Source organism: Schistocerca serialis, unplaced genomic scaffold, assembly GCF_023864345.2.
Source record: "Schistocerca serialis cubense isolate TAMUIC-IGC-003099 unplaced genomic scaffold, iqSchSeri2.2 HiC_scaffold_1362, whole genome shotgun sequence".
Lineage (NCBI taxonomy): Eukaryota > Metazoa > Arthropoda > Insecta > Orthoptera > Acrididae > Schistocerca > Schistocerca serialis.
In genome coordinates this window covers 17,964,925-18,037,013 of record NW_026047583.1, presented here as the reverse complement: position 1 = coordinate 18,037,013, position 72,089 = coordinate 17,964,925, and positions in this window count along the sequence as shown.

Here is a 72,089-nt window from a genome sequence, read left to right as displayed (position 1 = left end):
GTGTCAGTCCTCTTGTACTTATGTCAGCTTGTGCCTTTTGTATGAAATTCGGATGCAATATCTGTGTTTCATCGGCAATAAGAAGGTCCACGGTATACAGTAAACCTGAAGTGAAGCATCGGAATCCAACACTTAACTCACAGGATTGATTCAAATCATAGAAAGTTAGAGTGTCAGTCCTCTTGTACTTAGGTAGGCATTGTGCCTATTGCATTACATTCGGATGCAATATCAGTGTTTCTTCGTCAATAAGAAGGTCCAAGGTATACAGTAAACCTGTAGTGAAGCATCGGATATAAAACTGGACTCACAGGAGACGTTTAATGCATAGAAAGTTAGAGTGTCAGTCCTCTTGTGCTTAAGTCTGCATTGAGCCTTTTGTATTAAATTCGGATGCAATTTCTGTGCTTCATCGTCAATAAGAAGGTCCTAGGTATACAGTAAACCTGAAGTGAAGCATCGGAATCTGAAGCTAAACTCACAGGAGAGGTTTAAATCATAGAAAGTTAGAGTGTCAGTCCTCTTGTACTTAAGTCGGCTTGTGCCTATTGTATTATATTCAGATGCAATTTCTGTGTTTCATCGGCAATAAGAAGGTCCAAGGTATACAGTAAACCTGAAGTGAAGCATCGGAATCTATAACTCAAATCACAGGAGAGGTTCAAATTATAGAAAGTTAGAGTGTCAAACCACTTGTACGTAAGTCGGCATTGTGCCCTTTGTATTAAATTCGGATGCAATTTCTGTGCTTCATCGTCAATAAGAAGCACCATGGTATACAGTAAACCGGAAGTGAAGCATTAGAAACTAACCCTGGACTCACAGGAGAGGTTTAAATCATAGAGAGTTAGAGTGTCAGTCCTGTTGCACTTGAGTCGGCATTGTGCCTTTTGTATTGCATTCGGATACAATTTCTGTGTTTCATCGTCAATAAGATGGTCCAAGGTATACAATAAACCTGCAGTGAAGCATCGGAATCTAAAACTGGACTCAAAGGAGACGTTTAATTCATAGAAAGTTAGAATGTCAATCCTCTTGTACTTAAGTCGGCATTGTGCCTTTTGTATTAAATTCGGATGCAATTTCTGTCTTTCATCGTCAATAGGAAGCACCATGGTATACAGTAAACCGGAAGTGAAGCATTAGAAACTAAACCTGGACTCACAGGAGAGGTTTAAATCATAGAGAGTTAGAGTGTCAGTCCTGTTGCACTTGAGTCGGCATGGTGCGTTTTGTATAACATTCGGATACAATTTCTGTATTTCATCGTCCATAAGAAGGTCCAAGGTATACAGTAAACCTGCAGTGAAGCATCGGAATCTAAAACTGGACTCAAAGGAGACGTTTAATTCATTGAATGTTAGAGTGTCAGTCCTCTCGTACTTAAGTCGGCATTGTGCATTTTGTATTAAATTCGGATGCAATTTCTGTGCTTCATCGTCAATAAGAACGTCCAAGGTATACAGTAAACCTGAAGTGAAGCATCGGAATCTAAAACTAAACTCACAGGAGAGGTTTAAATCATAGAACGTTATAGAGTCAGTCCTCATGGACTTAAGTGGGCATTGTGCCTTTTGTATTAAGTTCGGATGCAATTTCTGTGTTTCATCATCAATAAGAAGGTCCGAGGTAAACAGTAATCCTGAAGTGAAGCATCGGAATCTAAATCTCAGTTCACAGGAGAGGTTCAAATCATAGAAAGTTAGAGTGTCAGTCGTCTTGTACTTAAGTCGTCATTGTGCACTTGTAGTAAATTCGGATGCAATTTCTGTGTTTCATCGTCAATAAGAAGTTCCAAGGTTTACAGTTAACCTGAAGTGAAGCATCGGAATCTAAAACTGGACTCACAGGAGAGGTTTAGATCATAGAAAGTTGGAGTGTCAGTCCTCTTGTACTTAAGTCGGCATTGTGCCTTTTGCACTAAATTCCGATGTAAATTCTGTGTCTCATCGTCAATAAGAAGGTCCAAGGTATACAGTAAACCTGAAGTGAAGCATCGGAATCTAAAACTAGACTCACAGGAGAGGTTTAAATCATAGAAAGTTGGAGTGTCAGTCTTCTTGTACTTATGTCGGCATTGTGCCTTTTGTATTAAATTCGAATGCAATTTCTGTGTTTCATCGTCAATAAGAAGGTCCAATTTATACAGTAAACCTGAAGTGAAGCATCGGAATCTAAAACTGCACTCACAGGAGTGGTTCAAATCGCAGACAGTTAGAGTGTCAGTCCTCTTGTACTTAAGTCGGCGTTGTGCTTTTTGTATTAAATTTGGATGCAATATCTGTGTTTCATCGTCAAAAAGATGGTCCAAGGGATACTGCAAACCTAAAGTGAAGCATCGGAATCTAAAACTGGACTCACAGGAGTCGTTTAATTCATAGAAAGTTATAGTGTCAGTCCTCTTGTACTTAAGTCGGCATTGAGCCTTTTGTATTAAATTCGGATGCAATTTCTGTGCTTCATCGTCAATAAGAAGGTCCAAGGTATACAGTAAACCTGAAGTGAAGCATCGGAATCTAAAACTAAACTCACAGGAGAAGTTTAAATCATAGAAAGTTAGAGAGTCAGTCCTCTTGGACTTAAATCGGCATTGTGCCTTTTGTATTAAATTCGGATGCAATTTCTGTGTTTCATCGTCAATAAGAAGGTACGAGGTATACAGTAAACCTGAAGTGAAGCATCGGAATCTAAAACTCAGTTCACAGGAGAGGTTCAAATCATAGAAAGTTAGAGTGTCAGTCGTCTTGTACTTAAGTCGTCATTCTGCCTTTTGAAGTAAATTCGGATGCAATTTCTGTGTTTCATCGTCAATAAGAAGGTCCAAGGTTTACAGTTACACTGAAGTGAAGCATCGGAATCTAAAACTGGACTCACATTAGAGGTTTAGATCATAGAAAGTTGGAGTGTCAGTCCTCTTGTACTTAAGTCGGCATTGTGCCTTTTGTACTAAATTCCGATGCAATATCTGTGTCTCATCGTCAATAAGAAAGTCCAAGGTATACAGTAAACCTGAAGTGAAGCATCGGAATCTAAAACTAGACTCACAGGAGAGGTTTACATCATAGAAAGTTGGAGTGTCAGTCTTCTCGTACTTATGTCGGCATTGTGCCTTTTGTATTAAATTCGAATGCAATTTCTGTGTTTCATCGTCAATAAGAAGGTCCAATTTATACAGTAAACCTTAAGTGAAGCATCGGAATCTACAACTGCACTCACAGGAATGGTTCAAATCGTAGAAAGTTAGAGTGTCAGTCCTCTTGTACTTAAGTCGGCGTTGTGCTTTTTGTATTAAATTTGGATGCAATATCTGTGTTTCATCGTCAAAAAGAAGGTCCAAGGGATACTGCAAACCTGAAGTGAAGCATCGGAATCTAAAACTGGACTCACAGGAGACGTTTAATTCATAGAAAGTTATAGTGTCAGTCCTCTTGTACTTAAGTCGGCATTGAGCCTTTTGTATTAAATTCAAATGCAATTTCTGTGCTTCATCGTCAATAAGAAGGTCCAAGGTATACAGTAAACCTGAAGTGAAGCATCGGAATCTAAAACTAAACTCACAGGAGAAGTTTAAATCATAGAAAGTTAGAGAGTCAGTCCTCTTGGACTTAAATCGGCATTGTGCCTTTTGTATTAAATTCGGATGCAATTTCTGTGTTTCATCGTCAATAAGAAGGTACGAGGTATACAGTAAACCTGAAGTGAAGCATCGGAATCTAAAACTCAGTTCACAGGAGAGGTTCAAATCATAGAAAGTTAGAGTGTCAGTCGTCTTGTACTTAAGTCGTCATTGTGCCTTTTGAAGTAAATTGGGATGCAATTTCAGTGTTTCATCGTCAATAAGAAGGTCCAAGGTTTACAGTTAACCTGAAGTGAAGCATCGGAATCTAAAACTGGACTCACAGGAGAGGTTTAAATCACAGAAAGTTAGAGTGTCAGTCCTCTTGTACTTAAGTCGGCATTGTGCATTTTGTACTAAATTCCGATGCAATTTCAGTGTCTCATCGTCAACAAGAAGGTCCAAGGTATACAGTAAACCTGAAGTGAAGCATCGGAATCTAAAACTGGACTCACAGGAGAGGTTTAAATCATAGAAAGTTAGAGTGTCAGTCGTCTTGTACATAAGTCGGCATTGTGCCTTTTGTATTAAATTGGGACGCAATTTCTGTGTTTCATCGTTAATATGAAGGTCCAAGGAATACAGTAAACCTGAAGTGAAGCATCGGAATCTAAAACTGGACTCACAGGAGAGGTTTAATTCATAGAAAGTTAGAGTGTAGGTCCTCTTGTACTTAAGCTTTCATTGTGCCTTCTGTATTAAATTCGTATGCAATTTCTGTGCCTCATCGTCAATAAGATGGTCCAAGGTATATAGTAAACCTGAAGTGAAGCATCGGAATCTAAAACTGGACTCACAGGAGAGCGTTAAATCATGGAACGTTAGAGAGTCAGTCAGCATTGTGCCTTTTGTATTAGATTCGGATGCAATTTCTGTGTTTTATCGTCAATAAGAAGGTCCAAGGTATACAGTAAACCTGAAGTGAAGCATCGGAACCTAAAACTCAATTCACAGGAGAGGTTCAAATCATAGAATGTTAGAGTGTCAGTCCTCTTGTACTTAGGTCGGCATTGTGCCTTTTGTATCAAATTCGGATGCAATTTCTGTGTTTCATCGTAAATTAGAAGGTCCAAGGTTTACAGTTAACCTGAAGTGAAGCATCGGAATCTACAATTGACTGACAGGAGACGTTCAAATTATAGAAAGTAAGAGTGTCAGTCCTCTTGTACTTAAGTCGGCATTGTGCCTTCTGTATTAAATTCGGATGCATTCTCTGTGCTACATCGTCAATAAGAAGGGCCACGGTATACAGTGAACCTGAAGTGAAGTATCAGAATCTAAAACTGGACTCACAGGAGAGGTAAAATCATAGAAAGTTAGAGTGTCAGTCCTCTTGTACTTAAGTCGGCATTGTGCCTTTTGTATTAAATTCGGATGCACTTTCTGTGTTTCATCGTCAATAAGCAGGTCCAAGGTAAAAAGTAAACCTGAAGTAAAGCATCGGAATCTAAAACTGGACTCACAGGAGATGTTTAATTCATAGAGACTCTAGTGTAAGGCCTCTTGAACTGAAGTCGACATTGTGCCTTTTGTATTAAATTCGGATGCAATTTCTGTGTTTCATCGTCAATAAGAAGGTAAAAGGTTTACAGTTAACCTAAAGTGAAGCATCAGAATCTAAAACTGGACTCACAGGAGAGGTTTAAATCATAGAAAGTTAGAGTATCAGTCCTCTTGTACTTAAGTCGGCATTGTGCTTTTTGTACTAAATTCCGATGCAATTACTGTGTTTCATCGTCAATAAGAAGGTCCGAGGTATACAGTAAACCTGAAGTGAAGCATCGGTATCTAAAACTAAACTCACAGGAGAGGTTTAAATCATAGAACGTTATAGAGTCAGTCCTCATGGACTTAAGTGGGCATTGTGCCTTTTGTATTAAGTTCGGATGCAATTTCTGTGTTTCATCATCAATAAGAAGGTCCGAGGTAAACAGTAATCCTGAAGTGAAGCATCGGAATCTAAATCTCAGTTCACAGGAGAGGTTCAAATCATAGAAAGTTAGAGTGTCAGTCGTCTTGTACTTAAGTCGTCATTGTGCACTTGTAGTAAATTCGGATGCAATTTCTGTGTTTCATCGTCAATAAGAAGGTCCAAGGTTTACAGTTAACCTGATGTGAAGCATCGGAATCTAAAACTGGACTCACAGGAGAGGTTTAGATCATAGAAAGTTGGAGTGTCAGTCCTCTTGTACTTAAGTCGGCATTGTGCCTTTTGTACTAAATTCCGATGCAATTTCTGTGTCTCATCGTCAATAAGAAAGTCCAAGGTATACAGTAAACCTGAAGTGAAGCATCGGAATCTAAAACTAGACTCACAGGAGAGGTTTACATCATAGAAAGTTGGAGTGTCAGTCTTCTCGTACTTATGTCGGCATTGTGCCTTTTGTATTAAATTCGAATGCAATTTCTGTGTTTCATCGTCAATAAGAAGGTCCAATTTATACAGTAAACCTGAAGTGAAGCATCGGAATCTAAAACTGCACTCACAGGAATGGTTCAAATCGTAGAAAGTTAGAGTGTCAGTCCTCTTGTACTTAAGTCGGCGTTGTGCTTTTTGTATTAAATTTGGATGCAATATCTGTGTTTCATCGTCAAAAAGAAGGTACAAGGGATACTGCAAACCTAAAGTGAAGCATCGGAATCTAAAACTGGACTCACAGGAGACGTTTAATTCATAGAAAGTTATAGTGTCAGTCCTCTTGTACTTAAGTAGGCATTGAGCCTTTTGTATTAAATTCGGATGCAATTTCTGTGCTTCATCGTCAATAAGAAGGTCCAAGGTATACAGTAAACCTGAAGTGAAGCATCGGAATCTAAAACTAAACTCACAGGAGAAGTTTAAATCATAGAAAGTTAGAGAGTCAGTCCTCTTGGACTTAAATCGGCATTGTGCCTTTTGTATTAAATTCGGATGCAATTTCTGTGTTTCATCGTCAGTAAGAAGGTACGAGGTATACAGTAAACCTGAAGTGAAGCATCGGAATCTAAAACTCAGTTCACAGGAGAGGTTCAAATCATAGAAAGTTAGAGTGTCAGTCGTCTTGTACTTAAGTCGTCATTGTGCCTTTTGAAGTAAATTCGGATGCAATTTCAGTGTTTCATCGTCAATAAGAAGGTCCAAGGTTTACAGTTAACCTGAAGTGAAGCATCGGAATCTAATACTGGACTCACAGGAGAGGTTTAAATCATAGAAAGTTAGAGTGTCAGTCGTCTTGTACTTAAGTCGGCATTGTGCCTTTTGTATTAAATTCGGATGCAATTACTGTGTTTCATCGTCAATAAGAAGGTCCAAGGTGTACAGTAAACCTGAAGTGAAGCATCGGAATCTAAAACTGAACTCACACGAGAGGTTTAAATCATAGAAAATTAGAGTGTCAGTCCTCTTGTACATAAGTCGGCATTGTGCCTTTTGTATTAAATTGGGACGCAATTTCTGTGTTTCATCGTTAATATGAAGGTCCAAGGAATACAGTAAACCTGAAGTGAAGCATCGGAATCTAAAACTGGACTCACAGGAGAGGTTTAATTCATAGAAAGTTAGAGTGTAGGTCCTCTTGTACTTAAGCTTTCATTGTGCCTTCTGTATTAAATTCAGATGCAATTTCTGTGCCTCATCGTCAATAAGATGGTCCAAGGTATATAGTAAACCTGAAGTGAAGCATCGGAATCTAAAACTGGACTCACAGGAGAGCGTTAAATCATGGAACGTTAGAGAGTCAGTCAGCATTGTGCCTTTTGTATTAGATTCGGATGCAATTTCTGTGTTTTATCGTCAATAAGAAGGTCCAAGGTATACAGTAAACCTGAAGTGAAGCATCGGAATCTAAAACTCAATTCACAGGAGAGGTTCAAATCATAGAATGTTAGAGTGTCAGTCCTCTTGTACTTAGGTCGGCATTGTGCCTTTTGTATCAAATTCGGATGGAATTTCTGTGTTTCATCGTCAATAAGAAGGTCCAAGGTTTACAGTTAACCTGAAGTGAAGCATCGGAATCTACAATTGACTGACAGGAGACGTTCAATTTAAAGAAAGTAAGAGTGTCAGTCCTCTTGTACTTAAGTCGGCATTGTGCCTTCTGTATTAAATTCGGATGCATTCTCTGTGCTACATCGTCAATAAGAAGGGCCACGGTATACAGTGAACCTGAAGTGAAGTATCAGAATCTAAAACTGGACTCACAGGAGAGGTAAAATCATAGAAAGTTAGAGTGTCAGTCCTCTTGTACTTAAGTCGGCATTGTGCCTTTTGTATTAAATTCGGATGCACTTTCTGTGTTTCATCGTCAATAAGCAGGTCCAAGGTATACAGTAAACCTGAAGTAAAGCATCGGAATCTAAAACTGGACTCACAGGAGATGTTTAATTCATAGAGACTCTAGTGTAAGTCCTCTTGAACTGAAGTCGACATTGTGCCTTTTGTATTAAATTCGGATGCAATTTCTGTGTTTCATCGTCAATAAGAAGGTAAAAGGTTTACAGTTAACCTAAAGTGAAGCATCAGAATCTAAAACTGGACTCACAGGAGAGGTTTAAATCATAGAAAGTTAGAGTATCAGTCCTCTTGTACTTAAGTCGGCATTGTGCTTTTTGTACTAAATTCCGATGCAATTTCTGTGTTTCATCGTCAATAAGAAGGTCCAAGGTATACAGTAAACCTGAAGTGAAGCATCGGAATCTAAAACTGGACTCACAGGAGAGCTTTAAATCATAGAAAGTTAGAGTGTCAGTCCTCTTGTACTTAAGTCGGCATTGTGCCTTTTGCATTAAGTTCGGATGCAATTTCTGTGTTTCATCGTCAATAAGAAGGTTCAAGGGATACAGTAAACCTGAAGTGAAGCATGGGAATCTAAAACTGGACCCGAAGGAGAGGTTCAAATCATCGAATGTTAGAGTGTCAGTCCTCTTGTACTCAAGTCGGAATTTGCCTTTTGTATTAAATTCGGAAGCAATTTCTGTGTTTCATCGTCAATAAGAAGGTCCAAGGTATACAGTAAAACTGATGTGAAGCATCTGAATCTAAAACTGGACTCACAGGAGAGGTTCAAATCATAGGAAGTTAGAGTGTCAGTCCTCTTGTACTTAAGTCGGAATTGTGCAAGTTGTAATAAATTCGGATGCAATTTCTGGGCTTCATCGTCAATAAGAAGGTCCAAGGTATTTTTTAAACCTGAAGTGAAGCATCGGAATCAAAAACTGGACTCACAGGAGAGGTTTAAATCATAAATAGCTAGAGTGTCAGTCCTCTTGGACTTAAGTCGGCATTGTACATTTTGTAATTAATTCGGATGCAATTTGTGTGTTTCATCGTCAATAAGAAGATCCAAGGTATACAGTAATCCTGAAGTGAAGCATCAGAATGTAAAACCGGATTCACAGGAGAGGTAAAATCATAGAAAGTTAGAGTGCCAGTCCTCTCTTACTTAAGTCGGCATTGTGCCTTTTTATTAAATTCGGATGCACTTTCTGTGTTTCATCGTCAATGAGAAGGTCAAAGGTATACAGTAAACCTGAAGTGATGCATCGGAATCTAACACTCAACTCACAGGATTGGTTCAAAACATAGAAAGTTAGGGTGTCAGTCCTCTTGTACTTAAGTCGGCATTGTGCATTTTGTATTACATTCGGATGCAATTTCTGTGTTTCATCGTCAATAAGAAGGTCCAAGGTATTCAGTAAACCTGAAGTGAAGCATCGGAATCTAAAACTAAACTCACTGGAGATGTTTAATTCATAGACAATTAGAGTGTCAGTCCTCTTATACTTAAGCCGGCATTGTGCCTTTAGTATTAAATTCGGATGCAATTTCTGTCTTCATCGTCATTAAGAAGGTCCAAGGTCTACAGTAAACCTGAAGTGAAGCATCGAATCTAATACTGGATTTGAGGAGAGGATTAAATCATAGAATGTTAGAGAGTCAGTCCTCTTGGACTTAAGTCGCCATTGTACCTTTTGTATTAAATTCGGATGCAATATGTGTGTTTCATCGTCAACAAGAAGGTCCAAGGTATACAGTAAACCTGAAGTGAAGCATCCGAATCTAAAACGGAACTCACACGAGAGGTTTAAATCATAGAAAGTTAGAGTGCCAGTCCTCATGTACTTAAGTCGGCATTGTGCCTTTTGTGTTAAATTCGGATGCAATTTCTGAGTTCCGTCGTCAATATGAAGGTCCAAGGAATACAGTAAACCTGAAGTTAAGCATCGGAATCTAAAGCTGGACTAACAGGAGAGATTTAAATCATAGAAAGTTGGAGTATCAGTCTTCTTGTACTTATGTCGGCATTGTGCCTTTTGTATTAAATTCGGATGCAATTTCTGTGTTTCATCGTCAATAAGAAGGTCCAAGATATACAGTTAACCTGAAGTAAAGCATCGGAATCTAATACTCAACTCACAGGAGACGTATAAATCATAGAAAATTAGAGTATCAGTCCCCTTGTACTTAAGTCGGCTTTGTGCCTAATGTATTAAATTCGGATGCAATTTCTTTGTCTCATCGTCAATAAGACCGTCTAAGGTATACAGTAAACAAGAAGTAAAGCATCAGAATCCCAAACTGGTCTCACAGGAGAGGTTTAAATCATGGAAAGTTAGAGTGTCAGTCCTCTTGTACTTAAGTCGGCATTGTGCCTTTTGTATTAAATTCGGATGCAATTTCTGTGTTTCATCGTCAATAAGAAGGTCCAAGGTATACAGTAAACCTGAAGTGAAGCATCGGAATCTAAAACTAAACTCACAGGAGAAGTTTAAATCATAGAAAGTTAGAGAGTCAGTCCTCTTGGACTTAAGTCGGCATTGTGCCTTTTGTATTAAATTCGGATACAATTTCTGTGTTTCATCGTCAATAGAAGGTCCAAGGAATACAGTAAACCTGAAGTGAAGCATCGGAATCTAAAACTGGACTCACAGGAGAGGTTTAAATCATAGAAAGTTGGAGTGTCAGTCTTCTTGTACTTATGTCGGCATTGTGCTTTTTGTATTAAATTTGGATGCAATATCTGTGTTTCATCGTCAAAAAGAAGGTCCAAGGGATACTGCAAACCTAAAGTGAAGCATCGGAATCTAAAACCGGACTCAAAGAAGAGGTTCAAATCATAGAAAGTTAGAGTGTCAGTCCTCTTGTACTTAAGTCGGAATTGTGCCTTTTGTAATAAATTCCGATGCAATTTCTGTGTTTCATCGTCAAGAAGAAGGTCCAAGGTATACAGTAAACCTTAAGTGTAGCATCGGAATCTAGAACTGGACTCACAGGAGAGGTTCAAATAATAGAAAGTTAGAGTGTCAGTCGTCTTGTTTTTAAGTCGGCATTGTGCCGTTTCTAATTAATTCGGATGCAATGTCTGTGTTTCATCGTCAATAAGAAGGTCCAAGGTATACAGTAAACCTGAAGTTATTCATCGGAATCTAAAACTGCACTCACAGGAGTGGTTCAAATCGTAGAAAGTTAGAGTGTCAGTCCTCTTGTACTTAAGTCGGCATTGTGCTTTTTGTATTAAATTTGGATGCAATATCTGTGTTTCATCGTCAAAAAGAAGGTCCAAGGGATACTGCAAACCTAAAGTGAAGCATCGGAATCTAAGACTGGACTCACAGGAGGCGTTTAATTCATAGAAAGTTAGAGTGTCAGTCCTCTTGTACTTAAGTCGGCATTGAGCCTTTTGTATTAAATTCGGATGCAATTTCTGTGCTTCATCGTCAATAAGAAGGTCCAAGGTATACAGTAAACCTGAAGGTAAGCATCGGAATCTAAAACTAAACTCACAGGAGAAGTTTAAATCATAGAAAGTTAGAGAGTCAGTACTCTTGGACTTAAGTCGGCATTGTGCCTTTTGTATTAAATTCGGATACAATTTCTGTGTTTCATCGTCAATAGAAGGTCCAAGGAATACAGTAAACCTGAAGTGAAGCATCGGAATCTAAAACTGGACTCACAGGAGAGGTTTAAATCATAGAAAGTTGGAGTGTCAGTCTTCTTGTACTTATGTCGGCATTGTGCCATTTGTATTAAATTCGAAAGCAATTTCTGTGTTTCATCGTCAATAAGAACGTCCAATTGATACAGTAAACCTGAAATGAAGCATCGGAATCTAAGACTGGACTCACAGGAGTGGTTCAAATCATAGAAAGTTAAAGTGTCAGTCCTCTTGTACTTAAGTCGGAATTGTGAATTTTGTATTACATTCGGATGCAGTTTCTGTGTTTCATCGTCAACAAGAAGGTCCAAGGTATACAGTAAACCTGAAGTGAAGCATCGGAATCTAAAACTTTACTCACAGGAGAGGTTTAATTCATAGAAAGTTAGAGTGTAGGTCCTCTTGTACTTAAGCTTTCATTGTGCCTTTTGTATTAAATTCGGATGCAATTTCTGTGCTTCATCGTCAATAAGAAGGTCCAAGGTATACAGTAAACCTGAAGTGAAGCATCGGAATCTAAAACTCAATTCACAGGAGAGGTTCAAATCATAGAATGTTAGAGCGTCAGTCCCCTTGTACTTAGGTCGGCATTGTGCCTTTTGTATCAAATTCGGATGCAATTTCTGTGTTTCATCGTCAATAAGAAGGTCCAAGGTTTACAGTTAACCTGAAGTGAAGCATCGGAATCTACAATTGACTGACAGGAGACGTTCAAATTATAGAAAGTAAGAGTGTCAGTCCTCTTGTACTTAAGTCGGCATTGTGCCTTCTGTATTAAATTCGGATGCATTCTCTGTGCTACATCGTCAATAAGAAGGGCCCCGGTATACAGTGAACCTGAAGTGAAGTATCAGAATCTGAATCTGGACTCACAGGAGAGATAAATCATAGAAAGTTAGAGTGTCAGTCCTCTTGTACTTAAGTCGGCATTGTGCCTTTTGTATTAAATTCGGATGCACTTTCTGTGTTTCATCGTCAATAAGCAGGTCCAAGGTATACAGTAAACCTGAAGTAAAGCATCGGAATCTAAAACTGGACTCACAGGAGAGCTTTAAATCATAGAAAGTTAGAGTGTCAGTCCTCTTGTACTTAAGTCGGCATTGTGCCTTTTGCATTAAGTTCGGATGCAATTTCTGTGTTTCATCGTCAATAAGAAGGTTCAAGGGATACAGTAAACCTGAAGTGAAGCATGGGAATCTAAAACTGGACTCAAAGGAGAGGTTCAAATCATCGAATGTTAGTGTGTCAGTCCTCTTGTACTCAAGTCGGAATTTGCCTTTTGTATTAAATTCGGATGCAATTTCTGTGTTTCATCGTCAATAAGAAGGTCCAAGGTATACAGTAAACCTGAAGTGAAGCATCGGAATCTAAAACTGGACTCACAGGAGAGCTTTAAATCATAGAAAGTTAGAGTGTCAGTCCTCTTGTACTTAAGTCGGCATTGTGCCTTTTGTATTAAATTCGGATGCAATTTCTGTGTTTCATCGTCAATAAGAAGGTCCAAGGTATACAGTAAACCTGAAGTGAAGCATCGGAATCTAAAACTGGACTCACAGGAGAGCTTTAAATCATAGAAAGTTAGAGTGTCAGTCCTCTTGTACTTAAGTCGGCATTGTGCCTTTTGTATTAAATTCGGATGCAATTTCTGTATTTCATCGTCAATAAGAAGGTCCAAGGTATACAGTAAACCTGAAGTGTAGCATCGGAATCTAAATCTGGACTCCCAGGAGAGGTTAAAATCATAGAATATTAGAGTGTCAGTCGTCTTGTTTGTAAGTCGCCATTGTGCCGTTTGTATTAAATTCGGATGCAATTTCTGTGTTTCATCGTCAATAGGAAGGTCCAAGGTATACAGTAAACCTGAAGTGAAGCATCTGAATCTAAAACAGGACTGACAGGAGTGGTTCAAATCATAGAAAGTTAGAGTGTCAGTCCTCTTGTACTTAAGTCGGAATTGTACCTTTTGTAATAAATTCGGATGCAATTTCAGTTTTTCATCGTCAATAAGAAGGTCCAAGGTATACAGTAAACCTAAAGTGAAGCATCGGAATCTAAAACTGGACCGACAGGAGAGGTTCAAATCATAGGAAGTTAGAGTGTCAGTCCTCTTGTACTTAAGTCGGCATTGTGCATTTTGCATTAAATTCGGATGCAATTTCTGTGTTTCATCGTCTTTAAGAAGGTCCAAGGTATAGAGTAAACCTGAAGTGAAGCATCGGAATCTAAAACTGGACTGACAGGAGAGGTTCAAATCATAGAAAGTTAGAGTGTCAGTCCTCTTGTACTTAAGTCGGCATTGTGAATTTTGTATTAAATTCGGATCCAATTTCTGTGTTACATCGTCAATACGAAGGTCCAGTTGATACAGTAAACCAGAAGTGAAGCATCGGAATCTAAAACTGGACTCACAGGAGCGGTTCAAATCATAAAATGTTAGAGTGTCAGTCCTCTTGGACTTAGCCGGCATTGTGCATTTTGTATTAAATTTCTGTGTTTCATCGTCAACAAGGTCCAAGGTATACAGTAAAGCTGAAGTGAAGCATCGGAATCTAAAACGGGACTCACAGGAGAGGTTCAAATCATAGAAAGTTAGAGTGTCAGTCTCTTGTACTTAAGTCGGAATTGTGCCTTTTGTAATAAATTCCGATGCAATTTCAGTGCTTCATCGTCAATAAGAAGGTCCAAGGTATACTGTAAACTTGAAGTGAAGCATCGGAATCTAAAACCGGACTCAAAGAAGAGGTTCAAATCATAGAAAGTTAGAGTGTCAGTCCTCTTGTACTTAAGTCGGAATTGTGCCTTTTGTAATAAATTCCGATGCAATTTCTGTGTTTCATCGTCAAGAAGAAGGTCCAAGGTATACAGTAAACCTGAAGTGTAGCATCGGAATCTAGAACTGGACTCACAGGAGAGGTTCAAATAATAGAAAGTTAGAGTGTCAGTCGTCTTTTTTTTAAGTCGGCATTGTGCCGTTTCTAATTAATTCGGATGCAATGTCTGTGTTTCATCGTCAATAAGAAGGTCCAAGGTATACAGTAAACCTGAAGTCATTCATCGGAATCTAAAACTGCACTCACAGGAGTGGTTCAAATCGTAGAAAGTTAGAGTGTCAGTCCTCTTGTACTTAAGTCGGCATTGTGCTTTTTGTATTAAATTTGGATACAATTTCTGTGTTTCATCGTCAATAGAAGGTCCAAGGAATACAGTAAACCTGAAGTGTAGCATCGGAATCTAAAACTGGACTCACAGGAGACGTTTAAATCATAGAAAGTTGGAGTGTCAGTCATCTTGTACTTATGTCGGCATTGTGCCATTTGTATTAAATTCGAAAGCAATTTCTGTGTTTCATCGTCAATAAGAACGTCCAATTGATACAGTAAACCTGAAATGAAGCATCGGAATCTAAGACTGGACTCACAGGAGTGGTTCAAATCATAGAAAGTTAAAGTGTCAGTCCTCTTGTACTTAAGTCGGAATTGTGAATTTTGTATTACATTCGGATGCAGTTTCTGTGTTTCATCGTCAACAAGAAGGTCCAAGGTATACAGTAAACCTGAAGTGAAGCATCGGAATCTAAAACTGGACTCACAGGAGAGGTTTAATTCATAGAAAGTTAGAGTGTAGGTCCTCTTGTACTTAAGCTTTCATTGTGCCTTTTGTATTAAATTCGGAAGCAATTTCTGTGCTTCATCGTCAATAAGAAGGTCCAAGGTATACAGTAAACCTGAAGTGAAGCATCGGAATCTAAAACTCAATTCACAGGAGAGGTTCAAATCATAGAATGTTAGAGTGTCAGTCCTCTTGTACATAGGTCGGCATTGTGCCTTTTGTATCAAATTCGGATGCAATTTCTGTGTTTCATCGTCAATAAGAAGGTCCAAGGTTTACAGTTAACCTGAAGTGAAGCATCGGAATCTACAATTGACTGACAGGAGACGTTCAAATTATAGAAAGTAAGAGTGTCAGTCCTCTTGTACTTAAGTCGGCATTGTGCCTTCTGTATTAAATTCGGATGCATTCTCTGTGCTACATCGTCAATAAGAAGGGCCACGGTATACAGTGAACCTGAAGTGAAGTATCAGAATCTGAATCTGGACTCACAGGAGAGGTAAAATCATAGAAAGTTAGAGTGTCAGTCCTCTTGTACTTAAGTCGGCATTGTGCCTTTTGTATTAAATTCGGATGCACTTTCTGTGTTTCATCGTCAATAAGCAGGTCCAAGGTATACAGTAAACCTGAAGTAAAGCATCGGAATCTAAAACTGGACTCACAGAGATGTTTAATTCATAGAGACTCTAGTGTAAGTCCTCTTGAACTGAAGTCGACATTGTGCCTTTTGTATTAAATTCGGATGCAATTTCTGTGTTTCATCGTCAATAAGAAGGTAAAAGGTTTTCAGTTAACCTAAAGTGAAGCATCAGAATCTAAAACTGGACTCACAGGAGAGGTTTAAATCATAGAAAGTTAGAGTATCAGTCCTCTTGTACTTAAGTCGGCATTGTGCTTTTTGTACTAAATTCCGATGCAATTTCTGTGTTTCATCGTCAATAAGAAGGTCCAAGGTATACAGTAAACCTGAAGTGAAGCATCGGAATCTAAAACTGGACTCACAGGAGAGCTTTAAATCATAGAAAGTTAGAGTGTCAGTCCTCTTGTACTTAAGTCGGCATTGTGCCTTTTGCATTAAGTTCGGATGCAATTTCTGTGTTTCATCGTCAATAAGAAGGTTCAAGGGATACAGTAAACCTGAAGTGAAGCATGGGAATCTAAAACTGGACTCAAAGGAGAGGTTCAAATCATCGAATGTTAGTGTGTCAGTCCTCTTGTACTCAAGTCGGAATTTGCCTTTTGTATTAAATTCGGATGCAATTTCTGTGTTTCATCGTCAATAAGAAGGTCCAAGGTATACAGTAAACCTGAAGTGTAGCATCGGAATCTAAAACTGGAATCACAGGAGGGGTTCAAATCATAGAAAGTTAGAGTATCAGTCCGCTTGTTTTTATGTCGGCTTTATGCCGCTTGTATTAAATTCGGAGGCAATTTCTGTGTTTCATCGTCAATAAGAAGGTCCAAGGTATACAGTAAACCTGAAGTGAAGCATCGGAATCTAAAACTGGACTCACAGGAGAGCTTTAAATCATAGGAAGTTAGAGTGTCAGTCCTCTTGTACTTAAGTCGGAATTGTGCAATTTGTAATAAATTCGGATGCAATTTCTGGGCTTCATCGTCAATACGAAGGTCCAAGGTATTTTTTAAACCTGAAGTGAAGCATCAGAATCTAAAACTGGACTCACAGAACAGGTTTAAATCATAGAAAGTTGGAGTGTCAGTCTTCTTGTACTTATGTCGGCATTGTGCCATTTGTATTAAATTCGAATGCAATTTCTGTGTTTCATCGTCAATAAGAACGTCCAATTGATACAGTAAACCTGAAGTGAAGCATCGGAATCTAAGACTGAACCCACAGGAGTGGCTCAAATCATAGAATGTTAGAGTGTCAGTCCTCTGGTACTTAAGTCGGCATTGGGCTTTTTGTATTAAATTTCGATGCAATATCTGTGTTTCATCGTCAAAAAGAAGGTCCAAGCAATACTGCAAACCTAAAGTGAAGCATCGGACTCTAAAACTGGACACACAAGAGAGGTTCAAATCATAGAAAGTTAGAGTACCAATCCTCTTATACTTAAGTCGGCATTGTGCCTTTTGTATTAAATTCGGATGCAATTTCTGTGCTTCATAGTCAATAAGAAGGTCCAAGGGGTACAGTAAACCTGAAGTGAAGCAACCGAATCTAAAACTGGAGTCACAGGAGAGGTTCAAAACATAGATAGTTAGAGTGTCAGTCCTCTTGTACTTAAGTCGGAATTGTGCCTTTTGTATTACATTCGGATGCAGTTTCTGTGTTTCATCGTCAATAAGAAGGTCCAAGGTATACAGTAAACCTGAAGTGAAGCATTGGAATCTAAAACTGGACTCACAGGAGAGGTTTAATTCATAGAAAGTTAGAGCGTAGGTCCTCTTGTACTTAAGCTTTCATTGTGCCTTTTGTATTAAATTCGGATGCATTTTCTGTGCCTCATCGTCAATTAGAAGGTCCAAGGTATATAGTAAACCTGAAGCGAAGCATCGGAATCTAAAACTGGACTCACAGGAGAGCGTTAAATCATGGAACGTTAGAGAGTCAGTCAGCATTGTGCCTTTTGTATTAGATTCAGATCCAATTTCTGTGTTTTATCGTCAATAAGAAGGTCAAAGGTATACAGTAAACCTGAAGTGAAGCATCGGAATCTAAAACTCAATTCACAGGAGAGGTTCAAATCTTAGAATGTTAGAGTGTCAGTCCTCTTGTACTTAGGTCGGCATTGTGCCTTTTGTATCAAATTCGGATGCAATTTCTGTGTTTCATCGTCAATAAGAAGGTCCAAGGTTTACAGTTAACCTGAAGTGAAGCATCGGAATCTACAATTGACTGACAGGAGACGTTCAAATTATAGAAAGTAAGAGTGTCAGTCCTCTTGTACTTAAGTCGGCATTGTGCCTTCTGTATTAAATTCGGATGCATTCTCTGTGCTACATCGTCAATAAGAAGGGCCACGGTATACAGTGAACCTGAAGTGAAGTATCAGAATCTGAAACTGGACTCACAGGAGAGGTAAAATCATAGAAAGTTAGAGTGTCAGTCCTCTTGTACTTAAGTCGGCATTGTGCCTTTTGTATTAAATTCGGATGCACTTTCTGTGTTTCATCGTCAATAAGCAGGTCCAAGGTATACAGTAAACCTGAAATAAAGCATTGGAATCTAAAACTGGACCCAGAGGAGATGTTTAATTCATAGAGTCTCTAGTGTAAGTCCTCTTGAACTGAAGTCGACGTTGTGCCTTTTGTATTAAATTCGGATGCAATTTCTGTGTTTCATCGTCAATAAGAAGGTAAAAGGTTTTCAGTTAACCTAAAGTGAAGCATCAGAATCTAAAACTCGACTCACAGGAGAGATTTAAATCATAGAAAGATGGAGTATCAGTCTTCTTGTACTTATGTCGGCATTGTGCCTTTTGTATTAAATTCGGATGCAATTTCTGTGTTTCATCGTCAATAAGAAGGTCCAAGATATACAGTTAACCTGAAGTAAAGCATCGGAATCTATAACTCAACTCACAGGAGACGTATAAATCATAGAAAATTAGAGTATCAGTCCCCTTGTACTTAAGTCGGCATTGTGCCTTATGTATTAAATTCGGATGCAATTTCTTTGTCTCATCGTCAATAAGACCGTCTAAGGTATACAGTAAACAAGAAGTAAACCATCAGAATCCAAAACTGGACTCACAGGAGAGGTTTAAATCATGGAAAGTTAGAGTGTCAGTCCTCTTGTACTTAAGTCGGCATTGTGCCTTTTGTATTAAATTCGGATGCAATTTCTGTGTTTCATCGTCAATAAGAAGGTCCAAGGTATACAGTAAACCTGAAGTGAAGCATCGGATTCTAAAACTGGACTCAAAGGAGAGGTTCAAATCATCGAATGTTAGAGTGTCAGTATTCTTGGACTCAAGTCGGCATTTGCCTTTTGTATTAAATTCGGATGCAATTTCTGTGTTTCATCGTCAATAAGAAGGTCCAAGGTATACAGTAAACCTGAAGTGTAGCATCGGAATCTAAATCTGGACTCCCAGGAGAGGTTCAAATCATAGAATATTAGAGTGTCAGTCGTCTTGTTTTTAAGTCGCCATTGTGCCGTTTGTATTAAATTCGGATGCAATTTCTGTGTTTCATCGTCAATAGGAAGGTCCAAGGTATACAGTAAACCTGAAGTGAAGCATCTGAATCTAAAGCAGGTCTGACAGGAGAGGTTCCAATCATAGAAAGTTAGAGTGTCAGTCCTCTTGTACTTAAGTCGGAATTAATCCTTTTGTAATAAATTCGGATGCAATTTGAGTTTTTCATCGTCAATAAGAAGGTCCAAGGTATACAGTAAACCTAAAGTGAAGCATCGGAATCTGAAACAGGACCGACAGGAGAGGTTCAAATCATAGGAAGTTAGAGTGTCAGTCCTCTTGTACTTAAGTCGGCATTTTGCCTTTTGTTTTATATTCGGATGCAATTTCTTTGTTTCATCGTCAATAAGAAGGGCCACGGTATACAGTAAACCTGAAGTGTAGCATCGGAAACTAAAACTGGACTCAAAGGAGAGGTTCAAATCATAGAAAGTTAGAGTGTCAGTCCTCTTGTACTTAAGTCGGAATTGTGCCTTTTGTATTAAATTCCGATGCAATTTCTGGGCTTCATCGTCAATAAGAAGGTCCAAGCTATACAGTAAACCTGAACTGAAGCATCGGAATCTAAAACTGGACTCACAGCAGAGGTTTAAATCATAGAAAGTTAGAGTGTCAGTCCTCCTGGACTTAAGCCGGCATTGTGCATTTTGTATTAAATTCGGATGCAATTTCTGTGTTTCATCGTCTTTAAGAAGGTCCAAGGTATAGAGTAAACCTGAAGTGAAGCATCGGAATCTAAAACTGGACTGACAGGAGGTTCAAATCATAGAAAGTTAGAGTGTCAGTCCTCTTGTACTTAAGTCGGCATTGTGAATTTTGTATTAAATTCGGATGCAATTTCTGGGTTACATCGTCAATACGAAGGTCCAATTGATACAGTAAACCAGAAGTGAAGCATAAGAATCTAAAACTGGACTCACAGGAGCGGTTCAAATCATAAAATGTTAGAGTGTCAGTCCTCTCGGACTTATCCGGCATTGTGCATTTTGTATTAAATTTCTGTGTTTCATCGTCAACAAGGTCCAAGGTATACAGTAAAGCTGAAGTGAAGCATCGGAATCTAAAACGGGACTCATAGGAGGGGTTCAAATCATAGAAAGTTAGTGTCAGTCCTCTTGTACTTAAGTCGGAATTGTGCCTTTTGTAATAAATTCCGATGCAATTTCAGGGCTTCATCGTCAATAAGAAGGTCCAAGGTATACAGTAAACCTGAAGTGAAGCATCGGAATCTAAAACCGGACTCAAAGGAGAGGTTCAAATCATCGAATGTTAGAGTGTCAGTCCTCTGGTAATCAAGTCGGCATTTGCCTTTAGTATTAAATTCTAATGCAATTTCTGTGTTTCATCGTCAAGAAGAAGGTCCAAGGTATACAGTAAACCTGAAGTGTAGCTTCGGAATCTAGAACTGGACTCACAGGAGAGGCTCAAATCATAGAAAGTTAGAGTGTCAGTCCTCTTGTACTTAAGTCGGCATTGTGAATTTTGTATTAAATTCGGATGCAATTTCTGTGTTACATCGTCAATACGAAGGTCCAATTGATACAGTAAACCTGAAGTGAAGCATCGGAATCTAAAACTGGACTCACAGGAGCGGTTCAAATCATAAAATGTTAGAGTGTCAGTCCTCTCGGACTTATCCGGCATTGTGCATTTTGTATTAAATTTCTGTGTTTCATCGTCAACAAGGTCCAAGGTATACAGGAAACCTGAAGTGAAGCATCGGAATCTAAAACTGGACTCAAAGGAGAGGTTCAAATCATAGTAAGTTAGAGTGTCAGTCCTCTTGTACTTAAGTCGGAATTGTGCCTTTTGTATTAAATTCCGATGCAATTTCTGGGCTTCACCGTCAATAAGAAGGTCTAAGCTATACAGTAAACCTGAAGTGAAGCATCGGAATCTAAAACTGGACTCACAGGAGAGGTTTAAATCATAGAAAGTTAGAGTGTCAGTCCTGTTGGACTTATGCCGGCATTGTGCATTTTGTATTAAATTCGGATGCAATTTCTGTGTTTCATCGTCTTTAAGAAGGTCCAAGGTATAGAGTAATTCTGAAGTGAAGCATCGGAATCTAAAACTGGACTGACAGGAGAGGTTCAAATCATAGAAAGTTAGAGTGTCAGTCCTGTTGTACTTAAGTCGGCATTGTGAATTTTGTATTAAATTCGGATGCAATTTCTGTGTTACATCGTCAATACGAAGGTCCAATTGATACAGTAAACCTGAAGTGAAGCATCGGAATCTAAAACTGGACTCACAGGAGCGGTTCAAATCATAAAATGTTAGAGTGTTAGTCCTCTTGGACTTAGCCGGCAATGTGCATTTTGTATTAAATCTCTGTGTTTCATCGTCAACAAGGTCCAAGGTATACAGTAAAGCTGAAGTGAAGCATCGGAATCTAAAACGGGACTCACAGGAGAGGTTCAAATCATAGAAAGTTAGAGTGTCAGTCCTCTTGTACTTAAGTCGGAATTGTGCCTTTTGTAATAAATTCCGATGCAATTTCAGGGCTTCATCGTCAATAAGAAGGTCCAAGGTATACAGTAAACCTGAAGTGAAGCAACGGAATCTAGAACTGGACTCACAGGAGAGGTTCAAATCATTGAAAGTTAGAGTGTCAGTCGTCTTGTTCTTAAGTCGGCATTGTGGCGTTTGTATTAAATTCGGATGCAATGTCTGTGTTTCATCGTCAACAAGAAGGTCCAAGGTATACAGTAAACCTGAAGTCATTCATCGGAATGTAAAACTGGACTCACAGGAGAGGTTCAAATCATTGAAAGTTATAGTGTCAGTCCTCTTGTACTCAAGTCGGAATTGTGCCTTTTGTAATAAATTCGGATGAAATTTCTGGGCTTCCTCGTCAATAAGAAGGTCCAAGGTATACAGTAAACCTGAAGTGAAGCATCGGAATCTAAAACTGGACTCAAAGGAGGGGTTCTAATCATCGACAGTTAGAGTGTCAGTCCTCTTGTAATCAAGTCGGCATTTGCCTTTGTATTAAATTCGGATGCAATTTCTGTGTTTCATTGTCAATAAGAAGGTCCAAGGTATACAGTAAACCTGAAGTGTAGCATCGGAATCTAAAACTGGACTCACAGGAGAGGTTCAAATCATAGAAAATTAGAGTGTCAGTCCTCTTGTACTTAAGTCGGAATTGTGCCTTTTGTATTACATTCGGATGCGATTTCTTTGTTTCATCATCAATAAGACGGTCCAAGGTATACAGTAAACCTGAAGTGAAGCATCAGAATTCAAAACTGGACTTACAGGAGAGGTTTAATTCATAGAAAGTTAGAGTGTCAGTCCTCTTGTACTTAAGTCGGCATTGTGCTTATTGTCTTAAATTCGGATGCAATTTCTGTGTTTCATCGTCTGTAATAAGGTCCAAGGGATACAGTAAACCTGAAGTGAAGCATCGGAATCTAAAACTGGACTCAAAGGAGGGGTTCTAATCATCGACAGTTAGAGTGTCAGTCCTCTTGTAATCAAGTCGGCATTTGCCTTTGTATTAAATTCGGATGCAATTTCTGTGTTTCATTGTCAATAAGAAGGTCCAAGGTATACAGTAAACCTGAAGTGTAGCATCGGAATCTAAAACTGGACTCACAGGAGAGGTTCAAATCATAGAAAATTAGAGTGTCAGTCCTCTTGTACTTAAGTCGGAATTGTGCCTTTTGTATTACATTCAGATGCAGTTTCTGTGTTTCATCGTCAATAAGAAGGTCCAAGGTATACAGTAAACCTGTAGTGAAGCATCGGAATTTAAAACTGGACTCACAGGAGAGGTTTAATTCATAGAAAGTTAGAGTGTAGGTCCTCTTGAACTTAAGCATTCATTGTGCCTTTTGTATTAAATTCAGATGTAAATTCTGTGCTTCATCGACAATAAGAAGGTCCAAGGTATAGAGTAAACCTGAAGTGAGGCATCGGAATCTAAAACTGGACTGAGAGGAGAGGTTCAAATCATAGAAAGTTAGAGTGTCAGTCCTCTTGTACTTAAGTCGGCATTGCGTATTTTGTATTAAATTCGGATGCAATTTCTGTGTTACATCGTCAATACGATGGTCCAATTGATACAGTAAACCTGAAGTGAAGCATCGGAATCTAAAACTGGACTCACAGGAGCGGTTCAAATCATAGAAAGTTAGAGTGTCAGTCCTCTTGTACTTAAGTCGGAATTGTGCCTTTTGTAATAAATTCCGATGCAATATCAGGGCTTCATCGTCAATAAGAAGGTCCAAGGTATACAGTAAATCAGAAGTGAAGCATCGGAATCTAAAACCGGACTCAAAGGAGAGGTTCAAATCATCGAATGTTAAAGTGTCAGTCCTCTGGTAATCAAGTCGGCATTTGCCTTTAGTATTAAATTCTAATGCAATTTCTGTGTTTCATCGTCAAGAAGAAGGTCCAAGGTATACAGTAAACCTGAAGTGTAGCATCGGAATCTAGAACTGGACTCACAGGAGATGTTCAAATCATTGAAAGTTAGAGTGTCAGTCGTCTTGTTTTTAAGTCGGCATTGTGCCGTTTGTATTAAATTCGGATGCAATGTCTGTGTTTCATCGTCAATAAGAAGGTCCAAGGTATACAGTAAACCTGAAGTCATTCATCGGAATCTAAAACTGGACTCACAGGAGAGGTTCAAATCATTGAAAGTTATAGTGTCAGTCCTCTTGTACTTAAGTCGGAATTGTGCCTTTTGTAATAAATTCGGATGCAATTTCTGGGCTTCCTCGTCAATAAGAAGGTCCAAGGTATACAGTAAACCTGAAGTGAAGCATCGGAATCTAAAACTGGACTCACAGGAGAGGTTTAAACCATAGAAAGTTAGAGTGTCAGTCCTCTTGGACTTAAGCCGGCATTGTGCATTTTGTATTAAATTCGGATGCAATTTCTGTGTTTCATCGACAATAAGAAGGTCCAAGGTATACTGTAAACCTGAAGTGAAGCATCGGAATCTAGAACTGGACTGATAGGAGTGGTTCACATCATAGAAAGTTAGAGTGATAGTCCTCTTGTACTTAAGTCTGCATTGTGCCTTTTGTATTAAATTCGGATGCTATTTCTGAGTTACATCGTCAATACGAAGGTCCAATTGATGCAGAAACCCTGAAGTGTAGCATCGGAATCTAAAACTGGACTCACAGGAGTGGTTCAAATGATAAAAAGTTAGAGTGTCAGTCCTCTTGTACTTAAGTCGGCATTGTGCCTATTGTCTTAAATTCGGATGCAATTTCTGTGTTTCATAGTCTGTAATAAGGTCCAAGGGATACAGTAAACCAGAAGTGAAGCATCGGAATCTAAAACTGGACTCAAAGGAGGGGTTCTAATCATCGAAAGTTAGAGTGTCAGTCCTCTTGTCCTCAAGTCGGCATTTGCCTTTGTATTAAATTCGGATGCAATTTCTGTGTTTCATCGTCAAAAAGAAGGTAAAAGGGATACAGCAAACCTGAAGTGAAGCATCGGAATCTAAAACTCGACTCACAGGAGAGGTTTAAATCACAAAAAGTTAGAGTGTCAGTCCTCTTGGACTTAAGCCGGCATTTGCGTTTTGTATTAAATTTGGATGCAATATCTGTGTTTCATCGTCAATAAGAACGTCCAATTGATACAGTAAACCTGAAGTGAAGCATCGGAATGTAAGACTGGACTCACAGGAGTGGTTCAAATCATAGAAAGTTAGAGTGTCAGTCCTCTTGTACTTAAGTCGGAATTGTGCCTTTTGTAATAAATTCCGATGCAATTTCAGGGCTTCATCGTCAATAAGAAGGTCCAAGGTATACAGTAAACCTGAAGTGAAGCATCGGAATCTAAAACCGGACTCAAAGGAGAGGTTCAAATCATCGAATGTTAGAGTGTCAGTCCTCTGGTAATCAAGTCGGCATTTGCCTTCAGTATTAAATTCGGATGCAATTTCTGTGTTTCATCGCCAAGAAGAAGGTCCAAGGTATACAGTAAACCTGAAGTGTAGCATCGGAATCTAGAACTGGACTCACAGGAGAGGTTCAAATCATAGAAAGTTAGAGTGTCAGTCGTCTTGTTTTTAAGTCGGCATTGTGCCGTTTGTATTAAATTCGGATGCAATGTCTATGTTTCATCGACAATAAGAAGGTCCAAGGTATACAGTAAACCTGAAGTCAAGCATCGGAATCTAAAACTGGACTCACAGGAGAGGTTCAAATCATTGAAAGTTATAGTGTCAGTCCTCTTGGACTTAAGCCGGCATTGTGCATTTTGTATTAAATTCGGATGCAATTTCTGTGTTTCATCGACAATAAGAAGGTCCAAGGTATACAGTAAACCTGAAGTGAAGCATCGGAATCTAGAACTGGACTGACAGGAGTGGTTCAAATCATAGGAAGTTAGAGTGATAGTCCTCTTGTACTTAAGTCAGCATTGTGCTTTTTGTATTAAATTCGGATGCAATTTCTGAGTTACATCGTCAATACGAAGGTCCAATTGATGCAGTAAACCTGAAGTGTAGCATCGGAATCTAAAACTGGACTCACAGGAGTGGTTCAAATCATAAAAAGTTAGGGTGTCAGTCCTCTTGTACTTAAGTCGGCATTGTGCATTTTGTATTAAACTCGGATGCAATTTCTGTGTTTCATCGACAATAAGAAGGTCCAAGGTATACAGTAAACCTGAAGTGAAGCATCGGAATCTAGAACTGGACTGACAGGAGTGGTTCAAATCATAGAAAGTTAGAGTGATAGTCCTCTTGTACTTAAGGCGGAATTGTGCCTTTTGTAATAAATTCGGATGCAATATCTGGGCTTCCTCGTCAATAAGAAGGTCCAAGGTATACAGTACACCTGAAGTGAAGCATCGGGATCTAAAACTGGACTCACAGGAGAGGTTAAAATCATAGAAAGTTAGAGTGTCAGTCCTCTTGGACTTAAGCCGGCATTGTGCATTTTGTATTAAATTCGGATGCAATTTCTGTGTTTCATCGACAATAAGAAGGTCCAAGGTATACAGTAAACCTGAAGTGAAGCATCGGAATCTAGAACTGGACTGACAGGAGTGGTTCAAATCATAGAAAGTTAGAGTGATAGTCCTCTTGTACTTAAGTCGGCATTGTGCTTTTTGTATTAAATTCGGATGCAATTTCTGAGTTACATCGTCAATACGAAGGTCCAATTGATGCAGTAAACCTGAAGTGTAGCATCGGAAACTAAAACTGGACTCACAGGAGTGGTTCAAATCATAAAAAGTTAGAGTGTCAGTCCTCTTGTACTTAAGTCGGCATTGTGGCTATTGTATTACATTCGGATGCAATTTCTTTGTTACATCATCAATAAGACCGTCCAAGGTATACGGTAAACCTGAAGTGAAGCATCAGAATCCAAAACTGGACTTTCAGGAGAGATTTAATTCATATAAAGTTAGAGTGTCAGTCCTCTTGTACTTAAGTCGGCATTGTGCCTTTTGTCTTAAATTCGGATGCAATTTCTGTGTTTCATCGTCAGTAATATGGTCCAAGGGATACAGTAAACCTGAAGTGAAGCATCGGAATCTAAAACTGGACTCAAAGGAGGGGTTCTAATCATCGAAAGTTAGAGTGTCAGTCCTCTTGTCCTCAAGTCGGCATTTGCCTTTGTATTAAATTCGGATGCAATTTCTGTGTTTCATTGTCAATAAGAAGGTCCAAGGTATACAGTAAACCTGAATTGTAGCATCGGAATCTAAAACTGGACTCACAGGAGAGGTTCAAATCATAGAAAGTTAGAGTGTCAGTAATCTTGTACTTAAATCGGTATTGTGCCTTTTGTAATAAATTCGGATGCAATTTCTGGGCTTCATCGTCAATAAGAAGGTCCAAGGTATTCAGCAAACCTGAAGTGAAGCATCGGAATCTAAAACTCGACTCACAGGAGAGGTTTAAATCACAAAAAGTTAGAGTGTCAGTCCTCTTGGACTTAAGCCGGCATTTGCGTTTTGTATTAAATTTGGATGCAATATCTGTGTTTCATCGTCAATAAGAACGTCCAATTGATACAGTAAACCTGAAGTGAAGCATCGGAATCTAAGACTGGACTCACAGGAGTGGTTCAAATCATAGAAAGTTAGAGTGTCAGTCCTCTTGTACTTAAGTCGGAATTGTGCCTTTTGTATTACATTCGGATGCAGTTTCTGTGTTTCATCGTCAATTAGAAGGTCCAAGGTATACAGTAAACCTGAAGTGAAGCATCGGAATCTAAAACTGGACTCACAGGAGAGGTTTAATTCATAGAAAGTTAGAGTGTAGGTCCTCTTGTACTTAAGCTTTCATTGTGCCTTTTCTATTAAATTCGGATGCAATTTCTGTGCTTCATCGTCAATAAGAAGGTCCAAGGTATATAGTAAACCTGAAGTGAAGCAAGGGAATCTAAAACTGGACTCAAAGGAGAGGCTCAAATCATCGAATGTTAGAGTGTCAGTCCTCTTGTAGCTAAGTCGGCATTGTGCCTTTTGTATTAAATTCGGATGCCATTTCTGTGTTTCATCGTCAATAAGAAGGTCCAAGGTTTACAGTAAACCTGATGTGAATCATCGGAATCTACAATTGACTGACAGGAGACGTTCAAATTATAGAAAGTAAGAGTGTCAGTCCTCTTGCACTTAAGTCGGCATTGTGCCTTCTGTATTAAATTCGGATGCATTCTCTGTGTTACATCGTCAATAAGAAGGGCCACGGTATACAGTAAACCTGAAGTGAAGTATCAGAATCTAAAACTGGACTCACAGGAGAGGTAAAATCATAGAAATTTAGAGTGTCACTCCTCTTGTACTTAAGTCGGCATTGTGCCTTTTGTATTAAATTCGGATGCACTTTCTGTGTTTCATCGTCAATTAGCAGGTCCAAGGTATACAGTAAACCTGAAGTAAAGCATCGGAATCTAAAACTGGACTCACAGGAGATGTTTATTTCGTAGAGACTCTAGTGTAAGTCCTCTTGAACTGAAGTCGACATTGTGCCTTTTGTATTAAATTTGGATGCAATTTCTGTGTTTCATCGTCAATAAGAAGGTAAAAGGTTTACAGTTAACCTAAAGTGAAGCATCGATATCTAAAACTGGACTCACAGGAGAGGTTTAAATCATAGAAAGTTAGAGTATCAGTCCTCTTGTACTTAAGTCGGCATTGTGCTTTTTGTACTAAATTCCGATGCAATTTCTGTGCTTCATCGTCAATAAGAAGGTCCAAGGTATATAGTAAACCTTAAGTGAAGCATGGGAATCTAAAACTGGACTCAAAGGAGAGGTTCAAATCATCGAATGTTAGAGTGTCAGTCCTCTTGTACTCAAGTCGGAATTTGCCTTTTGTATTATTTTCGGATGCAATTTCTGTGTTTCATCGTCAATAAGAAGGTCCAAGGTATACAGTAAACCTGAAGTGAAGCATCGGAATCTAAAACTGGACTCACAGGAGAGGTTTAAATCATAAAAAGTTAGAGTGTCAGTCCTCTTGGACTTAAGTCGGCATTGTACATTTTGTAATTAATTCGGATGCAATTTGTGTGCTTCATCGTCAATAAAAAGATCCAAGGTATACAGTAATCCTGAAGTGAAGCATCAGAATCTAAAACCGGACTCACAGGAGAGGTAAAATCATAGAAAATTAGAGTGTCAGTCCTCTTGTACTTAGGTTGGCATTGTGCTTTTTTATTACATTCGGATGCACTTTCTGTGTTTCATCGTCAATAAGAAGGTCCAAGGTATACAGTAAAACTGAAGTGATGCAGCGGAATCTAACACTCAACTCACAGGATTGGTTCAAATCATAGAAAGTTAGAGTGTCAGTCCTCTTGTACTTAAGTCGGCATTGTGCATTTTGTATTACATTCGGATGCAATTTCTGTGTTTCATCGTCAATAAGAAGGTCCAAGGTATTCAGTAAACTTGAAGTGAAGCAACGGAATCTAAAACTGGACCCACTGGAGATGTTTAATTCATAGACAATTAGAGTGTCAGTCCTCTTGTACTTAAGCCGGCATTGTGCCTTTAGTACTAAATTCAGATGCAATATCTGTCTTCATCGTCAATAAGAAGGTCCAAGGTATACAGTAAACCTGAAGTGAAGCATCGAATCTAAAACTGGACTCGAGGAGAGGATTAAATCATAGAACGTTAGAGAGTCTGTCCTCTTGTACTTAAGTCGGCATTGTACCTTTTGTATTAAATTCAAATGCAATTTCTGTGTTTCATCGTCTATAAGAAGGTCCAAGGTATACAGTAAACCTGAAGTGAAGCATCGGAATCTAAAACTGGACCGACAGGAGAGGTTCAAATCATAGGAAGTTAGAATGTCAGTCTTCTTGTACTTTTGTCGGCATTGTGCCTTTTGTATTAAATTCGGATGCAATTTCTGTGTTTCATCGTCAATATGAAGGTCCAAGGTATACAGTAAACCTGAAGTGAAGCATCGGATTCTAAAACTAAACTCAAAGGAGAGGTTCAAATCATCGAATGTTAGAGTGTCAGTCCTCTAGTACTCAAGTCGGCATGTGCCTTTTGTATTAAATTCGGATGCAATTTCTGTGTTTCATGGTCAATAGGAAGGTCCAAGGTATACTGTAAATCCGAAGTGAAGCATCGGAATCTAAAACAGGACTGACAGGAGAGGTTCAAATCATAGAAAGTTAGAGTGTCAGTCCTCTTGTACCTAAGTCGGAATTGTCCCTTTTGTAATAAATTCGGATGCAATTTCTGTGTTTCATCGTCAATAAGAAGGTCCAAGGTATACAGTAAACCTGAAGTGAAGCATCGAATCTAAAACTGGACTCGAGGAGAGGATTAAATCATAGAACGTTAGAGAGTCTGTCCTCTTGTACTTAAGTCGGCATTGTACCTTTTGTATTAAATTCAAATGCAATTTCTGTGTTTCATCGTCTATAAGAAGGTCCAAGGTATACAGTAAACCTGAAGTGAAGCATCGGAATCTAAAACTGGACCGACAGGAGAGGTTCAAATCATAGGAAGTTAGAGTGTCAGTCCTCTTGTACTTCAGTCGGCATTGTGCCTTTTGTATTATATTCGGATGCAATTTCTGTGTTTCATCGTCAATATGAAGGTCCAAGGTATACAGTAAACCTGAAGTGAAGCATCGGATTCTAAAACTAAACTCAAAGGAGAGGTTCAAATCATCGAATGTTAGAGTGTCAGTCCTCTAGTACTCAAGTCGGCATGTGCCTTTTGTATTAAATTCGGATGCAATTTCTGTGTTTCATGGTCAATAGGAAGGTCCAAGGTATACTGTAAATCCGAAGTGAAGCATCGGAATCTAAAACAGGACTGACAGGAGAGGTTCAAATCATAGAAAGTTAGAGTGTCAGTCCTCTTGTACCTAAGTCGGAATTGTCCCTTTTGTAATAAATTCGGATGCAATTTCTGTGTTTCATCGTCAATAAGAAGGTCCAAGGTATACAGTAAACCTGAAGTGAAGCATCGAATCTAAAACTGGACTCGAGGAGAGGATTAAATCATAGAACGTTAGAGAGTCTGTCCTCTTGTACTTAAGTCGGCATTGTACCTTTTGTATTAAATTCAAATGCAATTTCTGTGTTTCATCGTCTATAAGAAGGTCCAAGGTATACAGTAAACCTGAAGTGAAGCATCGGAATCTAAAACTGGACCGACAGGAGAGGTTCAAATCATAGGAAGTTAGAGTGTCAGTCCTCTTGTACTTCAGTCGGCATTGTGCCTTTTGTATTATATTCGGATGCAATTTCTTTGTTTCATCGTCAATAAGACGGTCCAAGGTATACAGTAAACCTGAGGTGTAGCATCGGAAACAAAAACTGGACTCACAGGAGAGGTTCAAATCATAGAAAGTTAGAGTGTCAGTCCTCTTGTACTTAAGTCTGCGTTGTGCACTCTTTAATAAATTCGGATGCAATTTCTGGGCTTCATCGTCAATAAGAAGGTCCAAAGTATACAGTAATCCTGAGGTGAAGCATAGGAACCTAAAACTGGACTCTCAGGAGAGGTTTAAATCATAGAAAGTTAGGGTGTCAGTCCTCTTGGACTTAAGCCGGCATTGTGCATTTTGTATTAAATTCGGATGCAATTTCTGTGTTTCATCGTCAATAAGAGGGTCCAAGGTATACAGTAAACCTGAAGTGAAGCATCGGAAACTAAAACTGGACTCGACTAGAGGTTTAAATCATAGAACGTTTGAGAGTCAGTCCTCTTGTACTTAAGTCGGCATTGTACCATTTGTATTAAATTCGGATGCAATTTCTGTGTTTCATCGTCAATAAGAAGTTCCAAGGTATACAGTAAACCTGAAGTGAAGCATCGGAATCTAAAACTGAATTCACAGGAGAGGTTCAAATCATAGAAAGTTAGAGTGTCAGTCCTCTTGTACTGAAGTCGGCATTGTGGCTTTTGTATTAAATTCGGATGCAATTTCTGTGTTTCATCGTCAATAAGAAGATCCAAGGTTTACAGTTAACCTAAAGTGAAGCATCGGAATCTAAAAGTGGACTCACAGGAGAGGTTTAAACCATAGAAAGTAAGAGTGTCAGTCCTCTTGTACTTATGTCGGCATTGTGCCTTCTGTATTAAATTCGGATGCATGCTCTGTGTTACATCGTCAATAAGAAGGGCCACGGTATACAGTAAACCTGAAGTGAAGTATCAGAATCTAAAACTGGACTCACAGGAGAGGTAAAATCATAGAAAGTAAGAGTGTCACTCCTCTTGTACTTAAGTCGGCATTGTGCCTTTTGTATTAAATTCGGATGCACTTTCTGTGTTTCATCGTCAATAAGCAGGTCCAAGGTATACAGTAAACCTGAAGTAAAGCATCGGAATCTAAAACTGGACTCACAGGAGAGGTTTAAATCATAGAAAGTTAGAGTATCAGTCCTCTTGTACTTAAGTCGGCATTGTGCTTTTTGTACTAAATTCCGATGCAATTTCTGTGTTTCATCGTCAATAAGAAGGTCCAAGGTATACAGTAAACCTGAAGTGAAGCATCGGAATCTAAAACTGGACCCACAGGGGAGCTTGAAATCATAGAAAGTTAGAGTGTCAGTCCTCTTGTACTTAAGTCGGCATTGTGCCTTTTGCATTAAGTTCGGATGCAATTTCTGTGTTTCATCGTCAATAAGAAGGCTCAAGGGATACAGTAAACCTGAAGTGAAGCATGGGAATCTAAAACTGGACTCACAGGAGAGGTTCAAATCATAGAAAGTTAGAGTATCAGTCCTTTTGTTTTTAAGTCGGTATTGCGCCGTTTGTACTAAATTCGGATGCAATTTCTGTGTTTCATCGTCAATAAGAAGGTCCAAGGAATACAGTAAACCTGAAGTGAAGCATCGGAATCTAAAACTGGACTCACAGGAGAGGTTCAAATCATAGGAAGTTAGAGTGTCAGTCCTCTTGTACTTAAGTCGGAATTGTGCAATTTGTAATAAATTCGGATGCAATTTCTGGGCTTCATCGTCAATACGAAGGTCCAAGGTATTTATTAAACCTGAAGTGAAGCATCGGAATCTAAAACTGGACTTACAGGAGAGGTTTAAATCATAAAAAGTTAGAGTGTCAGTCCTCTTGGACTTAAGTCGGCATTGTACATTTTGTAATTAATTCGGATGCAATTTGTGTGCTTCATCTTCAATAAGAAGATCCAAGGTATACAGTAATCCTGAAGTGAAGCATCAGAATCTAAAACCGGACTCACAGGAGAGGTAAAATCATAGAAAGTTAAAGTGTCAGTCCTCTTGTACTTAAGTCGGCATTGTGCCTTTTTTATTAAATTCGGATGCACTTTCTGTGTTTCATCGTCAATAAGAAGGTCCAAGGTATACAGTATAACCTGAACTGAGGCATCGAATCTAAATCTGGACTCGAGGAGAGGATTAAATCATAGAACGTTAGAGAGTCAGTCCTTGTGTACTTAAGTCGGCATTGTACCTTTTTAATTAAATTCAAATGCACTTTCTGTGTTTCATCGTCAATAAGAAGGTCCAAGGTATACAGTAAACCTGAAGTGAAGCATCCGAATCTAAAACGGAACTCACACGAGAGGTTTAAATCATAGAAAGTTAGAGTGCCAGTCCTCATGTACTTAAGTCGGCATTGTGCCTTTTGTATTAAATTCGGATGCAATTTCTGAGTTCCATCGTCAATATGAAGGTCCAAGGAATACAGTAAACCTGAAGTTAAGCGTCTTAATCTAAAGCTGGACTCACAGGAGAGGTTTAAATCATAGAAAGTTAGAGTGTCAGTCCTCTTGTACTTAAGTCGGAATTGTCCCTTTTGTAATAAATTCGGATGCAATTACTGTGTTTCATCGTCAATAAGAAGGTCCAAGGTATACAGTAAACCTGAAGTGAAGCATCGGAATCTAAAACTGGACCGACAGGAGGGGTTCAAATCATAGGAAGTTAGAGTGTCAGTCCTCTTGTACTTAAGTCGGCATTGTGCCTTTTGTATTATATTCGGATGCAATTTCTTTGTTTCATCGTCAATAAGACGGTCCAAGGTATACAGTAAACCTGAAGTGTAGCATCGGAAACTAAAACTGGACTCACAGGAGAGGTTCAAATCATAGAAAGTTAGAGTGTCAGTCCTCTTGTACTTAAGTCTGAGTTGTGCACTCTTTAATAAATTCGGATGCAATTTCTGGGCTTCATCGTCAATAAGAAGGTCCAAAGTATACAGTAAACCTGAAGTGAAGCATCGGAATCTAAAACTGGACTCACAGGAGAGGTTTAAATCATAGAAAGTTAGAGTGTCTGTCCTCTTGGACTTAAGCAGGCATTGTGCATTTTGTATTAAATTCGGATGCAATTTCTGTGTTTCATCGTCAATAAGAAGTTCCAAGGTATACAGTAAACCTGAAGTGAAGCATCGGAATCTAAATCTGGACTCGACTAGAGGTTTAAAACATAGAACGTTTGAGAGTCTTCCTCTTGTACTTAAGTCGGCATTGTACCATTTGTATTAAATTCAGATGAAATTTCTGTGTTTCATCGTCAATAAGAAGGTCCAAGGTATACAGTAAACCTGAAGTGAAGCATCGGAATCTAAAACTGGACCGACAGGAGGGGTTCAAATCATAGGAAGTTAGAGTGTCAGTCCTCTTGTACTTAAGTCGGCATTGTGCCTTTTGTATTATATTCGGATGCAATTTCTTTGTTTCATCGTCAATAAGACGGTCCAAGGTATACAGTAAACCTGAAGTGTAGCATCGGAAACTAAAACTGGACTCACAGGAGAGGTTCAAATCATAGAAAGTTAGAGTGTCAGTCCTCTTGTACTTAAGTCTGAGTTGTGCACTCTTTAATAAATTCGGATGCAATTTCTGGGCTTCATCGTCAATAAGAAGGTCCAAAGTATACAGTAAACCTGAAGTGAAGCATCGGAATCTAAAACTGGACTCACAGGAGAGGTTCAAATCATAGAAAGTTAGAGTGTCAGTCCTCTTGTACTGAAGTCTGCATTGTGGCTTTTGTATTAAATTCGGATGCAATTTCTGTGTTTCATCGTCAATAAGAAAATCCAAGGTTTACAGTTAACCTAAAGTGAAGCATCGGAATCTAAAAGTGGACTCACAGGAGAGGTTTAAACCATAGAAAGTTAGAGTGTCAGTCCTCTTGCACTGAAGTCGGCATTGTGCCTTTTGTACTAAATTCGGATGCAATTTCTGTGTTTCATCGTCAATAAGAAGGTCCAAGGTATACAGTAAACCTGAAGTGAAGCATCGGTATCTAAAACGGAACTCACACGAGAAGTTTAAATCAAAGAAAGCTAGAGTGCCAGACCTCTCGTACTGAAGTCGGCATTGTGCCTTTTGTATTAAATTCGGATGCAATTTCTGTGTTTCATCGTCTTTATGAAGGTCCAAGGTATAGAGTAACCCTGAAGTGAAGCATCGGAATCTAAAACCGGACTCAAAGGAGAGGTTCAAATCATCGAATGTTAGAGTGTCAGTCCTCTGGTAATCAAGTCGGCATTTGCCTTTAGTATTAAATTCGGATGCAATTTCTGTGTTTCATCGTCAAGAAGAAGGTCCAAGGTATACAGTAAACCTGAAGTGAAGCATCAGATTCCAAAACTGGACTTACAGGAGAGGTTTAATTCATAGAAAGTTAGAGTGATAGTCCTCTTGTACTTAAGTCGGCATTGTACATTTTGTATTAAACTCGGATGCAATTTCTGTGTTTCATCGTCAATTAGATGGTCCAAGGTATACAGTAAACCTGAAGTGAAGCATCGGAATCTAGAACTGGAGTGACAGGAGTGGTTCAAATCATAGAAAGTTAGAGTGATAGTCCTCTTGTACTTAAGTCGGCATTGTGCCTTTTGTATTAAATTCGGATGCAATTTCTGAGTTACATCATCAATAAGAAGGTAAAATTGATGCAGTAAACCTGAAGTGAAGCATCGGAATCTAAAACTGGACTCACAGGAGTGGTTCAAATCATAAAAATTTAGAGTGTCAATCCTCTTGCACTTAAGTCGGCATTGTGCCTTTTGTATTACATTCGGATGCATTTTCTTTGTTTCATCGTCAATAAGACGGTCCAAGGTATACAGTAAACCTGAAGTGAAGCATCAGAATCCAAAACTGGACTTACAGGAGAGGTTTAATTCATAGAAAGTTAGAGTGTCAGTCCTCTTGTTCTTAAGTCGGCATTGTGCCTTTTGTCTTAAATTCGGATGCCATTTCTGTGTTTCATCGTCAGTAATAAGGTCCAAGGGATACAGTAAACCTGAAGTGAAGCATCGGAATCTAAAACTGGACTCAAACGAGGGGTTCTAATCATCGAAAGTTAGAGTGTCAGTCCTCTTGTCCTCAAGTCGGCATTTGCCTTTTGTATTAAATTCGGATGCAATTTCTGTGTTTCGTCGTCAATAAGGAGGTCCAAGGTATACAGTAAACCTGAAGTGAAGCATCGGAATCTAAAACTCGACTCACAGGAGAGGTTTAAATCACAAAAAGTTAGAGTGTCAGTAAACTTGTACTTAAGTCGCAATTGTGCCTTTTGTAATAAATTCGGATGCAATTTCTGCTCTTCATCGTCACTACGAAGGTCCAAGGTATACAGCAAACCTGAAGTGAAGCATCGGAATCTAAAACTCGACTCACAGGAGAGGTTTAAATCACAAAAAGTTAGAGTGTCAGTCCTCTTGGGCTTAAGCCGGCATTTGCCTTTTGTATTAAAATTGGATGCAATTTCTGTGTTTCATCGTCAAAAAGAAGGTCCAAGGGATACAGTTAACCTGAAGTGAAGCCTCGGAATCTTAAACTGGACACACAGAAGAGGTTCAAATCATAGAAAGTTAGAGTGTTAATCCTCTTGTACTTAAGTCGGCATTGTGACTTTTGTATTAATTTCGGGTGTAATTTCTGTGTTTCATAGTCACTAAGAAGGTCCAAGGGATACAGTAAACCTGAAGTGAAGCATCGGACTCTAAAACTGGACTCACAGGAGAGGTTTAATTCATAGAAAGTTAGAGTGTCATTCGTCTTGTACTTAAGTCGGCATTGTGCCTTTTGTATTAAATTCGGATGCAATTTCTGTGTTGAATCGGCAATAAGAAGATCCAAGGTATACAGTAAACCTGAAGTGAAATATCGGAATCTAAGACTCAACTCACAGGAGTGGTTCAAATTATAGAAAGTTAGAGTGTCAGTCCTCTTGTACTTAAGTCGGCATTGTGCCTTTTTTATTAAATTCGGATGGCCTTTCTGTGTTTCATCGTCAATAAGAAGGTCCAAGGTATACAGTAAACCTGAAGTGATGCATTGGAATCTGACACTCAACTCACAGGATTGGTTCAAATCATAGAAAGTTAGAGTGTCAGTCCTCTTGTACTTAAGACGGCAAGGTGCCTTTTGTATTAAATTCGGATGCAATTTCTGTGTTTCGCCGTCAATAAAGAGGTCCAAGGTATACAGTAAACCTGAAGTGAAGCATCGGAATCTAACACTCAACTCACAGGATTGGTTCAAATCATAGAAAGTTAGAGTGTCAGTCTTATTGTACTTAAGTCGGCATTGTGGATTTTGAATTACATTCGGATGCAATTTCTGTGTTTCATCGTCAATAAGAAGGTCCAAGGTATACAGAAAACCTGAAGTGAAGCATCGGAATCTAAAACCGGACTCACAGGAGTTGTTTAATTCATAGAACGTTAGAGAGTCAGTCCTCTTGTACTTAAGTTGGCATTGTATCTTTTGTATTAAATACGGATGTAATTTCTGTGTTTCATCGTCAATAAGATGGTCCAAGGTATACAGTAAACCTGAAGTGAAGCATCAGAATATAAAACTCAATTCACACGAGAGGTACAAATCATAGAAAGTTAGAGAGTCAGTCCTCTTGTACTGAAGTCGGTATTGTGCCATTTGTATTAAATTCGGATGCAATTTCTGTGTTTCATCGTCAATAAGAAGGTCCAAGGTTTACAGTTAACCTGGAGTGAAGCATCGGAATCTAAAGCCGGACTCACAGGAGAGGTTTAAATCATAGAAAGTTAGATTGTCAGTCCTCTAGTACTTAAGTCTGCATTGTGCCTTTTGTACTAAATTCCGGTCCAATTTCTGTGTTTCATCGGCAATAAGAGGGTCCAAAATATACAGTAAACCTGAAGTGAAGCATCGGAATCTAAAACTGGACACACACGAGAGATTCAGATCATAGAACGTTAGAGTGTCAGTCCTCTTGTACTTAAGTCGGCATTGTGCCTTTTGTATTAAATTCGGATGCAATTTCTGTGTTTTGTCGTCATTAAGAAGGTCCTAGGTATACAGTAAACCTGAAGTGAATCATCGGAATCTAAAATTCAACTCACAATAGAGGTTCAAATCATAGAAAGTTAGAGTGTCAGTACTCTTGTACTTAAGTCGGCATTGTGCCTTTTGTATTAAATTCGGATGCAATTTCTGTGTTTCATCGCCAACAACAAGTTCCAAGGTATACAGTAAACCTGAAGTGAAGCATCGGAATGTAAAACTCAACTCACAATAGAGGTTCAAATCATAGAAACTTAGAGTGTCAGTCCTCTTGTACATAGGTCGGCATTGTGCCTTTTGTATTAAATTCGGATGCAATTTCTGTGTTTCATCGTCAATATGAAGGTCCTAGGTATACAGTAAACCTGAAGTGAAGCATCGGAATCTAAAACTGGACAAACAGGAGAGGTTCAAATCATATAAAGTTCGAGTGTCAGTCCTCTTGTACTTACGTCGGCATTGTGCCTTTTGTATTAAATTCGGATGCAATTTTTGTGTTTTGTCGTCATTAAGAAGGTCCTAGGTATACAGTAAACCTGAAGTGAAGCATCGGAATCTAAAATTCAACTCACAATATGGGTTCAAATCATAGAACGTTGGAGAGTCAGTCCTCTTGTACTTAAGTCGGCATTGTGCCTTTTGTATTAAATTCGGATGCAATTTCTATGTTACATCGTCCATACGAAGGTCCAATTGATACAGTAAAACTGTAGTGAGGCATCGGAATCTAAAACTGGCCTCACTGGAGTGGTTCAAATAATAGAAAAATAGAGTGTCAGTCCTCTTTTACTTAAGTCGGCATTGTGCCTTTTGTATTAAATTCGAATGCAATTTCTGTGTTTCATCGGCAATAAGAAGGTCCAAGGGATACAGTAAACCTGAAGTGAAGCATCGGGCTCTAAAACTGGACTCACAGGAGAGGTTTAATTCATAGAAAGTTAGAGTGTCAGTCCTCTTTTACTTATGTCGGCATTGTGCCTTTTGTATTAAATTCGGATGCAATTTCTGTGCTTCATCGTTAATAAAAAGGTCAAAGGTATATAGTAAACCTGAAGTGAAGCATCGGAATGTAAAACTGGACTCACAGGAGAGTTTTAAATCATAGATCGTTAGGGAGTCAGTATTTTTGTACTTAAGACAGCATTGAGCCTATTGTATTACATTCGGATGCAATTTATGTGTTTCATCCTCAATAAGAAGGTCCAAGGTATACAGTAAACCTGAAGTGAAGCATCGGAATCTAAAACTCAACTCACAGGTGAGGTTCATATCAAAAAGAAAGTTAGAGTGTCAGTCCTCTTGTACTTAAGTCGGCATTTTGCCTTTTGTATTAAATTCGGATGCTATTTCTGTGTTTCATCGTCAATAAGAAGGTCTAAGGTTTTCAGTTAACCTGAAGTGAAGCATCGGAATCTAAAACTGGACTCACAGGAGAGGTAAAATCATAGAAAATTAGAGTGTCAGTCCTCTTGTACTTAAGTCGGCATTGTGCCTTTTGTATTAAATTCGGATGCAATTTCTGTGTTTCATCGTCAATAAGAAGGTCCAAGGTATACAGTAAACCTGAAGTGAAGCATCGGAATCTAAGACTCAACTCACAGGATTGGTTCAAATCATAGAAAGTTAGAGTGTCAGTCCTCTTGTACTTAAGTCGGCATTGTGCCTTATGTATTACATTCGGATGCAATTTCTGTGTTTCATCGTCAATAAGAAGGTACAAGGTATACAGTAAACCAGAAGTGAAGCATCGGAATCTAAAACTGGACTCACAGGAGATGTTTAATTCATAGAAATTTAGAGTGTCAGTCCTCTTGTACTTAAGTCGGCATTGTGCCTTTTGTATTAAATTCGGAAGCAATTTCTGTGCTTCATCGTCAATAAGTAGGTCCAAGGCATACAGTAAACCTGAAGTGAAGCATCGGAATCTAAAACTGGACTCGAGGAGAGGTTTAAATCATAGAACGTTCGAGAGTCAGTCCTCTTGTACTTAAGTCGGCATTGTCCCTTTTGTATTAAATTCGAATGCAATTTCTGTGTTTAATCGTCAATAAGAAGGTCCAAGGTATACAGTAAACCTGAAGTGAAGCATCGGAATCTAAAACTCAATTCTCAGGAAAGGTTCAAATCATAGAAAGTTAGAGTGTCAGTCCTCTTGTACTGTAGTCGGAATTGTACCTCCTGTATTAAATTCGGGTGCAATTTCTGTGTTTCATCGTCAATAAGGAGGTCCAAGGTTTACAGTTAACCTGGAGGGAAGCATCGGAATCTAAAACTGGACTCACAGGAGAGGTTTAAATCATAGAAAGTGAGAGTGTCAGTCCTCTTGTACTTAAGTCGGCATTGTGCCTTTTGTACTACATTCCGAAACAATTTCTGTGTTTCATCGTCAATAAGAAGGTCCGAGGTATACAGTAAGCCTGAAGTGAAGCATCGGAATCCAAAACGGAACTCACACGAGAGGTTTAAATCATAGAAAGTTAGAGTGACAGTCCTCTTGTACTTAAGTCGGCATTGGGCCTTTTGTATTACATTCAGATGCAATTTCTGTGTTTCATCGTCAATAAGAATGTCCAAGGTACACGGTAAACCTGATGTGAATCATCGGAATCTAAAACTGAACTCACAGGAGAGGTCTAATTCATAGAAAGTTAGAGAGTCAGTCCACTTGTACATAAGTCGGCATTGTGCCTTTTGTATTAAATTCGGGTGCAATTTCTGTGTTTCGTCGTCAATAAGACGGTCCAAGGTATACAGTAAACGTGAAGTGAAGCATCAGAATCCAAAACTGGACTCACAGGAGTGGTTATATCATAGAAAGTTAGGGTGTCAGTCCTCTTGTACTTACGCTGGCATTGTGCCTTTTGTATTAAATTCGGATGCAATTTCTGTGTTTCATCGTCAATACGAAGGTCCAAGGTATTCAGTAAACCTAAAATGAAGCATCGGAATCTAAAACTGGACTCACAGGAGAGGTTTAAATCATAGAAAGTTAGAGTATCAGTCCTTTTGTTTTTAAGTCGGCATTGTGCCGTTTGTATTAAATTCGGATGCAATTTCTGTGTTTCATCGTCAATAAGAAGGTCCAAGGTATACAGTAAACCTGAAGTGAAGCATCGGAATCTAACACTCAACTCACAGGATTGGTTCAAATCATAGAAAGTTAGAGTGTCAGTCCTCTTGTACTTAAGTCGGCATTGTGCCTTATGTATTACATTCGGATGCAATTTCTGTGTTTCATCGTCAATAAGAAGGTACAAGGTGTACAGTAAACCAGAAGTGAAGCATCGGAATCTAAAACTGGACTCACAGGAGATGTTTAAGTCATAGAAATTTAGAGTGTCAGTCCTCTTGTACCTAAGTCGGCATTGTGCCTTTTGTATTAAATTCGGAAGCAATTTCTGTGCTTCATCGTCAATAAGTAGGTCCAAGGCATACAGTAAACCTGAAGTGAAGCATCGGAATCTAAAACTGGACTCGAGGAGAGGTTTAAATCATAGAACGTTCGAGAGTCAGTCCACTTGTACTTAAGTCGGCATTGTCCCTTTTGTATTAAATTCGGATGCAATTTCTGTGTTTAATCGTCAATAAGAAGGTCCTAGGTATACAGTAAACCTGATGTGAATCATCGGAATCTAAAACTGAACTCACAGGAGAGGTCTAAATCATAGAAAGTTAGAGAGTCAGTCCACTTGTACATAAGTCGGCATTGTGCCTTTTGTATTAAATTCGGGTGCAATTTCTGTGTTTCGTCGTCAATAAGACGGTCCCAGGTATATATTAAACGTGAAGTGAAGCATCAGAATCCAAAACTGGAGTCACAGGAGTGGTTATATCATAGAAAGTTAGAGTGTCAGTCCTCTTGTACTTAAGTCGGCATTGTGCCTTTTGTATTAAATTCGGATGCAATTTCTGTGTTTCATCGTCAATACGAAGGTCCAAGGTATTCAGTAAACCTAAAATGAAGCATCGGAATCTAAAACTGGACTAACAGGAGAGGTTTAAATCATAGAAAGTTAGAGTATCAGTGCTTTTGTTTTTAAGTCGGCATTGTGCCGTTTGTATTAAATTCGGATGCAATTTCTGTGTTTCATCGTCAATAAGAAGGTCCAAGGTACACAGTTAACCTGAAGTAAAGCATCGGAACCTATTACTCAACTCACAGGAGACGTGTAAATCATAGAAAATTAGAGTCTCAGTCCCCTTGTACTTAAGTCGGCATTGTGCCTTATGTATTAAATTCGGATGCAATTTCTTTGTTTCATCGTCAATAAGACCGTCCAAAGTATACAGTAAACGTGAAGTGAAGCATCTGAATCCAAAACTGGACTTACAGGAGAGGTTTAAATCTTGGAAATTTAGAGTGTCAGTCCTCTTGTACTTAAGTCGGCATTGTGCCTTTTGTATTAAATTCGGATGCAATTTCTGTGTTTCATCGTCAATAAGAAGGTCCAAGGTATACAGTAAACCTGAAGTGAAGCATCGGAATCTAAAACTGGACCGACAGGAGAGGTTCAAATCATAGGAAGTTAGAGTGTCAGTCCTCTTGTACTTAAGTCGGCATTGTGCCTTTTGTATTATATTCGGATGCAATTTCTTTGTTTCATCGTCAATAAGACGGTCCAAGGTATACAGTAAACCTGAAGTGTAGCATCGGAAACTAAAACTGGACTCACAGGAGAGGTTCAAATCATAGAAAGTTAGAGTGTCAGTCCTCTTGTACTTAAGTCTGAGTTGTGCACTCTTTAATAAATATACAGTAAACCTGAAATGAAGCATCGGAATCTAAAACTGGACTCACAGGAGAGGTTTAAACCATAGAAAGTTAGAGTGTCAGTCCTCTTAAACTTATCCGGCATTGTGCATTTTGTATTAAATTCGGATGCAATTTCTGTGTTTCATCGTCAACAAGAAGGTCCAAGGTATACAGTAAACCTGAAGTGAAGCATCGGAATCTAAAAGTGGACTCACGGGAGAGGTTTAAACCATAGAAAGTTAGAGTGTCAGTCCTCTTGCACTTAAGTCGGCATTGTGCCTTTTGTATTAAATTCGGATGCAACTTCTGTAGTTCATCGTCAATAAGAAGGTCCAAGGTATACAGTAAACTTGAAGTGAAGCATCGGTATCAAAAACGGAACTCACACTAGAAGTTTAAATCATAGAAAGTTAGAGTGCCAGTCCTCTTGTACTGAAGTCGGCATTGTGCCTTTTGTATTAAATTCGGATGCAATTTCTGTGTTTCATCGTCTTTAAGAAGGTCCAAGGTATAGAGTAAACCTGAAGTGAAGCATCGGAATCTAAAACAGGACTGACAGGAGAGGTTCAAATCATAGAAAGTTGGAGTGTCAGTCCTCTTGTACTTATGTCGGCATTGTGCCTTTTGTATTAAATTTGGATGCAATTTCTGTGTTACATCGTCAATAAGAAGGTCCAAGGTATACAGTAAACCTGAAGTGAAGCATCGGAATCTTAAACGGGACTCACAGGACAGGTTCAAATCATAGAAAATTAGAGTGTCAGTCCTCTTGTACTTAAGTCGGAATTGTGCCTTTTGTAATAAATTCTGATGCAATTTCAGGGCTTCATCGTCAATAAGAAGGTCCAACGTATACAGTAAACCTGAAGTGAAGCATCGGAATCTAAAACCGGACTCAAAGGAAAGGTTCAAATCATCGAATGTTAGAGTGTTGGTCCTCTGGTAATCAAGTCGGCATTTGCCTTTAGTATTAAATTCGGATGCAATTTCTGTGTTTCATCGTCAAAAAGAAGGTCCAATCGATTCAGTAAACCTGAAGTGAAGTATCGGAATCTAAAACTGGACTCACAGGAGTGGTTCAAATCATAAAAATTTAGAGTTTCAGTCCTCTTGCACTTAAGTCGGCATTGTGCCTTTTGTATTACATTCGGATGCAATTTCTTTGTTTCATCGTCAATAAGACGGTCCAAGGTATACAGTAAACCTTAAGTGAAGCATCAGAATCCAAAACTGGACTTACAGGAGAGGTTTAATTCATAGAAAGTTAGAGTGTCAGTCCTCTTGTTCTTAAGTCGCCATTGTGCCTTTTGTCTTAAATTCGGATGCAATTTCAGTGTTTCAGCGTCAGTAATAAGGTTCAAGGGATACAGTAAACCTGAAGTGAAGCATCGGAATCTAAAACTGGACTCAAACGAGGGGTTCTAATCATCGAGAGTTAGAGTGTCAGTCCTCTAGTCCTCAAGTCGGCATTTGCCTTTTGTAATAAATTCGGATGCAATTTCTGTGTTTCATTGTCAATAGGAAGGTCCAAGGTATACAGTAAACCTGAAGTGTAGGGTCGGAATCTAAAACTGGACTCACAGGAGAGGTTCAAAACATAGAAAGTTAGAGTGTCAGTAAACTTGTACTTCAGTCGGAATTGTGTGTCTTGTAATAAATTCGGATGCAATTTCAGGGCTTCATCGTCAATAAGAAGGTCCAAGGTATACAGCAAACCTGAAGTGAAGCATCGGAATCTAAAACTCGACTCACAGGAGAGATTTAAATCAAAAAAAGTTAGAGTGTCAGTCCTCTTGTCCTTAAGCCGGCATTTGCCTTTTGTACTAAATTTGGATGCAATTTCTGTGTTTCATCGTCAAAAAGAAGGTCCAAGGGATACAGTTAACCTGAAGTGAAGCATTGGAATCTAAAACTGGACACACAGGAGAGGTTCAAATCATAGAAAGTTAGAGTGTTAATCCTCTTGTACTTCAGTACGCATTGTGACTTTTGTATTGATTTCGGACACAATTTCTGTGTTTGATAGTCACTAAGAAGGTCCAAGGGATACAGTAAACCTGAAGTGAAGCATCGGACTCTAAAACTGGACTCACAGGAGAGGTTTAATTCATAGAAAGTTAGAGTGTCAGTCCTCTTGTACTTAAGTCGGCATTGTGCCTTTGGTATTATATTCGGATGCAATTTCTGTGTTCAATCGGCAATAAGAAGGTCCAAGGTATACAGTAAACCTGAAGTGAAACATCGGAATCTAAAACTCAACTCACAGGAGAGGTTCAAATTATAGAAAGTTAGAGTGTCAGTCTTCTTGTACTTAAGTCGGCATTGTGATTTTTTTATTAAATTCGGATGCACTTTCTGTGTTTCATCGTCAATAAGAAGGTCCAAGGTACACAGTAAACCAGAAGTGATGCATCGGAATCTAACAGTCAACTCACAGGATTGGTTCAAATCATAGAAAGTTAGAGTGTCAGTCCTCTTGTACTTAAATCGGCATTGTGGATTTTGAATTACATTCGGATGCAATTTCTGTGTTTCATCGTCAATAAGAAGGTCCAAGGTATACAGTAAACCTGAAGTGAAGCATCGCAATCTAAAACCGGACTCACAGGAGATGTTTAAGTCATAGAAAGTTAGAGTGTCAGTCCTCTTGTACTTAAGTCGGCATTGTGCCCTTTGTATTAAATTCGGATGCAACATCTGTGCTTCATCGTCAATCTGAAGGTCCAAGGTATACAGAAAACCGGAAGTGAAGCATTGGAATCTAAAACTGGACTCGAGGAGTGGTTATATCATAGAAAGTTAGAGTGTCAGTCCTCTTGTACTTAAGTCGGTATTGTGCCTTTTGTATTAAATTCAGATGCAATTTCTGTGCTTCATCGTCAATAAGAAGGTCCAAGGTATTCAGTAAACCTGAAGTGAAGCAACGGAATCTAAAACTGGACTCACAGGAGATGTTTAATTCGTAGAGACTCTAGTGTAAGTCCTCTTGAACTGAAATCGACGTTGTGCCTTTTGTATTAAATTCGGATGCAATTTCTGTGTTTCATCGTCAATAAGAAGGTAAAAGGTTTACAGTTAACCTGAAGTAAAGCATCGGAATCTATTACTCAACTCACAGGAGACGTGTAAATCATAGAAAATTAGAGTGTCAGTCCCCTTGTACTTAAGTCGGCATTGTGCCTTATGTATTAAATTCGGATGCAATTTCTTTGTTTCATCGTCAATAAGACCGTCCAAAGTATACAGTAAACGTGAAGTGAAGCATCAGAATCCAAAACTGGACTTACAGGAGAGGTTTAAATCATGGAAAGTTAGAGTGTCAGTCCTCTTGTACTTAAGTCGGCATTGTGCCTTTTGTATTAAATTCGGATGCATTTTCTGTGTTTCATCGTCAATAAGAAGGTCCAAGGTATACAGTAAACCTGAAGTGAAGCATCGGATTCTAAAACTGGACTCAAAGGAGAGGTTCAAATCATCGAATGTTAGAGTGTCAGTCCTCTAGTACTCAAGTCGGCATTTGCCTTTTGTATTAAATTCGGATGCAATTTCTGTGTCTCATCGTCAATAGGAAGGTCCAAGGTATACAGTAAACCTGAAGTGAAGCATCGGAATCTAAAACAGGACTGACAGGAGAGGATCAAATCATAGAAAGTTAGAGTGTTAGTCCTCTTGTACTTAAATCGGAATTGTCCCTTTTGTAATAAATTCGGATGCAATTTCTGTGTTTCATCGTCAACAAGAAGGTCCAAGGTATACAGTAAACCTGAAGTGAAGCATCGGAAATTAAAACTGGACCGACAGGAGAGGTACAAATCATAGGAGGTTAGGGTGTCAGTCCTCTTGTACTTAAGTCGGCAATGTGCCTTTTGTATTATATTCGGATGCAATTTCTTTGTTTCATCGTCAACAAGAAGGTCCAAGGTATACAGCAAACCTGAAGTGAAGCGTCGGAATCTAAAACTGGACTCGACTAGAGGTTTAAATCATAGAACGTTAGAGAGTCAGTCCTCTTGTACTTAAGTCGGCATTGTACCATTTGTATTAAATTCGGATGCAATTTCTGTGTTTCATCGTCAATAAGAAGGTCCAAGGTATACAGTAAACCTGAAGTGAAGCATCGGAATCTAAAATTGAATTCACAGGAGAGGTTCAAATCATAGAAAGTTAGAGTGTCATTCCTCTTGTACTGAAGTCGGCATTGTTGCATTGTATTAAATTCGGATGCAATTTCTGTGTCTCATCGTCAATAAGAAGATCCAAGGTTTACAGTTAACCTAAAGTGAAGCATCGGAATCTAAAAGTGGACTCACAGGAGAGGTTTAAACCATAGAAAGTTAGAGTGTCAGTCCTCTTGCACTTAAGTCGGCATTGTGCCTTTTGTATTAAATTCGGATGCAATTTCTGTGTTTCATCGTCTTTAAGAAGGTCCAAGGTATAGAGTAAACCTGAAGTGAAGCATCGGAATCTAAAACTGGACTGACAGGAGAGGTTCATATCATAGAAAGTTAGAGTGTCAGTCCTCTTGTACTTATGTCGGCATTGTGCCTTTTGTATTAAATTCGGATGCAATTTCTGTGTTACATCGTCAATAAGAAGGTCCAAGGTATACAGTAAACCAGAAGTGAAGCAATGGAATCTAAAACGGGACTCACAGGAGAGGTTCAAATCATAGAAAGTTAGATTGTCAGCCCTCTTGTACTTAAGTCGGAATTGTGCGTTTTGTAATACATTCCGATGCAATTTCAGGGCTTCATCGTCAATAAGAAGGTCCAAGGTATACAGTAAACCTGAAGTGAAGCATCAGAATCTAAAACCGTACTCAAAGGAGAGGTTCAAATCATCGAAAGTTAGAGTGTCAGTCCTCTGGTAATCAAGTCGGCATTTGCCTTTAGTATTAAATTCGGATGCAATTTCTGTGTTTCATCGTCAAGAAGAAGGTCCAAGGTATACAGTAAACCTGAAGTGAAGCATCAGAATCCAAAACTGGACTTACAGGAGAGGTTTAATTCATAGAAAGTTAGAGTGATAGTCCTCTTGTACTTAAGTTGGCATTGTGCCTTTTGTAATAAATTCCGATGCAATTTCAGGGCTTCATCGTCAATAAGAAGGTCCAAGGTACACAGTAAACCTGAAGTGAAGCATCGGAATCTAAAACCGGACTCAAGGGAGAGGTTCAAATCATCGAATGTTAGAGTGTTAGTCCTCTGGTAATCAAGTTGGCATTTGCCTTTAGTGTTTAATTCGGATGCAATTTCTGTGTTTCATCGTCAATAAGAAGGTCCAATTGATGCAGTAAACCTGAAGTGAAGCATCGGAATCTAAAACTGGACTCAAACGTGGGGTTCTAATCATCGAAAGTTAGAGTGTCAGTCCTCTTGTCCTCAAGTCGGCATTTGCCTTTTGTATTAAATTCGGATGCAATTTCTGTGATTCATTGTCAATAAGAAGGTCCAAGGTATACAGTAAACCTGAAGTGTAGGATCGGAATCTAACACTGGACTCACAGGAGAGGTTCAAATCACAACAAGTTAGAGTGTCAGTCCTCTTGGGCTTAAGCCGGCATTTGCCTTTTGTATTAAATTTGGATGCAATTTCTGTGTTTCATCGTCAAAAAGAAGGTCCAAGGGATACAGTTAACCTGAAGTGAAGCATCGGAATCTAAAACTGGACACACTGGAGAGGTTCAAATCATAGAAAGTTAGAGTGTTAATCCTCTTGTACTTAAGTCGGCATTGTGACTTTTGTATTAATTTCGGACGCAATTTCTGTGTTTCATAGTCACTAAGAAGGTCCAAGGGATACAGTAAACCTGAAGTGAAGCATCGGAATCTAAAACCGGACTCACAGGAGATGTTTAATTCATAGAAAGTTACAGTGTCAGTCCACTTGTACTTAAGTCGGCATTGTGCCTTTTGTATTAAATTCGGATGTAACATCTGTGCTTCATCGTCAATCTGAAGGTCCAAGGTATACAGTAAACCGGAAGTGAAGCAGTGGAATCTAAAACTGGACTCGAGGAGAGGTTTAAATCACAACATGTTAGAGTGTCAGTCCTCTTGGGCTTAAGCCGGCATTTGCCTTTTGTATTAAATTTGGATGCAATTTCTGTGTTTCATCGTCAAAAAGAAGGTCCAAGGGATACAGTTAACCTGAAGTGAAGCATCGGAATCTAAAACTGGACACACTGGAGAGGTTCAAATCATAGAAAGTTAGAGTGTTAATCCTCTTGTACTTAAGTCGGCATTGTGACTTTTGTATTAATTTCGGACGCAATTTCTGTGTTTCATAGTCACTAAAAAGTCCAAGGGATACAGTAAACCTGAAGTGAAGCATCGGAATCTAAAACCGGACACACAGGAGATGTTTAATTCATAGAAAGTTACAGTGTCAGTCCACTTGTACTTAAGTCGGCATTGTGCCTTTTGTATTAAATTCGGATGCAACATCTGTGCTTCATCGTCAATCTGAAGGTCCAAGGTATTCAGTAAACCGGAAGTGAAGCATTGGAATCTAAAACTTGACTCGAGGAGAGGTTTAAATCATAGAACGTTAGAGAGTCAGTCCTCTTGTACTTAAGTCGGCATTGTGCCTTTTATATTAAATTCGGATGCAATTTCTGTGTTTAATCGGCAATAAGAAGGTCCAAGGTATACAGTAAACCTGAAGTGAAGCATCGGAATCTAAAACTGAATTCACAGGAGAGGTTCAAATCATAGAAAGTTAGAGTGTCAGTCCTCTTGTACTTAAGTCGGCATTGTGCCTTTTTTATTAAATTCGGATGCACGTTCTGTGTTTCATCGTCAATAAGAAGGTCCAAGGTATACAGTAAACCTGAAGTGATGCATCGGAATCTAACACTCAACTCACAGGAATGGTTCAAATCATAGAAAGTTAGAGTGGCTGCCCTCTTGTACCTAAGTCGGCATTGTGGATTTTGAATTACATTCGGATGCAATTTCTGTGTTTCATCGTCAATAAGAAGGTCCAAGGTATACAGTAAATCTGAAGTGAAACATCGGAATCTAAAACTCAACTCACAGGAGAGGTTCAAATTATAGAAAGTTAGAGTGTCAGTCCTCTTGTACTTAAGTCGGCATTGCGCCTTTTGTATTAAATTCGGATGCAATTTCTGTGTCTCATCGTCAATATGAAGGTCCAAGGAATACAGTAAACCTGAAGTGAAGCATCGGAATCCATAACTGGACTCAAAGGTGTGGTTCAAATCATTGAAAGTTAGAGTGTCAGTATTCTTGTACTTAAGTCGGCATTGTGCCTTTTGTATTACATTCGGATGCAATTTCTATGTTACATCGTCCATACGAAGGTCCAATTGATACAGTAAACCTGAAGTGAGGCATCGGAATCTAAAACTGTCCTCACAGGAGTGGTTCAAATACTAGAAAAATAGAGTGTCAGTCCTCTTTTACTTAAGTCGGCATTGTGCCTTTTGTATTAGATTCGGATGCAATTTCTGTGTTTCATCGGCAATAGGAAGGTCCAAGGTATACAGTAAACCTGAAGTGAAGCATCAGAATCTAAAACTGGACTCACAGGAGAGGTAAAATCATAGAAAGTTAGAGTGTCAGTCCTCTTGTACTTAAGTCGGCATTGTACCATTTGTATTAAATTCGGATGCAATTTCTGTGTTTCATCGTCAATAAGAAGGTCCAAGGTGTACAGTAAACCTGAAGTGAAGCATCGGAATCTAAGACTCAACTCATAGGATTGGTTCAAATCATAGAAAGTTAGAGTGTCAGTCCTCTTGTACTTATGTCGGCATTGTGCCTTATGTATTACATTCGGATGCAATTTCTGTGTTTCATCGTCAAAAGAAGGTACAAGGTATACAGTAAACCAGAAGTGAAGCATCGGAATCTAAAACTGGACTCACAGGAGATGTTTAATTCATAGAAATTTAGAGTGTCAGTCCTCTTGTACTTAAGTCGGCATTGTGCCTTTTGTATTAAATTCGGATGCAATTTCTGTGCTTCATCGTCAATAAGTAGGTCCAAGGCATACAGTAAACCTGAAGTGAAGCATCGGAATCTAAAACTGGACTCGAGGAGAGGTTTAAATCATAGAACGTTCGAGAGTCAGTCCTCTTGTACTTAAGTCGGCATTGTGCCTTTTATATTAAATTCGGATGCAATTTCTGTGTTTAATCGGCAATAAGAAGGTCCAAGGTATACAGTAAACCTGAAGTGAAGCATCGGAAATTAAAACTGGACCGACAGGAGAGGTTCAAATCATAGGAGGTTAGGGTGTCAGTCCTCTTGTACTTAAGTCGGCAATGTGCCTTTTGTATTATATTCGGATGCAATTTCTTTGTTTCATCGTCAACAAGAAGGTCCAAGGTATACAGTAAACCGGAAGTGAAGCATCGGAATCTAAAACTGGACTCGAGGAGAGGTTTAAATCACAACATGTTAGAGTGTCAGTCCTCTTGGGCTTAAGCCGGCATTTGCCTTTTGTATTAATTTTGGATGCAATTTCTGTGTTTCATCGTCAAAAAGAAGGTCCAAGGGATACAGTTAACCTGAAGTGAAGCATCGGAATCTAAAACTGGACACACTGGAGAGGTTCAAATCATAGAAAGTTAGAGTGTTAATCCTCTTGTACTTAAGTCGGCATTGTGACTTTTGTATTAATTTCGGACGCAATTTCTGTGTTTCATAGTCACTAAGAAGGTCCAAGGGATACAGTAAACCTGAAGTGAAGCATCGGAATCTAAAACCGGACACACAGGACATGTTTAATTCATAGAAAGTTACAGTGTCAGTCCACTTGTACTTAAGTCGGCATTGTGCCTTTTGTATTAAATTCGGATGCAACATCTGTGTTTCATCGTCAATCTGAAGGTCCAAGGTATACAGTAAACCGGAAGTGAAGCATTGGAATCTAAAACTTGACTCGAGGAGAGGTTTAAATTATAGAACGTTAGAGAGTCAGTCCTCTTGTACTTAAGTCGGCATTGTGCCTTTTATATTAAATTCGGATGCAATTTCTGTGTTTAATCGGCAATAAGAAGGTCCAAGGTATACAGTAAACCTGAAGTGAAGCATCGGAATCTAAAACTGAATTCACAGGAGAGGTTCAAATCATAGAAAGTTAGAGTGTCAGTCCTCTTGTACTTAAGTCGGCATTGTGCCTTTTTTATTAAATTCGGATGCACTTTCTGTGTTTCATCGTCAATAAGAAGGTCCAAGGTATACAGTAAACCTGAAGTGATGCATCGGAATCTAACACTCAACTCACAGGAATGGTTCAAATCATAGAAAGTTAGAGTGGCTGCCCTCTTGTACCTAAGTCGGCATTGTGGATTTTGAATTACATTCGGATGCAATTTCTGTGTTTCATCGTCAATAAGAAGGTCCAAGGTATACAGTAAATCTGAAGTGAAACATCGGAATCTAAAACTCAACTCACAGGAGAGGTTCAAATTATAGAAAGTTAGAGTGTCAGTCCTCTTGTACTTAAGTCGGCATTGCGCCTTTTGTATTAAATTCGGATGCAATTTCTGTGTCTCATCGTCAATATGAAGGTCCAAGGAATACAGTAAACCTGAAGTGAAGCATCGGAATCCATAACTGGACTCAAAGGTGTGGTTCAAATCATTGAAAGTTAGAGTGTCAGTATTCTTGTACTTAGGTCGGCATTGTGCCTTTTGTATTACATTCGGATGCAATTTCTATGTTACATCGTCCATACGAAGGTCCAATTGATACAGTAAACCTGAAGTGAGGCATCGGAATCTAAAACTGGCCTCACAGGAGTGGTTCAAATACTAGAAAAATAGAGTGTCAGTCCTCTTTTACTTAAGTCAGCATTGTGCCTTTTGTATTAGATTCGGATGCAATTTCTGTGTTTCATCGGCAATAGGAAGGTCCAAGGTATACAGTAAACCTGAAGTGAAGCATCAGAATCTAAAACTGGACTCACAGGAGAGGTAAAATCATAGAAAGTTAGAGTGTCAGTCCTCTTGTACTGAAGTCGGCATTGTTGCATTGTATTAAATTCGGATGCAATTTCTGTGTCTCATCGTCAATAAGAAGATCCAAGGTTTACAGTTAACCTAAAGTGAAGCATCGGAATCTAAAAGTGGACTCACAGGAGAGGTTTAAACCATAGAAAGTTAGAGTGTCAGTCCTCTTGCACTTAAGTCGGCATTGTGCCTTTTGTATTAAATTCGGATGCAATTTCTGTGTTTCATCGTCTTTAAGAAGGTCCAAGGTATAGAGTAAACCTGAAGTGAAGCATCGGAATCTAAAACTGGACTGACAGGAGAGGTTCATATCATAGAAAGTTAGAGTGTCAGTCCTCTTGTACTTATGTCGGCATTGTGCCTTTTGTATTAAATTCGGATGCAATTTCTGTGTTACATCGTCAATAAGAAGGTCAAAGGTATACAGTAAACCAGAAGTGAAGCAATGGAATCTAAAACGGGACTCACAGGAGAGGTTCAAATCATAGAAAGTTAGATTGTCAGCCCTCTTGTACTTAAGTCGGAATTGTGCGTTTTGTAATACATTCCGATGCAATTTCAGGGCTTCATCGTCAATAAGAAGGTCCAAGGTATACAGTAAACCTGAAGTGAAGCATCAGAATCTAAAACCGTACTCAAAGGAGAGGTTCAAATCATCGAATGTTAGAGTGTCAGTCCTCTGGTAATCAAGTCGGCATTTGCCTTTAGTATTAAATTCGGATGCAATTTCTGTGTTTCATCGTCAAGAAGAAGGTCCAAGTTATACAGTAAACCTGAAGTGAAGCATCAGAATCAAAAACTGGAATTACAGGAGAGGTTTAATTCATAGAAAGTTAGAGTGATAGTCCTCTTGTACTTAAGTTGGCATTGTGCCTTTTGTAATAAATTCCGATGCAATTTCAGGGCTTCATCGTCAATAAGAAGGTCCAAGGTATACAGTAAACCTGAAGTGAAGCATCGGAATCTAAAACCGGACTCAAGGGAGAGGTTCAAATCATCGAATGTTAGAGTGTTAGTCCTCTGGTAATCAAGTCGGCATTTGCCTTTAGTATTTAATTCGGATGCAATTTCTGTGTTTCATCGTCAATAAGAAGGTCCAATTGATGCAGTAAACCTGAAGTGAAGCATCGGAATCTAAAACTGGGCTCAAACGTGGGGTTCTAATCATCGAAAGTTAGAGTGTCAGTCCTCTTGTCCTCAAGTCGGCATTTGCCTTTTGTATTAAATTCAGATGCAATTTCTGTGATTCATTGTCAATAAGAAGGTCCAAGGTATACAGTAAACCTGAAGTGTAGGATCGGAATCTAACACTGGACTCACAGGAGAGGTTCAAATCACAACAAGTTAGAGTGTCAGTCCTCTTGGGCTTAAGCCGGCATTTGCCTTTTGTATTAAATTTGGATGCAATTTCTGTGTTTCATCGTCAAAAAGAAGGTCCAAGGGATACAGTTAACCTGAAGTGAAGCATCGGAATCTAAAACTGGACACACTGGAGAGGTTCAAATCATAGAAAGTTAGAGTGTTAATCCTCTTGTACTAAGTCGGCATTGTGACTTTTGTATTAATTTCGGACGCAATTTCTGTGTTTCATAGTCACTAAGAAGGTCCAAGGGATACAGTAAACCTGAAGTGAAGCATCGGAATCCATAACTGGACTCAAAGGTGTGGTTCAAATCATTGAAAGTTAGAGTGTCAGTATTCTTGTACTTAAGTCGGCATTGTGCCTTTTGTATTACATTCGGATGCAATTTCTATGTTACATCGTCCATACGAAGGTCCAATTGATACAGTAAACCTGAAGTGAGGCATCGGAATCTAAAACTGGCCTCACAGGAGTGGTTCAAATACTAGAAAAATAGAGTGTCAGTCCTCTTTTACTTAAGTCGGCATTGTGCCTTTTGTATTAGATTCGGATGCAATTTCTGTGTTTCATCGGCAATAGGAAGGTCCAAGGTATACAGTAAACCTGAAGTGAAGCATCAGAATCTAAAACTGGACTCACAGGAGAGGTAAAATCATAGAAAGTTAGAGTGTCAGTCCTCTTGTACTTAAGTCGGCATTGTACCATTTGTATTAAATTCGGATGCAATTTCTGTGTTTCATCGTCAATAAGAAGGTCCAAGGTATACAGTAAACCTGAAGTGAAGCATCGGAATCTAAGACTCAACTCATAGGATTGGTTCAAATCATAGAAAGTTAGAGTGTCAGTCCTCTTGTACTTATGTCGGCATTGTGCCTTATGTATTACATTCGGATGCAATTTCTGTGTTTCATCGTCAAAAGAAGGTACAAGGTATACAGTAAACCAGAAGTGAAGCATCGGAATCTAAAACTGGACTCACAGGAGATGTTTAATTCATAGAAATTTAGAGTGTCAGTCCTCTTGTACTTAAGTCGGCATTGTGCCTTTTGTATTAAATTCGGATGCAATTTCTGTGCTTCATCGTCAATAAGTAGGTCCAAGGCATACAGTAAACCTGAAGTGAAGCATCGGAATCTAAAACTGGACTCGAGGAGAGGTTTAAATCATAGAACGTTCGAGAGTCAGTCCTCTTGTACTTAAGTCGGCATTGTGCCTTTTATATTAAATTCGGATGCAATTTCTGTGTTTAATCGGCAATAAGAAGGTCCAAGGTATACAGTAAACCTGAAGTGAAGCATCGGAAATTAAAACTGGACCGACAGGAGAGGTTCAAATCATAGGAGGTTAGGGTGTCAGTCCTCTTGTACTTAAGTCGGCAATGTGCCTTTTGTATTATATTCGGATGCAATTTCTTTGTTTCATCGTCAACAAGAAGGTCCAAGGTATACAGCAAACCTGAAGTGAAGCGTCGGAATCTAAAACTGGACTCGACTAGAGGTTTAAATCATAGAACGTTACAGAGTCAGTCCTCTTGTACTTAAGTCGGCATTGTACCATTTGTATTAAATTCGGATGCAATTTCTGTGTTTCATCGTCAATAAGAAGGTCCAAGGTATACAGTAAACCTGAAGTGAAGCATCGGAATCTAAAACTGAATTCACAGGAGAGGTTCAAATCATAGAAAGTTAGAGTGTCATTCCTCTTGTACTGAAGTCGGCATTGTTGCATTGTATTAAATTCGGATGCAATTTCTGTGTCTCATCGTCAATAAGAAGATCCAAGGTTTACAGTTAACCTAAAGTGAAGCATCGGAATCTAAAAGTGGACTCACAGGAGAGGTTTAAACCATAGAAAGTTAGAGTGTCAGTCCTCTTGCACTTAAGTCGGCATTGTGCCTTTTGTATTAAATTCGGATGCAATTTCTGTGTTTCATCGTCTTTAAGAAGGTCCAAGGTATAGAGTAAACCTGAAGTGAAGCATCGGAATCTAAAACTGGACTGACAGGAGAGGTTCATATCATAGAAAGTTAGAGTGTCAGTCCTCTTGTACTTATGTCGGCATTGTGCCTTTTGTATTAAATTCGGATGCAATTTCTGTGTTACATCGTCAATAAGAAGGTCCAAGGTATACAGTAAACCAGAAGTGAAGCAATGGAATCTAAAACGGGACTCACAGGAGAGGTGCAAATCATAGAAAGTTAGATTGTCAGCCCTCTTGTACTTAAGTCGGAATTGTGCGTTTTGTAATACATTCCGATGCAATTTCAGGGCTTCATCGTCAATAAGAAGGTCCAAGGTATACAGTAAACCTGAAGTGAAGCATCAGAATCTAAAACCGTACTCAAAGGAGAGGTTCAAATCATCGAATGTTAGAGTGTCAGTCCTCTGGTAATCAAGTCGGCATTTGCCTTTAGTATTAAATTCGGATGCAATTTCTGTGTTTCATCGTCAAGAAGAAGGTCCAAGGTATACAGTAAACCTGAAGTGAAGCATCAGAATCAAAAACTGGACTTACAGGAGAGGTTTAATTCATAGAATGTTAGAGTGATAGTCCTCTTGTACTTAAGTTGGCATTGTGCCTTTTGTAATAAATTCCGATGCAATTTCAGGGCTTCATCGTCAATAAGAAGGTCCAAGGTATACAGTAAACCTGAAGTGAAGCATCGGAATCTAAAACCGGACTCAAGGGAGAGGTTCAAATCATCGAATGTTAGAGTGTTAGTCCTCTGGTAATCAAGTCAGCATTTGCCTTTAGTATTTAATTCGGATGCAATTTCTGTGTTTCATCGTCAATAAGAAGGTCCAATTGATGCAGTAAACCTGAAGTGAAGCATCGGAATTTAAAACTGGACTCAAACGTGGGGTTCTAATCATCGAAAGTTAGAGTGTCAGTCCTCTTGTCCTCAAGTCGGCATTTGCCTTTTGTATTAAATTCGGATGCAATTTCTGTGATTCATTGTCAATAAGAAGGTCCAAGGTATACAGTAAACCTGAAGTGTAGGATCGGAATCTAACACTGGACTCACAGGAGAAGTTCAAATCACAACAAGTTAGAGTGTCAGTCCTCTTGGGCTTAAGCCGGCATTTGCCTTTTGTATTAAATTTGGATGCAATTTCTGTGTTTCATCGTCAAAAAGAAGGTCCAAGGGATACAGTTAACCTGAAGTGAAGCATCGGAATCTAAAACTGGACACACTGGAGAGGTTCAAATCATAGAAAGTTAGAGTGTTAATCCTCTTGTACTAAGTCGGCATTGTGACTTTTGTATTAATTTCGGACGCAATTTCTGTGTTTCATAGTCACTAAGAAGGTCCAAGGGATACAGTAAACCTGAAGTGAAGCATCGGAATCTAAAACCGGACTCACAGGAGATGTTTAATTCATAGAAAGTTACAGTGTCAGTCCACTTGTACTTAAGTCGGCATTGTGCCTTTTGTATTAAATTCGGATGTAACATCTGTGCTTCATCGTCAATCTGAAGGTCCAAGGTATACAGTAAACCGGAAGTGAAGCATTGGAATCTAAAACTGGACTCGAGGAGAGGTTTAAATCACAACAAGTTAGAGTGTCAGTCCTCTTGGGCTTAAGCCTTCATTTGCCTTTTGTATTAAATTTGGATGCAATTTCTGTGTTTCATCGTCAAAAAGAAGGTCCAAGGGATACAGTTAACCTGAAGTGAAGCATCGGAATCTAAAACTGGACACACTGGAGAGGTTCAAATCATAGAAAATTAGAGTGTTAATCCTCTTGTACTTAAGTCGGCATTGTGACTTTTGTATTAATTTCGGACGCAATTTCTGTGTTTCATAGTCACTAAGAAGGTCCAAGGGATACAGTAAACCTGAAGTGAAGCATCGGAATCTAAAACCGGACACACAGGAGATGTTTAATTCATAGAAAGTTACTGTGTCAGTCCACTTGTACTTAAGTCGGCATTGTGCCTTTTGTATTAAATTCGGATGCAACATCTGTGCTTCATCGTCAATCTGAAGGTCCAAGGTATACAGTAAACCGGAAGTGAAGCATTGGAATCTAAAACTTGACTCGAGGAGAGGTTTAAATCATAGAACGTTAGAGAGTCAGTCCTCTTGTACTTAAGTCGGCATTGTGCCTTTTATATTAAATTCGGATGCAATTTCTGTGTTTAATCGGCAATAAGAAGGTCCAAGGTATGCAGTAAACCTGAAGTGAAGCATCGGAATCTAAAACTGAATTCACAGGAGAGGTTCAAATCATAGAAACTTAGAGTGTCCGTCCTCTTGTACTTAAGTCGGCATTGTGCCTTTTTTATTAAATTCGGATGCACTTTCTGTGTTTCATCGTCAATAAGAAGGTCCAAGGTATACAGTAAACCTGAAGTGATGCATCGGAATCTAACACTCAACTCACAGGAATGGTTCAAATCATAGAAAGTTGGAGTGGCTGCCCTCTTGTACCTAAGTCGGCATTGTGGATTTTGAATTACATTCGGATGCAATTTCTGTGTTTCATCGTCAATAAGAAGGTCCAAGGTATACAGTAAACCTGAAGTGAAACATCGGAATCTAAAACTCAACTCACAGGAGAGGTTCAAATTATAGAAAGTTAGAGTGTCAGTCCTCTTGTACTTAAGTCGGCATTGCGCCTTTTGTATTAATTTCGGATGCAATTTCTGTGTCTCATCGTCAATATGAAGGTCCAAGGAATACAGTAAACCTGAAGTGAAGCATCGGAATCCATAACTGGACTCAAAGGTGTGGTTCAAATCATTGAAAGTTAGAGTGTCAGTATTCTTGTACTTAAGTCGGCATTGTGCCTTTTGTATTACATTCGGATGCAATTTCTATGTTACATCGTCCATACGAAGGTCGAATTGATACAGTAAACCTGAAGTGAGGCATCGGAATCTAAAACTGGCCTCACAGGAGTGGTTCAAATACTAGAAAAATAGAGTGTCAGTCCTCTTTTACTTAAGTCGGCATTGTGCCTTTTGTATTAGATTCGGATGCAATTTCTGTGTTTCATCGGCAATAAGAAGGTCCAAGGTATACAGTAAACCTGAAGTGAAGCATCAGAATCTAAAACTGGACTCACAGGAGAGGTAAAATCATAGAAAGTTAGAGTGTCAGTCCTCTTGTACTTAAGTCGGCATTGTACCATTTGTATTAAATTCGGATGCAATTTCTGTGTTTCATCGTCAATAAGAAGGTCCAAGGTATACAGTAAACCTGAAGTGAAGCATCGGAATCTAAGACTCAACTCATAGGATTGGTTCAAATCATAGAAAGTTAGAGTGTCAGTCCTCTTGTACTTATGTCGGCATTGTGCCTTATGTATTACATTCGGATGCAATTTCTGTGTTTCATCGTCAATAAGAAGGTACAAGGTATACAGTAAACCTGAAGTGAAGCATCGGAATCTAAAACTGGACTCACAGGAGATGTTTAATTCATAGAAATTTAGAGTGTCAGTCCTCTTGTACTTAAGTCGGCATTGTGCCTTTTGTATTAAATTCGGATGCAATTTCTGTGCTTCATCGTCAATAAGTAGGTCCAAGGCATACAGTAAACCTGAAGTGAAGCATCGGAATCTAAAACTGGACTCGAGGAGAGGTTTAAATCATAGAACGTTCGAGAGTCTGTCCTCTTGTACTTAAGACGGCATTCTCCCTTTTGTATTAAATTCGGATGCAATTTCTGTGTTTAATCGTCAATAACAAGGTCCAAGGTGTACAGTAAACCTGAAGTGAAGCATCGGAATCTAAAACTCAATTCTCAGGAAAGGTTCAAATCATAGAAAGTTAGAGTGTCAGTCCTCTTGTACTGAAGTCGGAATGTACCTTTTGTATTAAATTCGGATGCAATTTCTGTGTTTATTCGTCAATAACAAGGTCCAAGGTGTACAGTAAACCTGAAGTGAAGCATCGGAATCTAAAACTCAATTCTCAGGAAAGGTTCAAATCATAGAAAGTTAGAGTGTCAGTCCTCTTGTACTGAAGTCGGAATGTACCTTTTGTATTAAATTCGGATGCAATTTCTGTGTTTCATCGTCAAGAAGAAGGTCCAAGGGTGACAGTAGACCTGAAGTGAGGCATCGGAATCTAAAACTGGACTCACAGGAGTGGTTCAAAACATAGAATGTTAGAGTGTCAGTCCTCTTTTACTTAAGTCGGCATTGTGCTTTTTGTATTAAATTCGGATGCAATTTCTGTTCATCGTCAATAAGAAGGTCCAAGGTATACAGTAAACCAGAAGTGAAACATCGGAATCTAAAGCTGGACTCACAGGAGACGTTTAATTCATAGAAATTTAGAGTGTCAGTCCTCTTGTACTTAAGTCGGCATTGTGCCTTTTGTATTAAATTCGGATGCAATTTCTGTTCATCGTCAATAAGAAGGTCCAAGGTTTACAGTTAATCTGGAGTGAAGCATCGGAATCTAAAACTGGACTCACAGGAGAGGTTTGAATCATAGAAAGTGAGAGTGTCAGTCCTCGTGTACTTAAGTCGGCTTGTGCCGTTTGTATTAAATTCAGATGCAACTTCTGTGTTTCGTCGTCAATAAGGAGGTCCAAGGCTTACAGTTAACCTGGTGTGAAGCATCGGAATCTAAAACTGGACTCACAATAGAGGTTTAAATCATAGAAAGTGAGTGAGTCAGTCCTCTTGTACTTAAGTCGGCATTGTGCCTTTTGTACTACATTCCGATGCAATTTCTGTGTTTCATCGTCAATAAGAAGATTCGAGGTATACAGTATGCCTGAAGTGAAGCATCGGAATCTAAAACTGGACTCACAGGAGAGGTATAAATAGTAGAAAGTTAGAGTGTCAGTCCTCTTGTACTTAAGTCGCCATTGGGCCTTTTGTATTAAATTCGGATGCAATTTATGTGTTTCATCGTCAATAAGAAGGTCCAAGGTATACAGCAAACCTGAAGTGAAGCATCGGAATCTAAAACTGAACTCACAGGAGAGGTTTAATTCATAGAAAGATAGAGTGTCAGTCCCCTTGTACTTAAGTCGGCATTGTGTCATTTGTATTAAATTCGGCTGCAATATCTGTGTTTCATCGTCAATATGAACGTCCAAGGAATACAGTAAAACTGAAGTGAAGCATCGGAATCTAAAACTGGACTCACACGAGAGGTTTAAGTCATAGAAAGTTGGAGTGTCAGTCTTCTTGTACTTAAGTCTGCATTGTCCCTTTTGTATTAAATTCGGATGCAACTTCTGTACTTCATCGTCAATAAGAAGGTCCAAGGGATACAGTAAACCTGATGTAAAGAATCGGAACCTAAAACTGGACTGACAGGAGAGGTTCAAATCATTGAAGTTAGAGTGCCAGTATTCTTGTCCTTAAGTCGGCATTGTGCCTTTTGTATTAAATTCGGATGCTATTTCTGTGTATCATCGTCAATAAGACGGTCTAAGGTTTACAGTTAACCTGAAGTGAAGCATCGGAATCTAAAACTGGACTGACAGGAGAGGTTCAAATCATAGAAAGTTAGAGTGTCAGACCTCATGTAGTTAAGTCGGCTTGTGCCTCTTGTATTAAATTCGGATGCAATTTCTGTGTTTCATCGGCAATAAGAAGGTCCAAGGTATACAGTAAACCTGAAGTGAAGCATCGGAATCTAAAACTCAACTCACAAGAGAGGTTCATATTATAGAAAGTTAGAGTGTCAGTCCTCTTGCACTTAAGTCGGCATTGTGCCTTCTGTATTAAAGTCGGATGCTTTTTCTGTGCTACATCGTCAATAAGAAGGACCAAGGTATACAGTAAACCTGAAGTGAAGCATCAGAATCTAAAACTGGACTCACAGGAGAGGTAAAATCGTAGAAAGTTAGAGTGTCAGTCCTCTTGTACTTAAGTCGGCATTGTGCCTTTTGTATTAAATTCGGATGCAATTTCTGTGTTTCATCGTCAATAAGAAGGTCCAAGGTATACAGTGAACCTGAAGTTAAGCATCGGAATCTAAGACTCAACTCACAGGATTGGTTCAAATCATAGAAAGTTAGAGTGTCAGTCCTCTTGTACTTAAGTCGGCATTGTGCCTTGTGTATTACATTCGGATGTAATTTCTGGGGTTAATCGTCAATAAGAAGGTACAAGGGATACAGTAAACCTGAAGTGAAGCATCGGAATCTAAAACTGGACTCGAGGAGAGGTTTAAATCATAGAACGTTCGAGACTCAGCCCTCTTGTACTTAAGTCGGCATTGTGCCTATTGTATTAAATTCGGATGCAATTTCTGTGTTTCATCGTCAATAAGATGGTCCAAGGGATACAGTAAACCTGAAGTGAAGCATCGGCATCTAAAACCGGACTCACAGGAATGGTTAAAATCATAGGAAGTTAGAGTGTCAGTCCTCTTGTACTTAAGCCGGCATTGTGCATTTTGTATTAAATTCGGATGCAATTACTGTGTTTCATCGACAATATGAAGGTCCAAGGGATACAGTAAACCTGAAGTGAGGCATCGGGATCTAAAACTGGACTCACAGGAGTGGTTCAAAACATAGGATGTTAGAGTGTCAGTCCTCTTTTACTTATGTCGGCATTGTGCCTTTTGTATTAAATTCGGAGGCAATTTCTGTTCTTCATCGTCAATAAGAAGGTCCGAGGGATACAGTAAACCTGAAGTGAAGCATCGGAATCTAAAACTGGGCTGACAGGAGAGGTTCAAATCATAGAAAGTTAGAGTGTCAGTCCTTTTGTACTTAAGTCGGCATTGTGCCTTTGTATTAAATTCGGATGCAATATCTGTGTTACATCGTCAATACGAAGGTCCAATTGATACAGTAAAACTCAAGTGAAGCATCGGAATCTAACACTGGACTCAGAGGAGTGGTTCAAATCATAGAAAGTTAAAGTGTCAGTCCTCTTATACTTATGTCGGCATTGTTCCTTTTGTATTAAATTCGGATGCAATTTCTAAGTTTCATCGTCAAAAAGAAGGTGCAAGGGATACAGTAAACCTGAAGTGAAGAATCGGAATCTAAAACTGGACACACAGGAGAGGTTCAAACCATAGAAAGTTGGAGTGTCAGTCCTCTTGTACTTAAGTCGGCATTGTGCCTTTTGTATTAAATTCGGATGCAATTTCTAAGTTTCATCGTGAATAAGAAGGTCCAAGGGATACAGTAAACCTGAAGTGAAGCATCGGAATCTAAAACTCAACTCACAATAGAGGTTCAAATAATAGAAAATTTGTGTGTCAGTCCTCTTGTACTTAAGTCGGCGTTGTGCCTTTTGTATTAAATTCGGACGCAATTTCTGTGTTCAATCGTCAATACGAAGGTCCAAGGTATACAGTAAACCTGAAGTGAAGCATCGGAATCTAAAACTCAATTCTCAGGCAGGTTCAAATCATAGAAAGTTAGAGTGTCAGTCTTCTTGTACTGTAGTCGGAATTGTGCCTTTTGTATTAAATTCAGATGCAACTTCTGTGTTTCATCGTCAATAAGACGGTCCAAGGTATACAGTAAACGTGAAGTGAAGCATCAGAATCGAAAACTGGACTCACAGGAGTGGTTCAAATCATAGAAAGTTAGAGTGTCAGTCCTCTTGTACTTAAGTCGGCATTGTGCCTTTTGTATTAAATTCGGATGCAATTTCTGTGTTTCATCGTCAATAAGAAGGTGCAATGTAATCAGGAAACTTGAAGTGAAGCATCGGAATCTAAAACTGGACTCAAAGGAGAGGTTCAAATCATCGAATGTTAGAGTGTCAGTCCTCTTGTACTTAAGTCGGCATCGTGCCTTTTGTATTAAATTCGGATGCAATTTCTGAGCTTAATCGTCAATAAGAATGTCCAACGTATACAGTAAACCTGAAGTGTGGCATCAGAATCTAAAACTGGACTTACAGGAAAGGTTCAAACCATAGAAAGTTAGAGTGTCATTCCTCTTGTACTTATGTCGGCATTGTGCCCTTTGTATTAAATTCGGATACAACTTCTGTGTTTCATCGTCAATAAGAAGGTCCTAGGGATACAGTAAACCTGAAGTGAAGCATCGGAATCTAAAACTGGACTCACAGGGGAGGTTTAAATCAAAGAACGTTAGAGTGTCAGTCCTCCTGTACTTAAGTCGGCATTGTGCCTTTTCTATTAAATTCGGATGGAATTTCTGTGTTTCATCGTTAATAAGAAGGTCCAAGGTATACAGTAAACCTGAAGTGAAGCATCGGTAACTAAAACTCAACTCACAGGAGAGGTCAAAATCATAGAAAGTTAAAGTGTCAGTCCTCTTGTACTTAAGTCGGCATTGTGCCTTTTGTATTAAATTCGGATGCAATATCTGTGTTTCATCGTCAATAAGAAGGTCCAAGGTATACAATAAAACCTTAAGTGAAGCATCGGAATCTAAAACTGGACTCACTTGAGAGGTTTAAATCATAGAATGTTAAAGTGTAAGTCCCCCTGTACTTAAGTCGGCATTGTGCCTTTTGTAATAAATTCTGATGCAATTTCTGTTTTTCATCGTCAATAATTAGGCCCAAGGTATACAGTAAACCTGAAGTGAACCATCGGAATCTAAAACTCAATTCACAGGAGAGGTTCAAATCATAGAAAGTTAGAGTGACTGTCCTCTTGTACTTATGGCGGCATTGTGCCTTTTGTATTACATTCGGATGCATTTTCTGTGTTTCATCGTCAATAAGAAGGTCCAAGGTATACAGTAAACCTGAAGTGAAGCATCGGAATCTAAAACTGGACTCACAGGAGAGTATTAAATCATAGAAAGTTAGAGTGTCAGTCCTCTTGTACTTATGTCGGCATTGTGACCTTTGTATTAAATTCGGATGCAACTTCTGTGTTTCATCGTCAATAAGAAGGTCCAAGGGATACAGTAAACCTGAAGTGAAGCATCGGAATCTAAAACTGGACTCACAGGGTGGTTTAAATCATAGAACGTTAGAGTGTCAGTCCTCCTGTACTTAAGTCGGCATTGTGCCTTTTCTATTAAATTCGGATGCAATTTCTGTGTTTCATCGTTAATAAGAAGGTCCAAGGTATACAGTAAACCTGAAGTGAAGCATCGGTAACTAAAACTCAACTCACAGGAGAGGTTAAAATCATAGAAGGTTAAAGTGTCAGTCCTCTTGTACTTAAGTCGACATTGTGCCATTTGTATTACATTCGGATGCAATTTCTGTGTTTCATCGTCAATAAGATGGTCCAAGGTATACACTAAACCTGAAGTGAAGTATCGGATTCTAAAACTGGACTTACAGGGGAGGTTTAAATCATCGAACGTTAGAAAGTCAGTCCTCTTGTACTTAAGTCGGCATTGTGCCTTTTTTACTAAATTCTGATGCAATATCTGTGTTTCATCGTCAATAAGAAGGTCCAAGGTATATAGTAAAACTGAAGTAAAGCCTCGGAATCTAAAACTCAACTCACGGGAGACGTTCAAATCATAGAAAAATAGAGTGTCTGTCCTCTTGTACTGAAGTCGGCATAGTGCCTTTTGTATTAAATTCGGATGCAATTTCTGTGTCTCATCGTCAATAAGAAGATCCAAGTTATACAGTAAAACCTGAAGTGAAGCATCGGAATCTAAAACTGGACTCACAGGAGAGGTTTAAATCATAGAAAGTTAGAGTGTCAGTCCTCTTGTACTCATGTCGGCATTGTGCCTTTTGTATTAAATTCGGATGCAATTGCTGTGCTTAATCGTCAATAAGAAGGTCCAAGGTATACAGTAAACCTGAAGTAAAGCATCGGAATCTAAAGCTGGACTCACAGGAGAAGTTTAAATCATAGAAAGTTAGAGTGTCAGTCCTCTTGTACTTAAGTCGTCATTGTGCCTTTTGCAATATATTCGGATGCAAATTCTGTGTTTCATCGTCAATAAGAGGGTCCAAGGTATACAGTAAACCTGATGTGAAGCATCGGAATCTAAAACTGAACTCACACGAGAGTTTTAAATCATAGAAACTTAGAGTGTCAGTCCTCTTGTACTTAAGTCGGCATTGTGCCTTTTGTATTAATTTCGAATGCAATTTCTGTGTTTCATCGTCAATATGAACGTCCATGGAATACAGTAAACCTGATGTGAAGCAATGAATCTAAAACTGGACTCACAGGAGAGGTTTAAATCATAGGAAGTTGGAGTGTGAGTCATCTTATACTTAAGTCGGCATTGTGCCTTTTGTATTAAATTCGGATGCAATTTCTGTGTTTCATCGTCAATAAGAAGTTCCAAGGTATACAGTAAACCTGAACTAAAGCATCGGAATCTGAAACTCAACTCACAGGTGAGGTTCAAATCATAGAAAGTTGGAATGTCTGTCCTTGTGTACTTAAGTCGGCATTGTGCATTTTGTATTAAATTCGGATGCAATTTCTGTGTTTCATCTTCAATAAGAAGATTTAAGGTATACAGTAATACCTGAAGTGAAGCATCGGAATCTAAAACTGGACTCACAGGAGGGGTTTAAATCATTTAAAGTTAGAGTGTCAATCCTCTTGTACTTAAGTCGGCATTGTACATTTTGTATTAAATTCGGATGCAAGTTCTGTGCTTAATCGTCAATAAGAAGGTCCAAGGTATACAGTTAACCTGAAATGAAGCATCAGAATCTAAAACTGGACTCACAAGAGAGGTTTGAATCATAGAAAGTTAGAGTGTCAGTCCTCTTGTAGTTAAGTCGGCATTGTGCATTTTGTACTAAATTCCAATCAAATTTCTGTGTTTCATCGTCAATAAGAAGGTCCAAGGTATACAGTAAACCTGAAGTGAATCATCGGAATCTAAAACTGGACTCACAGGAGAGTTTTAAAACATAGAAAGTTAGAGTTTCAGTCCTCTTGTACTTAAGTCGGCATTGTGCCTTTTCTATTAAATTCGGATGCAAATTCTGTATTTCATCGTCAATATGAAGGTCCAAGGTAAACAGTAAACCTGAAGTGAAGCATCGGAATCTAAAACTGAACTCACAGGAGAGGTTTAAATCATAGAAAGTTAGAGTGACAGTCCTCATGTACTTATGTCGGCATTGTGCCTTTTGCATTAAATTCGGATGCAATTACTGTGCTTAATCGTCAATAAGAAGGTCCAAGGTATACGGTAAACCTGAAGTATAGCATCGGAATCTAAAACTGGACTCACAGGAAAAGTTTAAATCATAGAGAGTAATAGTGTCAGTCCTTTTGTACTTACGTCGGCATTGTGCGTTTTGCTCTAATTCGGATGCAAATTCTGTGTTTCATCGACAATAAGAGGGTCCAAGGTATACAGTTAACCAGATGTGAAGCATTGGAATCTAAAACTGAACTCACACGAGAGATTTAAATCATAGAAAGTTAGAGTGTCAGTCCTCTTGTACTTAAGTCGGCATTGTGCCTTTTGTATTAAATTAGGATGCAATTTCTGTAATTCATCGTCAACAAGAAGTTCCAAGGTATACAGTAAACCTGAAGTAAAGCATCGGAATCTGAAACTCAACTCACAGGTGAGGTTCAAGTCATAGAAACTTGGAGTGTCTGTCCTCTTGTACTTAAGTCGGCATTGTGCCTTTTGTATTAAATTCGGATGCAATTTCTGTGTTTCATCGTCAATAAGATCCAAGGTATACAGTAAAACCTGGAGTGAAGCATCGGAATCTAAAACTGGACTCACAGGAGGGGTTTAAATCATTGAAAGTTAGACTTTCAGTCCTCTTGTACTTAAGTCGCCATTGTGCCTTTTGTATTAAATTCGGATGCAATTTCTGTGCTTAATCGACAATAAGAAGGTCCAAGGTATACAGTTAACCTGAAGTGAAGCATCAGAATCTAAAACTGGACTCACAAGAGAGGTTTACATCATAGAAAGTTAGAGTGTCAGTCCTCTTGTACTTAAGTCGGTATTGTGCATTTTGTACTAAGTCCCGATTCATTTTCTGTGCTTCATCGTCAATAAGAAGGTCCAAGGTATACAGTAAACCTGAAGTGAAGCATCGGAATCTAAAACTGGACTCACAGGAGAGGTTTAAATCATAGAAAGTTCGAGTGTCAGTCTTCTTGTACCTAAGTCTGCATTGTGCCTTTTGTATTAAATTCGGATGCTACTTCTGTGTTTCATCGTCAATAAGAACGTCGAAGGTGTACAGTAAATCTGAAGTGGAGCATCAAAATCTAAAACAGAACTCACACAAGAGGTTTAAATCATAGAAAGTTAGACTGTCAATCCTCTTGTACTTAAGTCGCCATTGTGCCTTTTGTATTAAATTCGGATGCAATTTCTTTGTTTCATTGTCAGTAAGACGGTCCAAGGTAAACAGTAAACCTGAAGTGTAGCATCAGAATCAAAAACTGGACTCACAGGAGAGGTTTAAATCATAGTAAGTTAGAGTGTCAGTAGTCTTGTACTTAAGTCGGCATTGTGCCTAATGTATTAAATTCGGATGCAATATCTGTGTTTCATAGTCAATAAGAAGGTCCAAGGTATACAGTAAACCTGAAGTGAAGCATCGGAATATAAAACTGGAATCAAAGGAGAGGTTCAAGTCATCGAAAGTTAGAGTGTCAGTCCTCTTATACTTAAGTCGGCATTTACCTTTTGTATTAAATTCGGATGCAATTTCTGTGTTTCTTCGGCAATAAGAAGGTCCAAGGAATACAGTAATCCTGAAGTGAAGCATCGGAATCTAAAACTGAACTCACACGAGAGGTTTAAATCATTGAAAGTTGGAGTGTCAGTCCTCTTGTACTTAAGCCGGCATTGCGCCTTTTGTATTAAATTCGAATGCAATTTCTGTGTTTCATCGTCAAAATGAACGTCCAAGGAATGCAGTAATCCTGAAGTGAAGCATCGGAATCTAAAACTGGACTCACAGGAGAGGTTTAAATCATAGAAAGTTGGAGTGTCAGTCTTCTTATACTTAAGTCGGCATTGTGCCTTTTGTATTTAATTTGGATGCAGTTTCTTTGTTTCATCGTCAATAAGACGGTCCAAGGTATACAGTAAACCTAAAGTGAAGCATCAGAATCTAAAACGGGACTCACAGGAGAGGTTTACATCATAGAAAGTTAGAGTGCCAGTCCACTTGTACTTAAGTCGGCATTGTGTCTTTTGTATTAAATTCGGATGCAATTTCTGTGTTTCATCGTCAATAAGAAGGCCCAAGGGATACAGTAAACCTGAAGTGAAGCATCGGAATATAAAACTGGACTCAAAGGAGAGGTTCAAGTCATCGAAAGTTAGAGTGTCAGCCCTCTTGTACTTAAGTCGGCATTGTGCCTTTTGTATTAAATTCGGATGCAATTTCTGTGTATCATCGTCAAAAAGAAGGTCCAATTGATACAGTAAGCCTGAAGTGAGGCATCGGAATCTAAAACTGGACACACAGGAGAGGTTCAAATCATAGAAAGTTTGAGTGTCAATCGACTTGTAATTAAGTCGGTATTGTGCTTTTTGTATTAAATTCAATTGCAATTTCTGTGTTTCATCTTCAATAAGAAGGTTTAAGGGATACTGTAAACCTGAAGTGAAGCATCGGAATCTAAAACTGGACTCACAGGAGAGGTTCAAATCGTAGAAAGTTAGAGTGTCAGTCCTCTTGTACTTATGTCGGCATTGTGTCTTTTGTATTATTTTCGAAAGCAATTTCTGTGTTTCATCGTCATTACGAATGTCCAACGGATACAATAAACCTGAAGTGAAGCATCGAAATCTAAAACTGGACTCACAGGAGAGGTTTAAATCATTGAATGTTGGAGTGTCAGTCTTCTTATACTTAAGTCGGCATTGTGCCTTTTGTATTTAATTTGGATGCAGTTTCTTTGTTTCATCGTCAATAAGACGGTTCAAGGTATACAGTAAACGTAAAGTGAATCATCAGAATCTAAAACGGGACTCACAGGAGAGGTTTACATCATAGAAACTTAGAGTGCCAGTCCACTTGTACTTAAGTCGGCATTGTGTCTTTTGTATTAAATTCGGATGCAATTTCTGTGTTTCATCGTCAATAAGAAGGTCCAAGGGATACAGTAAACCTGAAGTGAAGCATCGGAATATAAAACTGGACTCAAAGGAGAGGTTCAAGTCATCGAAAGTTAGAGTGTCAGTCCTCTTGTACTCATGTCGTCATTTGACTTTTGTATTAAATTCGGAAACAATTTCTGTGTTTCATCATCAATAATAAGGTCCAAGGAATACTGTAAACCTGAAGTGTAGTATCGGAATCTATAACTGGACTCACAGGAGAGGTTCAAATCATAGAAAGTTAGAGTGTCAGTCCTCTTGTACATAAGTCGGCATTGTGCCTTTCGTATTAAATTCGGATGCAATTTCTGTGTTTCATCGTCAATAAGAAAGTCCAAGGCATACAGTAATCCTAAAGTGTAGCAACGGAATCTAAAACTAAACTCACACAAGAGGTTTAAATCAAACAAAGTTAGAATGTCAGTCCTCTTGTACTTAAGTCGGCATTGTGCCTTTTGTATCAAATTCGGATGCAATTTCTGTGTTTCATCGTCAATAAGAAGGTCCAAAGGATACAGTAAACCTGAAGTGAAGCATCGGAATCTAAAAATGGACTTACAGGAGAGGTTCAAATCATAGAAAGATAGAGTGTCAGTCCCCTTGTACTTAAGTCGGCATTGTACCTATTGTATTAAATTCGAATGCAATTTCTGTGTTTCATCGTCAATAAGAAGGTCCAAGGTATACAGGAGACCTGTAGTGAAGCATCGGAATCTATATCTGGACTCACAGGAGAGGTTCTAATCATAGAAAGTTAGAGTGTCAGTCCTCTTGTACTTATGTCGGCATTGTGCCTTTTGTATTATTTTCGAAAGCAATTTCTGTGTTTCATCGTCATTACGAATGTCCAAGGGATACAATAAACCTGAAGTGAAGCATCGAAATCTAAAACTGGACTCACAGAAGAGGTTTAAATCATAGGACGTTAGAGTGTCAATCCTCTTGTACTTAAGTCGGCATTGTGCCTTTTGTATTAAATTCGTATGCAATATCTGTGTTTCATTGTCATTAAGAAGGTCCAAGGGATACAGTAAACCTGAAGTGAAGCATCGGAATCTAAAACTCAACTCACAGGAGAGGTTCAAATCATAGGAAGTTTGAGTGTCAGTCCTCTTTTACTAAAGCCGGCATTGTGCCTTTTGTGTTAAATTCGGATGCAATTTCTGTGTATCATCGTCGTTAAGAAGGTCCAAGGTATACAGTAAACCCGAAGTGAAGCATCGGAATCTAAAACTGGCCTCACAGGAGAGGTTCAAATCATAGAGAGTTAGAGTGTCAGTTTTCTCGTACTTAAGTCGGCATTGTGGCTTTTGTATTAAATTCCGATGCAATGTCTGTGTTTCATCGTCAATAAGAAGGACCAAGGTATACAGTAAACCTGAAGTGAAGCATCGGAATCTAAAACTGGTCTCATAGGATAGGTTTAAATCATAGGAAGTTAGAGTGTCAGACCTCTTGTACTTAAGTCCGCATTGTGCCTTTTGTATTAAATTCGGATGCAATTTCTGTGTTTCATCGTCAATAAGAAGGTCCAAGTTATACAGTAAACCTGAAGTAAAGCATCGGAATCTGAAACTCAACTCACAGGTGAGGTTCAAGTCATAGAAACTTGGAGTGTCTGTCCTCTTGTACTTAAGTCGGCATTGTGCCTTTTGTATTAAATTCGGATGCAATTTCAGTGTTTCATCGTCAATAAGATCCAAGGTATACAGTAAAACCGGAAGTGAAGCATCGAAATCTAAAACAGGACTCACAGGAGAAGTTTTCAATCATAGAAAGTTAGAGCGTCAGTCCTCTTGTACTTAAGTCGGCATTGTGCCTTTTGCATTAAATTCGGATGCAAATTCTGAGTTTCATCGTCAATAAGAGGGTCCAAGGTATACAGTAAACCTGATGTGAAGCATCGGAATCTAAAACTGAACTCACACGAGAGGTTTAAATCAAAGAAAGTTAGAGTGTCAGTCCTCTTGTACTTAAGTCGGCATTGTGCCTTCTGTATTAAATTCGAA